This window comes from Thermobia domestica, chromosome 8 (assembly GCF_964235325.1).
Source record: "Thermobia domestica chromosome 8, izTheDome1.hap1.1, whole genome shotgun sequence".
Taxonomy (NCBI): domain Eukaryota; kingdom Metazoa; phylum Arthropoda; class Insecta; order Zygentoma; family Lepismatidae; genus Thermobia; species Thermobia domestica.
In genome coordinates, this window is record NC_137461.1 from 42,380,081 (window position 1) to 42,452,169 (window position 72,089).

The 72,089-nt window shown below is 34.6% G+C and overlaps 1 protein-coding gene across 1 annotated transcript; it reads right to left on the reverse strand.

The window, feature by feature from the left end:
• Window positions 1–23,821: 23,821 nt before the first annotated feature.
• On the reverse strand, window positions 23,822–38,976 carry LOC145692106 (odorant receptor coreceptor-like). Its single transcript, XM_081767400.1, has 5 exons — window positions 38,444–38,976; window positions 34,291–34,390; window positions 26,408–26,512; window positions 25,411–25,566; window positions 23,822–23,908 (listed from the first exon to the last, which is right to left on the reverse strand). Exons 1-5 carry the CDS (start codon window positions 38,974–38,976, stop codon window positions 23,822–23,824), a joined length of 981 nt encoding a protein of 326 aa, XP_081623526.1.
• Between the last annotated feature and the right edge of the window lie 33,113 nt (window positions 38,977–72,089).

Here is a 72,089-nt window from a genome sequence, read left to right on the forward strand (position 1 = left end):
TTTGTTATATTTATCGAATGGACAAAGTTTGATTCGGATGTCCGAATGGCAGACTCATGTTCTTTCCTTGTGAGAAATAGGCATTTCATTGTAATAAGTGTCACCTCCATTTCCCTCTTTCGGCCATCGAATATCACAAAAGCCTTTCTTAGTGGTGCCTTAAGTCACAAATCGTATGCTTTGTCCAACTTTTATAATTTTAAATTAAGCGCGATGGCCTGGGCGTTGGTTAGTCAGTCGTTCAGGACAGAGATTGGGAAACCATTGTTTCCTGAAGGGGGAGGGGGAATAAGAACATATTGCACCATATTAAATATTTATAACTACATATTAAAAGGTAAGAGCATTTTATAGACAAATAATTAACTCTCAAATCAAAAGAGCAAAATAATGAGTTTCTGGAAAACTGGATGTAAATTAAATGAAGTATATTGATTACAACGTTCTCACATCAAAGGGAATTAATTTCATTGTAATGCCTCTAATCACTGTATGCAATTTTAAACATTTCCTCATGACCTAGAGAACCATTTTTCATGTTTAATGAGATTACTTATTTATTGATGATGAATCATATAAAATTTAATAAAATTTTCTTTTCAAAAATAGGATAGAAATTTAGGACAAAATTTTGAATCTTGTGTACATAGATAAGACATATATTTGTTTACGAAAGTACTAAACTCCTTTTTTAATGAGTAAATTGAATTTTTACAAGGCTATTCTCCCTATCGCTATTGTAAATTAAAGTGTGTAATCAAATATAGTTGATTAACTATTGAATATGTAGTTTTACTGTATTTATTTTAACTATTTAGATACTACAGCGAAAGCACAGACATCGTTCTCTACGAAATTTAGTATTTTGGGAGTAATGTAGAGTCAACGACAAAAGTTCTTTCCGTTTCACGAAATTAGATTCATAAATAACTTCAGAATGGAAGAACAACTTGAATACAGTTTTCAGTAAACCAAAAGGAATGTAACTTTGTTTATATTACAGCCTTGAAACTCGGTAAAGCGGTGTACGTTCCACTGTTATTCCCAAAATAAACATTCCAAACGGAAATAACTTTTACCGCTGACTGTATATACATAAATACATGGTTAGGGCTGCAACTAGTGAGGGTTGAGATGTTCCTGGGCACGTTATATGTATACAGTAAGGGTCACCAATTTTTGTGTTTATCCTGGATGGAACAAATTTCTAGTTGCAAGTCTGCAAATTTCAGGTATACATTTTCTACATATTGATTTGTGACGATTCTTGATATTATTTATATGGTTCGTTACGACCTTACGTAACAAAAAAACATACGAGTGGGGAATCTACCCTTCCAGCACAACGACTGGAAATAGTTCAAAAAAATTTGGTACACATGCCCCTTATAAGTCCTGAAAAAAATAGTTTTGACCCTCCTAACATCATTAAATGGTGGAAAGTGGTAAACCAAAATAATCAAAAACGGAGACAGTTCTAAAACCTTATCTTTCGGGTAACTAAGCTGATTGGCGAGAGTCCCAATGCCATTTTTGTCCACGTTTAGTTGAGAGATATGACAAACCTAGCTCCTAGTTACTGCAAAATGAGTTTCAGAAGTGAGAAGCAATCGATAACGGTCGATTTGTGATAATCCATAGTATTTCGGGTCGCTGAGGACTATAGTGGCATTCCTTACGCCCTTTAATTCGAGGGTTGAGCAACAGTGACAAAAAGGCATTACTACCCAAGAAACATTGTCGTTGTCAAACGATTTGCCACCCGTTGTCTATTTGTAGGCATCGTTGGCAAAGCCACTATCAAAAAGCCAACGGCAAATTCGACAATCCAACAACTATCGATGCCAACAAGCGAAAACAAAATAGTGGTTCAACGTAGGTGCATCGCTGTTTCGGCAACGCATCTAAAGACGATGTTCTATTTTGTTGTCACAATGTTGGCGTTCCGTAGGATAACAATCATTGGCCAACATTTTTTTTACGTTGGTGTTTTGTTAGCATTCCATTGGCCCGACCACACCATAGTTGGTAGATTGTAGGATAACGGTCGTTGGCCAACTCTGATGTTCTCGTTGGCATTTTGTGGGAACTTCGTTGGTCCAACTCCTCCATGGTTGGCACACTGTCGTCTATTGGTTGGTTGGACAACTGTACACAATCTTCTGTTGGTCCAACGTTGCAAACAATTCTTGGCATAACGATTTGCAGTACCGCCAAAATCACCGTTGGCCAACCAACTATGTCGGTTGGCCCAACCATTTGCCAAGCCAAAATGCTACTTCGGTAGCTTCCACAAATATATTGGTAACTAGATTATGTTAAGGAAACGTAATCGAGAACGAATAGTATTAGTGTCAAATCCGTAGTTTTAGGGATCGCTGAGATTAATATTGACACTTCTAATAAATAGAATGTACAAAATTGTCTAGTCAATTCGACAGTTTTGACATCAAATTGCAACTATCAAATTATTTTTTGGAACATACTTATTAGCTAATTCAAGCTCAACTTTTATGATGTTACTTTGAGTATTGGACATATTCCCGTGCTGTAGAACTTGAGTATGATGCCAAATGTACAACATTTTATTGAATTGTATAGTTACAGTTTCATTGAAGTGCATACCCAAAGGAAAAAGAAGATTCAAATATTTGCGGCAAACCTATGTTATCAGTGCAGATACAAAGCATTTCATCTTGTATTATTATTATTATTATTATTATTATTATTATTATTATTATTATTATTATAAGTAGTAGTAGTAGTAGTAGTAGTAGTAGTAGTACTAGTGTTCTCTACCAATTCTTACTGTTTCATTTGGGACTGTGAACAGTGGTATTCTCCTCGGTTTGAAATGTGCTATACTGGCAGGCTAAAGCAAAATTATTCTGGAGACCTCATTTGAAACATTGTTGTCTCCACGCAGGACATTCTCCTTTCCTATGACGTAATCTACAAAAACGACATCTAGTTGTTGATTGGGGAGACGATTGCGTCGAAGAAGACGATTTTGGCGATACACTGCTACACTGCTACTAGTCACCTGTCTGTCATTCCATTTTGAGAAACACTTCTTCGTAGGGTTCACCATATTAATCCCACTTTCTGTCTTCGGTTTATATAAACGTAACTGTTGTTCCGTACATTCCATATTGAGGGCGATTTCCGTAGCTAACTGAAATGTCAGATCCTTGGTGTTCAATAGTTTACGTCTGATCGATTTATCACCAACTCCGAATACAAACTGATCTCGTAAGTTTTCTTCTAAACAACAAGTGTAACCACAATATGACGATTGCTTCTTAAGGTCCAATACAAAACTGTTAATGGATTGGTACGGCTTCTGTTTCATTGAATGAAATTGGTATCTTTCCGAGATAAGATTAACTTTGGCAGCATAAAATGTTTTCATCGCTGTTTTAATTTCGTTATAAGATTTTATCTGAAGGTGAAGCAGGCCAACAAATATTGCATATTTGCTCATAGGTTTCTGATCCAATCACTGCAAACAAGGTTGATACTTTCCGTTCTTCTGGAACTTGTGTGGCAATGCACAAATGCTCAAACCGATCTAAACATGCCTGTAAACGATCAGTCTCACTGTTGAATGGCGGAAAACTCGGTAACGAAGACATACTGATTTATTCGTTCTTCCTCTACTCAAATATCTATCTATATATACCTATATGTATATATATCCTATTCGACTGCGCCAAATCTGTAGGTTAAAGTTACTTAGTTGCATATAATTTACTACAACAGTAGTCTACTCAAATCAATACTCCGTATATCCACTTAAAGCTTGTTTATTCTTTATCTATACCTTTATACTAGCTTCATATAAATCTCATTCGTATCTTCAATCCAATTAAATCATATTTATCATCAATGTGATACCTTTTGTAATCTTGAATTTTAAATCATAACATCGATAATCCATATCTTCATTACATCTTATTTCTTACTGTGTGCACATACTCATAACTATCTTAGCAACGGCTAGTGTCACATTTCAAAACCCTTCTCACCTACGTGCTCTTATATCCCAACATTTTCCCCTCTTTACAAAAACGAAATTATACATGTTTCAACACAATCTAATTACTTGTAACCTAATCTAATAACTGATAACCTAACCTAACATTACACATCTAATCTACCAAGATACAACATACAACAGAACCTAATCATCAAAAAACCTTAATCCTCTTGAAGAACTCTCCTACTCATTGAATTAATTTCATTTTCTTCCCTCTTCTGTTCTTTCCTCTTCTTGGTTGAGCATACCACCTGTCCAGCAGGAAATCAATCTGTGCTTGCATGCACTGTTGTTTTTCGATCCACTTAATAATAAGTTCATCCCGTTCTTGTTCTTGCAGTCCGCATATTCCCGACGTATTCTTCTTCTCTTCCATAGAATCATACTTCTTATTCTTCTTCTCTTCCATAAAATAATACTTCTTACATCTGCCATTTAGCCACTTTGACCAGACCTGTTTGAAACGTTTACTAGACTTGGTTGACTTATCTTCCAATATACCCAATGCCAAGTAGTTAGGTAACTCTGCCTCCATTGAATCCGACCTATACACTTGGTGTACTTCTCCCATTACTAATTTCCTGTCTCTCATTTCATCCTTGCCCTTGGTTAACGCTTTGCTCTTCTGATCAAACCATAAGACATCCGATAAACCTAGGTGTGGATCTTCATGTGATGACGAGGGTTCCTCTACACTGTCACAGAATATGTGATCCATGTTCAACTGGCTAGCCGTCGGCTACCAATTCTTCCTGTTGTCATTTCGGACTGTGAACAGTGATATTCTCCTCGGTTTGAAATGTGCTATACTGGAAGGCTAAAGCAAAATTATTCTGGAGACCACATTTGAAACATTGTTGTCCCTACGCACGACATTCTCCTTTCCTATGACGTAATCTACAAAAATGACATCTAGTTGTTGATTGGGGAGACGATTGCGTCGAAGAAGACGATTTTGGCAATACACTGCTACACTGCTACTAGTCACCTGTCTGTCATTCCATTTTGAGAAACACTTCTTCGTAGGGTTCACCATATTAATCCCACTTTCTGTCTTCGGTTTATATAAACGTAACTGTTGTTCCGTACATTCCATATTGAGGGCGATTTCCGTAGCTAACTGAAATGTCAGATCCTTGGTGTTCAATAGTTTACGTCTGATCGATTTATCACCAACTCCGAATACAAACTGATCTCGTAAGTTTTCTTCTAAACAACAAGTGTAACCACAATATGACGATTGCTTCTTAAGGTCCAATACAAAACTGTTAATGGATTGGTACGGCTTCTGTTTCATTGAATGAAATTGGTATCTTTCCGAGATAAGATTAACTTTGGCAGCATAAAATGTTTTCATCGCTGTTTTAATTTCGTTATAAGATTTTATCTGAAGGAGAAGCAGGCCAACAAATATTGCATATTTGCTCATAGGTTTCTGATCCAATCACTGCAAACAAGGTTGATACTTTCCGTTCTTCTGGAACTTGTGTGGCAATGCACAAATGCTCAAACCGATCTAAACATGCCTGTAAACGATCAGTCTCACTGTTGAATGGCGGAAAACTCGGTAACGAAGACATACTGATTTATTCGTTCTTCCTCTACTCAAATATCTATCTGTATGTACCTATATGTATATATATCCTATTCGACTGCGCCAAATCTGTTAGGTTAAAATTACTTAGTTGCATATAATTTACTACAACAGTAGTCTACTCAAATCAATACTCCGTATATCCACTTAAAGCTTGTTTATTCTTTATCTATACCTTTATACTAGCTTCATATAAATCTCATTCGTATCTTCAATCCAATTAAATCATATTTATCATCAATGTAATATCTTTAGTAATCTTGAATTTTAAATCATAACATCGATAATCCATATCTTCATTACATCTTATTTCTTACTGTGTGCACATACTCATAACTATCTTAGCAACGGCTAGTGTCACATTTCAAAACCCTTCTCACCTACGTGCTCTTATATCCCAACATTTTCCCCTCTTTACAAAAACGAAATTATACATGTTTCAACACAATCTAATTACTTGTAACCTAATCTAATAACTGATAACCTAACCTAACATTACACATCTAATCTACCAAGATACAACATACAACAGAACCTAATCATCAAAAAACCTTAATCCTCTTGAAGAACTCTCCTACTCATTGAATTAATTTCATTTTCTTCCCTCTTCTGTTCTTTCCTCTTCTTGGTTGAGCATACCACCTGTCCAGCAGGAAATCAATCTGTGCTTGCATGCACTGTTGTTTTTCGATCCACTTAATAATAAGTTCATCCCGTTCTTGTTCTTGCAGTCCGCATATTCCCGACGTATTCTTCTTCTCTTCCATAGAATCATACTTCTTATTCTTCTTCTCTTCCATAAAATAATACTTCTTACTTCTGCCATTTAGCCACTTTGACCAGACCTGTTTGAAACGTTTACTAGACTTGGTTGACTTATCTTCCAATATACCCAATGCCAAGTAGTTAGGTAACTCTGCCTCCATTGAATCCGACCTATACACTTGGTGTACTTCTCCCATTACTAATTTCCTGTCTCTCATTTCATCCTTGCCCTTGGTTAACGCTTTGCTCTTCTGATCAAACCATAAGACATCCGATAAACCTAGGTGTGGATCTTCATGTGATGACGAGGGTTCCTCTACACTGTCACAGAATATGTGATCCATGTTCAACTGGCTAGCCGTCGGCTACCAATTCTTCCTGTTGTCATTTCGGACTGTGAACAGTGATATTCTCCTCGGTTTGAAATGTGCTATACTGGCAGGCTAAAGCAAAATTATTCTGGAGACCACATTTGAAACATTGTTGTCCCTACGCACGACATTCTCCTTTCCTATGACGTAATCTACAAAAATGACATCTAGTTGTTGATTGGGGAGACGATTGCGTCGAAGAAGACGATTTTGGCAATACACTGCTACACTGCTACTAGTCACCTGTCTGTCATTCCATTTTGAGAAACACTTCTTCGTAGGTTTCACCATATTAATCCCACATTCTGTCTTCGGTTTACATAAACGTAACTGTTGTTCCGTACATTCGATATTGAGGGCAATTTCCGTAGCTAACTGAAATGTCAGATCCTTGGTGTTCAATAGTTTACGTCTGATCGATTCATCACCAACTCCGAATACAAACTGATCTCGTAAGTTTTCTTCTAAACAACAAGTGTAACCACAATATGACGATTGCTTCTTAAGGTCCAATACAAAACTGTTAATGGATTATTACGGCTTCTGTTTCATTGAATGAAATTGGTATCTTTCCGAGATAAGATTAACTTTGGCAGCATAAAATGTTTTCATCGCTGATTTAATTTCGTCATAAGACTTATCTAAAGGAGAAGCAGGCCAACAAATATTGCATATTTGCTCATAGGTTTCTGATCTAATCACTGCAAATAAGGTTGATACTTTCCGTTCTTCTGGAAATTGTGTGGCAATGCACAAATGCTCAAACCGATCTAAACATGCCTGTAAACGATCAGTCCCACTGTTGAATGGCGGAAAACTCGGTAACGAAGACATACTGATTTATTCGTTCTTCCTCTACTCAAATATCTATCTGTATGTACCTATATGTATATATATCCTATTCGACTGCGCCAAATCTGTTAGGTTAAAATTACTTAGTTGCATATAATTTACTACAACAGTAGTCTACTCAAATCAATACTCCGTATATCCACTTAAAGCTTGTTTATTCTTTATCTATACCTTTATACTAGCTTCATATAAATCTCATTCGTATCTTCAATCCAATTAAATCATATTTATCATCAATGTAATATCTTTAGTAATCTTGAATTTTAAATCATAACATCGATAATCCATATCTTCATTACATCTTATTTCTTACTGTTTGCACATACTCATAACTATCTTAGCAACGGCTAGTGTCACATTTTAAAACCCTTTTCACCTACGTACTCTTATATCCCAATACCTAGTATTTTCTGAATAATATATGATTCAACAACATTTTCTCGTGTTCCTTCATGTCTATAATCTCCAAACTTATTTTCAGTATTCGTAACTACGTGAGTAGAAATCTCTGTTCATTTTATGGCATGGTAACCTAATATGATATTTTTGGAGTGACTCGATTTCATTTGCCAATGTTATACCTATACTATTCCAAATATCTAAAAGAGTTGAGTTGAGTTGAGTTGATTTTGAGTTTATCGTCCCGTGCAGCAGCGAGGCTATATGAGACGTGGACCTACTGATTAACGTGGAATCCGAACCACATGAGCTCCCGCCGGGAATCGAACCTGGGTCTCCCGCGCCAAAGACGCGTTTTCTAACCGCTTAGCCACGGATGAGCTCAAATATATAAAAGAAACTCTATTGCTGATCTCCCAAGCATTTTGTATATGTATACATATGAACTGGAATTTTAAGCTCAAGCCATCATCTGAAAATAAACTCTATTATTCTTCTCGTCCCTTGAACTATATCATTAATACGGTAGCTAACTTTCATATTTGTGTCAACAGGCACATAGCCAGGATTTCGTAATAGGGGGGATCCGTGACGAAATGCTGTGGTTATCACACCACGGGCTCGATCATACTAAACTATTTTACTAGCAACATACTCAAATTGGTTTGTTAGGACACTTAAATGAGCATATGTCAGTAAGTATTTTAATAACGAACTATAAAGAAATCTCGTGTAAAAAAAATATGTAAAACGTATTGAGAAAGATACAAACTTCCGAGATCATTCGAACTCAGTTCTTGTTTTCTTTCTTCTTCTTTTTCTCATTTTCATTTAATGCCGTCAAGAATGGCAACGAGATCTCCTTCGGCAGTAAACACATCCTATAAAATGGATTAGTGTTGCCGCGAAATTGAAAATTTCTTTAACAAATGTAACTGGAATCTATGTTGCCATGCTCATATTATTGGTGATTGGTAGCATTTCTTAAGTTCTACCCGAAAGTCTGTCTGTTCGAACCAGTTTATCGTAAACAAAGGTATAGACCTACTTTTCCTAGGCCACGTAAATCTATTATTAGTTTTTAAGTAGAATACAAGTTATACGTATATATACACCAAATGAAAGCTTCAGTTTTCTTCATTTACACAGAATCACTCCCACGGGTTTATGTGCAACGGCAATGGCTTTAATCATTTTGCACCCAATTAGCCCATTAGGGGTCATTGGGTGGAAATCAGGGCACAAAAATAAAAATGTTGCAGCATCAAAAGTAAAGATACCGGAGGCTTACCACTACCACAGTAGGTACAGAAAAACTGCGACATACAATCAGTTCTTAAAAACTACAAAAACAGCTATAAACTGTGAGGAGGAAAATGTTGACTAAAACATACCTCCCAATTTGCCCCTTCTACCCTAAGTAATCATAATGGGTGCACCGACATTGCGCAAATTTTCCCACGCTTATCTGTTGACACAGATAAAGCCTTAATGAGCAGGCAACAAAATTGGAAATTGCGAAAAAAATCTTGTGCAACGTTGCCATCATTACCATAAGTATATCGACTAATAAAAACAGTCACCAAAATGCAAGTCGTTTTAACAAAAAAAAAAAAAATACAAAGTAATGGATAACAATAGCATTTTCAGTCATCTATATTATATGTGTGCAATGGCGTCGTTAGAGAGGGTGACTGGGGAATGTGTCCCAGTCATTCATTTTCCGTATCATATCTAACTGTAAGATTAAAACTGTAAGAATATAGTTATTGAAAGCAAATAGTTTTGAAATACTGTAAGGAAAACAAACATATATAAAATAAACAATATATATAAATATTTCTAGAAGTTCTCTTGAAATATCGTGAACAGACGTTCGACCAATCAGAAATAAAGATTTGTCTATATCTTCCAGTTTTGGCCAATCAGAAACAAGCACTTGTATACATATTTCAGGTGTGTCTACCACATATCTTAATAACTATCCTTTCACCTTTCTATAAATGATACTTAGATTTGCATTTGCGTCTTAGTTGTTCTTAGGTGCTGTGAGAAACATTTGTTATATATTACCTAGGTATTATCGTATAAATTGTTACAAGAATGAGTGGTCAGTGTATTAGAGATAAATAGGGCCCCTTGGCAAGAAAGCTCGCCCCCTTGAGTGATGCAGCAACTTATATCTACGTGTACCTCCTACATGCAGTTAGAATTCTAAAGCAGCATGTCGAATGTTGTGTCTCGCCGCGGTTTTCAACGAACTTAAAGAGTTCTGGTTTGGCCAATGGCCACCAATTAATATTGCTACCAAAGTGTTTACCATCCTCTTAGGTATTGATTAAGACCAATATCGTCTCTCTATGAATTACCGTTCCCATGATATTGGCCAAAAATGGCCGATTTCCAGAGATTTAAGGAGCATTATTTGAGGAACCGTAAGTCATAGAGAGGTCATATTGGTGTTGGTCAATATCTAAAAGGGTGGTAAATATTTTGGTAGCAAATAGTAACCGGTGGCCACTGTGCAACTGGCCATCAATTAATATCAGTACGAAAATGTTTAATGTTCTATTAGGGATTAACACTGATATCATCTCTCTATGACTTACCGTTCCCGTGATACTGACTAAAAAAGTTCGAATTTCTAGATATTTAAGCAGTCATATCTCGAGAACTATAAGTCATAAAGAGATGATATTTTGTTAATTTTTGCGAGAAAGAGAAGAGGGTGCGGATAAAAAGATTTACCTTTACATCTAGGAACAATTACAGCTATCCTTCCCGCTAGATCTCTCCATTCTTTTAAAGTTCGTTCTGGCAATGCTCTTAGAGCATTCTCAACTGTTTTATCCTGAAGATATTTACCGGACAGTGTACATTAGAAAGGTTTTGGACCTGAAATTGGTTTGTGGGCCTGAAAAGGGCCTCAGTTCTTTAATTACTGTGTATTTGCTTCACTCCCAGAGAGATAACAAAGCGTTTCCGTTAGCCGACTGTCGGCAAAGCGTGTTCAACGTATATGGCCAGAGCAAATGTTGAAAACATTCTCAAGATGGGTGCTGGTCCCTCCTTTGTTTGGACACGAATGAGGTTCGTGAACTGTACGTTTTGCTGTTTTAATGCATCTCTGATGTTATCTATGTTGGTTGTGGTTGGAACACCTTCTTCAGGAAAGCAATGCATCTCAGCAATTCTTCTCTGCAAAGCTTATTCTTCTCCGTTGTGCACTCTCCCAAATGTCACCAGCAACTGTATGTCAGACCTCCTCAGGTTCTGTTAAAACCCCGAACGAATTGCGGATATAATAAACCAATAATAGAACAAGCCAATGAGGAACGAGAATCACAACGAGCCAATCAGGATCGAGAATTAATCGCAAGTTTTAGTGAGGAGGGTAATATAAACAGGAAGCAATAAACTGGAGAAACATAAGTGAAACTTTCAGAATGGAGTTTACATTGACGAAAACAGAAAAAGGTGTACCTTGTGTATTAATGGGAGGCTTTAAGTATCGTTTCTTTCGCCAAGGAAAAAAAGGCTCAAATTGGAGGTAAGTTAATGTAGTACATAATTTTTGCATGTATATAAGCCTATAGCTTGCTAAGTTATGCAAAGCCTACATTAGTATTTTCAGTAGTCAGCTTGACCTATATTTTAGTAAGTTCTGTAAGCCTATATTAGTATTTATGCTAGTCAATAGGATCCATATATACTTTGTTAAAAGATGTAACACACTATTAGTATTAATGTCGGGAAGTTGGACCTATATTTTGTTAAGTGATGTAACCTATATTAATATTTATGCCATTCAGTTGCTTCTATACTTTGTTAAGTAATGGAAAGTTACATTAATATCCATGTCAGTCAGTTGGGTCTATATTTTGTTAAAATATGTGTCTAGTCCCTATTTTAATATTTATGCCAGGCAATTTGTCCTATACTTTCGTAAGTGAATAAGTAAGCCTGCATTAGTATTTATGTCAGTCAATTGGACCTATACTTTGTTAAAAGGTGATGGAAGATATAACATTTTTGCCAGTGAAATAGTGAATACATTTTTCTTTAAATAGTAAGTTTAGAACACGTGATACGATTTAATTATTATTTCCTTTCTTTCAGATGTACTAAGAAAAGCTGTAATGCTAGTATAACAATGGATGAAAATACAAGTGAAGTTTTAGAAAGGAAAGATATTCATAATCATTGTGAAGATGAAGATGGTGTTCAACGGCATTTTCTTAGAGAGAATTGTAAGCGACGAGCCACTGAACAATTGAACGAGAAGCCAAATAAAATTATAAGGCAGGAAGTTTCAAAATTGGAACATCATGACACACTTGATCATAAAGAAATTAAAAGATGCCGAGACGTTATTTATAAAAATCGAAGAAAGGCGACTCCTCGTCTACCCAGAAACACCGTAGAGGCTATACAGCAAATGGTTCAGAAGCAGGATGATATAGCAATTGACGGAGAAAGATTCATCTTTGTTGATGATGAAGCTAATATAATTCTTTTCACGTGTAAGAAAAATATCGAGTAAGTATAATTTCATTTATAACCATTAACTTTGAAATGAGTTTCATTTACAGCATCAAGAAGTAGAATAGGAAGTAGTTGCTTGAACAGAAAAGTTCCTTTTTCCGTCTTATTTCCAAATTATAGTAAAATAGTTTTTTTTTTTTTTTTTGATTCTCACAAAATATATCGTAACATAGCATTTCACCTAACGATATGACACTACAGTCTTGTTTACTATTTTCTTTTCTGACACTAATCTTATTTTCTTTTCAGTTTTCTGTGTGAGTTCAGCGGGTTAGAAGTATTTGCAGATGGAACTTTCACTTATGCTCCTAAGCATTTCACACAGTTATATACAATACATGCATATAAAAATGGATATTATCTACCTCTATGTTTTGCATTTTTGCCGAAGAAAGACAAGAATACGTATGTGGCCATGTGGAAGATGATAAGAAACTTAGACAGTAGATTCGACTTGAAAATCATTTACGTTGATTTTGAAACAGCTGCTCACGAAGCCATCAAGAATGTGTTTCCAAATTGTGACATTCGTGGCTGCAGATTCCATTTGGGACAAACATGGTGGCGGAGGATTCAAGCCGACAATGATCTGCGACAAGCATATATGGATCCAAAATCTGAACTAGATATTATTGATATTATTATGGTCTATTATTCTTTATTATTAATTTAATAATACCATGTGGACTTTGTTTTGTTATATATTAATACAGAATACAGTTGAAAATAGAATCTTATTCTGTTTGACTGAAGAATCTTAATTCAGTCACCATTCTTAAAAGCAAATAAACTGCTGTTCTAATAATGTACGAAATGAAGAAATTATAAAGCCAACAGTAAGATCCATCAATTTCACTACTTTCCCAATGCTTGCTTATTCTAACAAATTATTATTATTATTATTATTATTATTATTATTATTATTATTATTATTATTATTATTATTATTATTATTATTATTATTATTGCTTTTCTTACAGGTTCATGGATAAAGGCATTTTTTGGGTTGCCATATTTACATCCAACAGAAGTATCAGATGCCTTTACTCAACTAATATCAATGACGCCGGATGATACAGGGCATAAATTTTCCGATTACGTCCTAGAAAACTACATAGAAGACGGTTGCAAGTAAGTAGCTTCCTTTTGAATTTCATCTATAGTAGCACATGCTTCAATAACTCTTAATACTGCAAAAACTGTTGTCCTAGTTTGAACACAACATTAATGGTTGTGCTGATATGGTATTTTCTCTCAATGCAACTTAATTATAGTGAAATTTTCTTCTGTCTTCATGTAAGACGTAGATTAAAATGCAGGTTTTGATAGTTGTAAACAAATTACGGACCAAGACTATAAATATTTCTTGAATCTAGTGTTATAAATGTTTTAGTGTTTTATATAAATTGTCAATAATTGTGTGCATGAACTAAGGATCTTTTTATTTTATTAATTTTAGGTATCCACCTGTCATGTGGGCGTCTATACCATCCACGATGCGTCGGACGACAAATGGACCAGAAGCTTTTCACAGACATTATAATAGTCAATTTTACTTCCCTGCTCCTGATATTCATACGGTGATTTCTGCTTTGTTAGAGATCCAAACGGAAACTGCCATGAAAATAACGTCCATATTAAAAGGAATTTCAAAGGCCCAAAGACCAGCAGAAGTCAAAAGGAGCGAGTTTGTCATGAGGAAGTATGCTGAGTTCAGGAATTCGCAGAGAAACTATGAGAAGGCACGTATGACATTTTTAAAAGCTGTAGGATTTAAATTTCAAGCATTCAAACTGTAAAATGAAATTTTCTGTAAATAAGTATGTTGCTTTGTAAATATTAGAATGCAATAAAATATATCTCATAAAGGAATAGCTTTATACATTTCATTTCGATGCAAAATTTCACACAATTCCTTAAATCCTGTTGTTGGCAACGTCGCGGCGGAAATTTGCGCAATTTCAGCACTTTCTGCTCCTCGTTAATAAGACATAAATTACTTAGATTATCAACGATCTAATCTTTAGAAAAATTTGCGCAATGTCGTTGCATCGATCATAATTCATCATCTTTAAAAATGTTGTCGGAAACTTTGGAATACCCGGAAATGGCTTTGTCTACATCTGAAAATTCCATCATTGGAAAATTGGACAACATGTAAACTTCTGTAAAGACAAGGAAAGAAGGCAGAAGGCCCGAAAATCGTTGTAAAAGATTGTCGTGGAAACATATTCGAACCTTTGAGAGGAAATGAAAACATAATCCTCTATTACCACAAGCTTCCTTGAGGCAAGCAATGAAAGAGAGTTGCAACCGTTGTCAAATGTCATGTTAAATCCTGCCTTAACTTTTAGATGTAGTTCGGGGTCAAATTGACCCCTCAGGTATTTTGTGATGTATTTTAAGTGTATGATTGTTAACATAATGATTCTTTCTGACATCTTGCAGTAGGCTTTTCTGCATTATTTATTTTTTATTAATTTTTAATTACATTTTATATTTATTTATAATTTCATTTACAATAACGATGAATGAATGCAGTTAATACATGTGCTACTTATTTCCATTTGGGGGTTATTTGGGCCCGTTCTTCAATCTTGTTAATTTTTGGTGGAACTTTGTACGAAGGTTGATATTTAACTTCTGATAGCTACTAGAACATGTTTTATAAGCGCAAGAAGAAGAAGAAATGTAAGAAAAAGCCTGATGATCCTCTAATTGCTTTAAGATTTTTATTATGGCAGACAAGTGATGTCTACGGATTGTATCTGGTTTGACAGGTTATTGTGGTGTGGTCGGAATAATGAGATGAAAGATGAATAGTCTTACAAAGGATGAAATTTTTCACCAACTCTTTTTACAAAATAGTGAAAGTGACAGCAGTGATGCAAATTGAAATGAAATCTTTAACTTTTACGTCCCACGCTTATGCCGGTTAGGCTAAAGGAGACGGTGATGATGCGAGATGAGTGAAATGAAGAAAGTGGGAGGAAACGGGAGAACCCCAAGAAAACCCACGAGCACGGTGTTTGTCCACCACAAAGTCCACACGGCGCGAGCTGGGATCGAACCAGGGACCCCAATAACCGGAGGTGAACGCTCTACCACTGAGCCACCGCGCATGTAGAAGACAAGGAAATACAATATGAATTTGATCATTCTTCTGTGTGAGAAAAGTTTGAGGAAATTCGAGTGAAAGTAAAAGTGAAAAAATGATATTCCTCTTGTTTTTCATAAAAGTAAATCCGACAAACCAGGCTAAAGACAAGTACGTTTCGAAGAATGTCGCAATATAGTACAAATATGCCCCTCCAGTGTCTCAAACCTGTGTACACAATGTGATTAACAATGCTCCAAGTCCCTCTAAAAAAAAAACATATCTCTGTCTTCTCATAAAATGCCCTTGATATTTTCCTCTCACATAACTTGTTGGAATAGATCAAAATGTATAAAAATAAGTAAGATAAGCGTATCGCACGTGAAAGAATTTGCTGGAAAGATGTCGACACAGTTGAACTAAGGATTCTGCTTTCCTGCTTATCTGCACACTGCTTCCCTAGGATTGCTGGACTTGAGAGAAGTTGGGAAGTACCAATTAGGGAACTGTTTCTGAATCGTTATACAAATCCAGAATACAGAAATACGATCTCTGTAGACCAATTTCTGAATACTCTTCTTCAATTGAAATTGATCTACTCACTCGTTATTAATACAAAGATGGGGGCTGGGAAATCATTAACACAATATTGTGAGTAGGGATGCACTCGAGACGCGAGAAATCTCGTCTCGACTCGCGTCTCCTCTCGACTCGCGTCTCCTCTCGACGAGACACGAGACGAGAGTGAAAATTTTATGCGAGACGAGACTAAACCATGCGAGACGAGACGAAAGACGAGACTCGGTTAAGTCTCGCACGAGAAGTCTCGCGAGACTTCTCGCAGTCTCGCAACATTTATGAATTATATTTAATTGTATGTTTAGTGATTTTATTTTTATTGAGTTTTCTAAGTTGAGCGTTAATGCCTCCAGGAACAAAAAAGTGATTGGGGCAATAGACATTTTATGGGATTTATTATTATTCAAGGTTGATTTTCAGAATTAAAGCCTTCTTTAGTTTCAAAACATCATTAAAAAAGAAAAGCTTTGTAAATTGAAAATTTATTATAGCATCGATTTAAGACTTTATTTTGATACAAATACATACACGCAGGCGCGCACGAATACATGAACTTCTGTTTTTTGGTCTGAAAAGCGAACAAGACTCCCCATTGTTTCGAAATGTGATATTTCTGTTGTTTCTGTCTTTTTCACATTACTACTAGCGATTAATGTTGGGGGATGACGGGGTAATCCCCTCTCGTCAAAGTTTATCCCCGGCCTGGCTCGCAGAAATAACATGATATTTTTAGTTAGGTGCCTCCGGATAGAACGCCTCTCAGCAAGCGATAAAATGCAGTCTACAACTGAGGTGTTCAAGTAGGAAGTTACACGAAACCGCGTTCTTGTAAGATCAGCATTTTACTTAGCTTACTAACTAACGAACTAACTAACTCTATGGCCTATGGAACCCGGAGGTTAAATGCCGCGTTCACTAAAGCTCTCCATCGATTTCTAGCCTTAGCTAACTGCATCCAGTTTCTGCTTTGTTTTCCAATCTCTGCGAGATCCATCTTAATATTGTCTTCCCAGCTCAGGATCAAAATACATGTGGTCTGTGTCTTTGTGGCTTGACATCAGTGCTGTCGGGTTAACCAAAACTTTTCAGGTTTTGATATTCTGGCAACACTGCAGTTAGTTCAACAGTATGATCTGCAAATTGATCCAGAAAGCTTTTTTCATATCAAGTATATTTATAATTTGCTGGATATTTTGATTCTCGGAATTGTTAACATATTGCGTTATCCACACGTCCGTTGATACAAGTGATGTTATTCCTTGGCGGTTCGTGTAAAGGGAGATACGCGACAATAGATGGCAGCACTGTTCTCCTCAGTAGCGTAGCCAGGATGTGTGTGGGGGGGGGGGAAGCAAGTGCTGTTATAGGTACATATAGAGAAATTACAAACAACAAATATATAAACATAAAATATATAAAAAATTACAAACATCAAAGTACCAAAGTACATTGTCGGACCTCTCTGGGGGGCAGCCCCTCTGCCCCCCTTCCCTACGACACTGGACACAAAGTAACGTATTTTTTATATTTTCTCTGCTGTTTCCCCAAATTTAATGCTAGAGAGCTTAAACTTTCTGAAAAGAGAGTTCAAACCTATTCTAAGGGAACAATCCGTGTCAATTTTGGATATTATGACGTTAGAGCATTCCTCGGACTAAAATCAGGCAAAGTCAAGGTTGAAATCCGATTAAATAAAGACGAAGAAATTTACATATAAATACAGTAAAAGGATCCGGGTTTGGTTCAAGTCCAGAATAATGAGTATAGTAAAAGGATCCGGGTAATGAGTTCAGAAAAACATATACTGAAACGTTATGTTCTTTATATCCTAATTACATTGGCGACTTTTTTTTCGGGGCAAAAATGTGCCCGCATGGTATACTGGAAAATATTGCTGGAGACCTGTAAGCTGGAAAACAATGTTGGATCCAGGAATAATTTATGCTGGTTTTGCTGTAAATTATGCTATTAATTTGACGGAAATTAATGGTCCAGCAATCAAATTCCAGCACAACTCTTCTTTTAATTTGGAGCGGAGGGGACACAAGTTCGGATACCATGTTGAACTCAATGTTCCGTCTCTTTAGGATGTTATGAACATTCATCCCATGGAAAGCAATGGCAAACCACCATGGATTCACCTTGCCAACTGACTTTTAGGTCAAATACCTGCCTTCGGACAGAATATCACATCATCATTCATTAACAACCATAGAATAACACATTGCAAAATTTTGACCCACAATATATGCGAGACTGCGAGACCATGCGAGAAAGTCTCGCGCGAGACGCGAGATGATACTCAAAATTTTATGCCAGACGCGAGACGAGACGAGACCAACATTTGAGGCTGCGAGACGAAACGATACTTTTCCACTGCTCATCTCGTCTCGTCTCTCGTGCATCCCTAATTGCGAGAATGTATTGACTATGTGCAAGCAGTAGGTTTCAAACAAGAATTACAAAACTATGTTGGAAGAAACAAGAAAAAACAAAAAGGGTTCATAATGTAAATGATCCCCAAATGTAATTACTTAGAAAAAATCCCAAATGAATCTAAAGGTTAAATTATACATTGTTTTGTAAGTATAAAGCTGAAAGGAGAGATTAACATATAACCATACAAGATGTGTTTCGTTTTCCACTCTCTTCCCAATTGCTATTAAATATTCCAACAACTCGTCTTAACACTTTATTAGATAACTTATCTTATAGCTTAATTCAACACCTTAAATATTGTATATAAGACTATCACAATTTACAAGTTAAAGAAAGGTGAAAGGATTTGCATCTTGCGTTGGATCAAACTGCAAGTGAATGAGGGACAAAATCGGAAAAGATTATTTTAAAGGTTGCACATAAATGAACAAAAAAAAAATGCTGATTTGTTTCAGGACAGTAAAAGCTTGCGTGAAAGAACATCAGCAAAAGAGATGGCTGTAGAGAGAAATCATGTCAGTTGAAGCTGGCTTCTTATCATTGCAAGTAAGAACGAGTTAACAGCACAGAGGTGTGATGGCAAATCGATACAGCGATTAATGGTCTACACTAGATAAGTGTTACTGAATGGAAGAATGTTCAATTCTGTAGCTTGAGGGACTCTTGTATTTCAGGTCCCTCCAAGTGTTATTATTGGACGAGCATCTTGTACTGTATATAGTTTTTTCTCGAGGATATCAGTTTCCTCCCATTTTTGTAACTCCACCTTTATCGCCCATCTCATATCGTCTGTGCATTATGGACGGATGTTGAACTGAAAAATACAGGGTAGTCCGGAAGTGGATGTTCCCTGACGGTTTTAAGTTTTACCCATATTTGTTTGGTAACATTTCTTGGCATTGTCTGGCAACATTGCTGGCCAGCATGGAACACTAGCGCACTTCGCGATTCACGTGCGCAATTATCTGAATCAGACGTTTTCTGGCTGCTAAATTGGAATAGGTTGTGCATCTTCACCAGGTCCCTTTGCCTGACCTTCTACAAGTCCCGATCTCACAACACAGGCAATGCTCTCTGGGGTTCATAAAGAAACAAGTAAGAAACACTCGATATCGCACAACGCAGGAATTACGAGCAGCTGTGGAACATGCCTTCACCCTCGTGACTCCGGAGTATCTCTACGAGAACGTGGAGCAGAATTCAGCTTTGTTACGACATTGATGGTGATCATACCGATATTTATGACTCTTAAGACTTTTAAGACTCTTAAGACTTCAAGGTAACTGTGTACAGACATTCTACCATAACTAACAATATTCTGTTGAAACTGAAGGGGGTATGCCCACTTCCGGACCCCCATGTACAATGATCTGAGTACTACAGTAAAAAAAGGATTTTCAAGTATGTTAATTTAATCGTTACACACTTTATGTTATTATTATTATTATTATTATTATTATTATTATTATTATTATTATTATTATTATTATTATTATTATTATTATTATTATTATTATTATTATTATTATTATTCGAACGACTGGCTGACAGGAGAAAATTGGTTGACTATATTCGTTGAAAAGTTAGGGTAGAAATTATGTTGGTACAAGGGTAGAAATTATGTTGCAACCATATAATAGAAGACATATTTTAATCTCTAGGATTTTAACAAGCTATAGTGAATGTATATCATATATTATGACTATTTTATGATTTTTAATATAATTTAGTAGCTTTCCTTTTTACTTTTAATTTTTGACATTTCATTGCTTTTAGTAATTCACATATACTACCCTATTAGCGTGTTTATTATTAATAATTTATGTTAAAGAAATAATCATAATTTCTCACTTGTACTATATTATAGTGCTAAAATAATGCAGAACAAGACAAAGTGCTGAATTTTTGCTGTTCTAAGCATGTACAAATTATTATTATTATTATTATTATTATTATTATTATTATTATTATTATTATTATTATTATTATTATTATTACACTGCTATTAATGGTTCTACCAGGCATGTAGCCAAGGGAGGTTCGGGGGGTCCGGACTCCTCCCCTTCGAGAGAAGAAATGAAAAAATTAAGCAAGGATGAAACAAAATGAAATGAGAAAAAAACAGATCAGCGTTAAAAAAAGAAAGAACTACAGAAAACTTTTGGTTACTCTTTCTATGAGGAGATTTTATTACTTGCAATACATGGTGGCGAGATGAGCGAGATATCCTGCAAGAGTCAGGGAATTAGAAATTTCTTGAAAAGTTACAGAATTCTCAGAATTTGTGCTAGCAGTCAGGGAGATTTCAAGCTTCCGAAAGCATAGTGCCGCGCACTATTGACGTGCGTGGACATTTTGTTTTCATAATTGTTCGTCATCTCATCCTTGCAGAATCAAATATGTTATTCAAAAACAATTTTCTGCTGCTCCTTTAACCTGTCATTTGGAACCGACAGTAGTTGACGGAATAATAAAAACAAAAATTTATATGGAAAAGGAGTTCTATTAGCATTTGATTCAACAGAAAAAGGAACGCAGATATTGTAAAATATTTTACAAGACATTATTAAGTATATACTTTTTATAATAATGAATATGTACTTTTCATAATAGTTGAGATCATAATGAAAGGAAAATTGTTATATTTGAATGAACAAAGGAAAGAACGTAAGTATTGGAAAGTCTTTTTCAATACTTTTTTTTATTCTTTTAGTATTCGAGATTTCCTCATAGTTTGTTATTAAAATACTTACCAACATATCCTCATTTTATTGTCCTAAGAAACCAATATATGTTGATAGTAAAGTAGTTTAAATTGATCAAGCTCCTGAGCCTTCATAATTTCATATCACTCCTCCCCCTCCCCCCGTTACGAAATCCTGGTTAAACGAACCAGTAAAATAGTAAAATAGTTTAGAATGATCGAGCCCCTGGTGTGATGATCACAATATTTCATGTCACGGACCCCCCCTTCACTATCCCCCCCCTTCACTATCCCATCCCCTTCAAATCCATCTACGTGCCTGGTCCTACTACTATTAAAATCAATACCCCTATTATTATACTAATAATAATCTGTTAGTAAGGTTAATGTAAACCAAGGTGTCGAATAAACCTACACTATGAACTCCACCACTGTTATAGACAACATACATACCTTGTGTTACTTCCCACTGCACTTGCGCCTTCAAACGTGTAATTTGAAGTTTTACTGTGTCAGAGATCAAGAGTTCTGTATACTGCTCCGCCTTTGCTAAAATTCATTGAACTATTTGAACGGATTTGCTTTGGTAATTGAAGTCATATCACAGATTTTGGGGTAGATTGCACGACTGCATAGACAAACAACTCCACAGTTTGATCTATGTTAAACATGGCTCACATTTAAGATGAACAATGAAAAACTCAAAACCAAACACAAAGTTTCCAAATAATATGATATTTCTACTATCATATATATTAATGCCCGACGAATCATTTGTTAGATGCAGCGGATGTCAGTGCTAGATTAATAATTAAGCAAAAGAAACCCGCGCTTAGAGCATTAAGGGAAGGAGGCACCAAGATCCTCAAGAAGGGTCATGACATTAAATTAAAAATTATATAGCATGAATACAAGCAGGGAAACTTCATGTGCAGTCTATGGAATTCGTATATTTTCTGTAAAATATCAGTGAGAAAGGCACAAATATATCCATTCACACTCTTCCTTGGCGGACGTTAAAATAATAATAATAATACTAATGATAGAGGTAACAATTGATAATAGCAAATCAGTGAGGGAGTAGCAAATTGCAAAGATGTGATAAGCATTGTAATTTTAAAAAATAGAAGAAAACATTTTAAATATAAATAAAGGGAAGTATATAAAAAAGATTATATATTCCATCTTACAGTTTGTTTAATCCCCATAAATACAATTTTATTTTCTGGTTTATTTTTATTTATATTTGAAATTACAGGGTGTGTCTCAAAACTCATGAAATACATTTTGAAAAATGTATTGGAAAGACCTGTAGAAAGGATTCATATTATTCACAGCACTGCCCATCAGAATCTAAGCAATTTTCTCATGGACTCTCCCAGGCTTTATTGATGGAATCGACACGAAACTCTTTTAAAGCTATTGCTACAGCCGCTTAGGAAACAACAAACGCTATTTAAACGGCTTCATTTGCGTGTTTTGTTAATCCTGGGGACCAAAATAAATCGGCCGGAGCGAGTTTAATACTGTACGAAAGCTGCTGCAGCTTACCATGTTATGTTTCGCCAGGAACTCACAGACACCCATAGACGGGTGATTTGGCGCATTGTCGTGACGCAGCAGCCACATAGGTGGGTTTTTTCACGCGGACGATCCTTTTCTGCAGCTTTCATAAGATTCTAGAGCGTTTTAATCGAGTTTTTGCAGGCTTTGATCGCCCAACGTTGTTCGAAAGTACCAAACACGACGTGGTCTCAAAACTGAAGTGTGCTAAGACAGCAATCTTGACATAATTGTTTGCTTGCAGCAGACTGGCCTATGAAGCATTGCAAAGCTCAGGAACCCGTCTATCTAACTCAACACACCCAGAGGAATTGCGACCGGTCGGGGTGTGGAAAAAAATATATTTCATGCTGTTGGAACACACGTCGTACATATTTGGGTGCTAAAATCTCGTAAGTATTAGAAAAACTAAGGTTCTTAATCCTAAAGTGTGTCATGTGACGTATCACAATACGTGTGTTTTAACAGCGATGTGACTGATATTGCACTTTTAAGTACTTTAAAGATTTATATGTAGCAGTTATCACTATGCGTTATTTTATCATTAAAGTTTTAAACATTGATACAGTGGAACTTCAATCTGCAGTTACAATAATTTCTCTCCTTCTTTCGGAAACCTATACACAAACGTGGAATTAAAGTTCACTAGTCTTTTACCAAATTTGTCTATTAGATTCATTTTCATTTGAAGATATTTTGAACTCTCTCGTATAAGATTTTTCTTAAGCTTCGTCCTCTCCAAGAATTATGTTTCCATGGTATGACCTTCATTTCAAACATTTCTATATTACACAAATATTCATAAAAGTGACGATTTTGTTTAGTTGTGATTCAAAGTGCTACAATTTTGTTCTACACAGTTTCACAACAAAGACTAAAATGGAGTCTCAATGGGTAAACCAGACGAATCTTCCTTCACTTGCTTCAACACCAGATAATATGATGCTGCAGCTGCCATTATCTAAAAAAAAAGAAAAAGAAACCAGTAGCACTAATTAAAAACTAAAATCATCACCCAAGAATAAAAAATATACTTCACTAAATTGGGCTGACTAAACTCGTTTTAAATATTGAATCTGTCATTCATATAAAATCACTAATCGTGAGCAAACATTTTGCTAATTAAGATGTAGCGGTTAAGATATAAAAAGAAGTAGTTATGACAGTTCAGTTGTATGATTCAGAAACATGGTTTCTTACTTCAAAGGCAGAATGCAGACTCAAAATATTTGAAAACTAAACACTAGAGCAATTATTCCAATCACAAATGGACATCAATGCGGGATAGTGGAAACCCAATAACAAGAAACTGGATCATCTATGCTGATTACCTAACATTGTTGTTATCATTAAATCTAGAACTACTTAGAGAGATGATGTAGCAAGAATGAAAGGAAGTAATAACGTTTACAAAACGTTAACTAAAAAGCCAATAGAAAAAGACCATTTGGGAAATCTAGATACAGATTGGGGGAAATATTAAAATGGATATCGCCAAAATAGAAATATAAAGTAGATACTAAATCTAGCTGGCTCAGGAGAGAAGTCAGTTGAGAGCTCTTGTGAATGTGATATTGAAATCTTGTGTTTCATACGCAATGGCGTTCATTAGTTAGTTATTTCAAAATAACTTATTTGCCTTTATCATTGTTTTCGGCAAACGTGCATGGTCGCGGATTAATATGCACATATACAGGTATAATATTTTGATATTCATCATGCTACACTTACAAGGGACAGACAGCGTATCAACAGGTAGAATATTCGAGATGATGATAAGAAATAAAAGTAAAATTTGTAATAACTCCCTCTCGTTTATGTGACCAAAAATGTAACGTTGGTATTGTCCAATGGGAAAATTACAAATCGAATAACTAACACATTATTTCGCCACTCATTATAGAGTAGTTCATTCGTTGTCGCCAGATTTTATTCCTTTTTAATGTCAGAAAATATTAAGATTATTCTTTTTTATATAATCATAAGAGGTGGAGACCTTAGAAAGAGAGTTATTTTCATAAAATGTAACAGGAAGTTCGGATTAACTAAAAATGGGAAGTAAGATGAAGATAAGAATTGTTGATTTTATATGACAATATAAACTTTTTAAGAATAATAATTTTCCAGAAAAAACAATTAAATAAGATTTAAACCAGCTTCATTTGCAACACACACACACACACACACACACACACACACACATACATATAAATATATATATATATATATGCGAACCTATTAATTTCGCACTTTTCTCCATTCGCTATATTTACTCTTGTAGCATTTTTTCAGATATCGATCCAACAGTTGCCAATTTAATATTTTCGGCAGGAGTAAAACTTATTCATTAATATCACTTGTCAATATAATAAGGGTGCAGTAAATGCTCACTCAAGTTCGGGATATCAGTAAGTTAAATAAATTTCAATTCTAATCGTGGCTCCTGGCACAAGGAATACTTACTGATTTAAAAGTCTCCAATGATAGAGTAAATATTCCTCCACCAGTTAGTATAAGAGGAATCTGAGCTCGTAGCACTATCATCCGAACACAAAATTTGAATTTCTTTCCGTACGAGTACCATTGACTTGCATAGGCTGCTTCCTTCACTGAAGAACTCTACAAATAAAATAATTTAATTTGTAATGAATTATAAAATGTCCTTCAACGCTGAACTATTAACGATTCTAATATTTAAAAGCTATAAATATAGATATACATTGACTGGTATATAAATTCTTTATTTCTTGGAAGAACGTGGTGGGTAGTTATGAGAAAGATTACATCAGGAACATTGATCATCAAATTTGGAATTTGTATTCAGAGAAATAACAAAACTTTTACAATACGCAGTTGATGAAACTTGTTACATATTGACCATGCTCAGCTGGATTCTAGATCTTGACGTGTTAAGTATGTACATTGTTTATTCTTAACTATCGTTGAATAAATTAATTAGATACAGAACACATACACTACAATGATGTGATTCAAAGCCATCTTCAAATTCCTTGTGAGTATTGTCCACTAAAATTTGTCTCTAGATTGGAAATTATAGACTTAAAACCACATGAAGATTACCTATGTTGATTAATCTGTTATTGGATAGTATGCTCTAAATCAGTGATCGTCAGACTTATAAAGCTTCGGAGCTTTTGCATCTGCATAAAATCCCACATTTATTCATTGCCTATAAACTCACACTAGGTTTTAAGGTTAACCAACTGGAGCGTTAACGCGATTTACTGAAAATGTGATCGACGGTTTGGCGATCACTACTTTAAATCATATTTTGCTATAATCATTGAACGGACGAATTATTTCGCCTGTGTTAATTCTACTTGTTTCAGAAATAAATGATATATTGCATACATGCTACACTAAATAATCCAAATTGATTGATTCTCCCTCTCATTATCATTCATCCCTCTTTTAATACTAGAAAAAATGTCGTACTTACAGCTGTGATCATTTGATTTCCAAAATAGCAGAGAATAAACATCTGGAGAGAAGTCACGGCAAAATATTCTACTAGGCTAACTATCTTAGAACCATAACCCTGTATCTGAAATAAAACAGTTTATATTTCATTAATTATTATATTTCATTAATCATTAAGGTACAAACATTTCATTGTATGTGTTTCAGAGCACAAGAGAATAAAATACAAGTACCAAAAGTGTCAGGACGAGAAGCAAAATTGTTTCCAGCCCACTAAAGTACTTGCAAAATTTAAGACTGTTTTATATATATATTATAACACTTATTTTCAATATCTGCATATGAATGTTTTATACTCTGAAAGGAAATTTAGATACATAATTTCCTACTTCCTGGATACATAATTAGATACTTAAAGATATAATGTGCCCAAAATGATCAAATATGGACTTGATTCCAATGTGTTATATACTGCAGATGTATGAATATTATTTACCAAAAAACACAATTCCACCCAAACAATCCATACATTAACACAGTTGTAACCCTGGAAGCTTCGTGGTATATCAAATGTGTAATTTACTATATTAGTAAATATTAATAATCAAAATCTCCATAAGGAAACCAATTATTAACATTATAATCTACATCTGCACCTGTGCTGATAAACCTTTCATCGGTACAAATGTATTAATGTTATTTTCGTTCTCAATGAACTATTGTATGATTTTCTTTTGAAAAAGTTTTAGATCCGAGACATATAAGGATACTTGATAACGGCACATATTACATCAAAGTCCTTAATCTATGTTAGACGTATCCGTACCTGATCCCTATTAATCGTACACTTTAACACTTTTACTTTCAATAATAATGTTACCATGACCATTTTAAGGAACAATAGAAAAAAGAAAGTACAGAACAAGTTGTTTAATATTCAAATATTGTGAATCTATAGCAAGTGATTCTACTGGAAGGAGAAGTAGAGTTAACTTTCTAAAGCCCTAATAATGTTTTCAAGAACTTCAATACTGTTTTATTATTATTTTAATGGAATGGTGTAGGGTAGGTCATTGCATATTCATTGCAAAAGTTAAAGTTGCAAATCAAAAGAATGTTTTCTAAAATCGGCAGTTTCACATTCAGGACTATAAGTAAACAGTGACCTACTAAATTCCTCTTCTGGTTTAGGAGGATCATTCCTGGAGGTAATTTAAAGAAAACGTAGATAGATAGATAGATAGATAGATAGATAGATAGATAGATAGACAGATAAGGCCGGAGTTAGGGGTGTAACGTTGCATGTCCACCCCGCTTCGTTGTAAATGTATACTATTTAAAGTCAGAAGCCTACAGCAAAAATAGCAACACTCTCCCAAAATTTCTGCTCTTATGTTTCCGTTTGGAGCTTAAAAGAAGGTGGAGTTTTTGCAGAAGCAATAGTTTAATTTTCTGACGGTTAAAGAAAACACGTTAGTTCCTTATTCACACCACAGATACTTACAGGCATTAAAAGAATCCAATGTAATTCTTTGGAATTAATCGTATAATTTAAGTCGCGAGAGACGTGGCAGGAACAAGATGTAAGAGGCGAAATAGACTACAGTTGATGGACAATTTGGAACACAAAAACGGACGTAAAGACAAAGAGCGAAGTCTACTAAAGACTGTGGTGCAAGAAATCTTCTCGATTGCAGTAAGTGATTTGCCCATACTAGTAAAATACTTATGGCAATGAAAATGATAATGGTAAGATTTAAGTATCTCAAATGATTATCTCCCGGAAACAGAAACGCCTAAGTGAAATTTTCAAAGCAACTAGCAAGTATAGCGAGGTCCAAGAAACGAAACAATAGGAGACGAGACTTTAGGGTTTTGATCTCGAAAAAACTCCCATCATCTCGAATTTGCAGACAAGATGAAAACAATAGAAGCTAAAATACATAATAAATTTAAACTGGAAAATATTGGTAACTAGTCATGCAATAATCTGACAAAGTGTGGCCGAACAAACTGACAATCGTGTATGACAGACTGTAACTGTTTTGCTAACTATCCACTTTGGCTTCATCAGGTACTATGAATACACAGGCAATGACAAATTCAATATAACAAACAAGTAGAAAATATCTAGATTCCTGATTGGGTCCTACAGCCAATCCCCTTTCACCAGAAACGAAAATATAAATTAGCAACAAAAATCGTTAACTTCCTTTCCCTCCCAGGTTATACTATATATATTCATATTCATATATACATTCATATTCTTATAACTAGGTGGATTATAATTTATAAAATTTGCGTAATCTTACAAATAACTCTTAAATATGAATACTGAATAAGTAAATTATATAAATAATAAATACACAATACTACATAAATACTACACAATAATAATAAATAAATAAATACTACGTTTATAGAGTTAAACCTGTACAGTTAATTTACTTAATCCTTAGGGCTCCTTAATAACACTTTACCACATTTCTCATCATTTTTACGTCCTTCATTCCAGTTCATGGTTTTATCGCCATCGATTTTAATAAATATTGCTTTCTTCCATTACCTGGCCAATTTTTTCTCTTCTTGGACCAACACTTTTACTTCACTCCAATTAATTGGATGTCCTGTGTCTCTTATGTGCTTGTAGACTGCAGTTCTGTCTCTCTTCAATCTAATGTCTTTCTTCAGGACTTAAAATTGATAAACACTGGTGTATATTATTAAGGAGCATAAAAGATTAAAAAAAAAGTTAATTGTGCAAGTTTATTTGTGTAAATTTAGTATTTATTTACATAGCAATATTGTGTAGATTATTTGTTTAGCATTCATATTTAAGAGTTATTTATAAGATTATTTGGTAAATTAGATTAGACCTAGTTATAAGATTTGAATGTACTATATAGTAGAGGAATTAGGCCTAAATGGCGTAGCACCTTTTAATATTTATTTTACTGAAAAGCTGTAACGCTAAAGAATCAGAATTCAAAGGTAAATTAATTGTTGTTTATATATATATATAAACATTATATATATATATATATATATATATATATATATATATATATATATATATATATATATATATATATATATATATATATATATATATATATATATATATATATATATATATATATATAATGTTTCAACGCTTCAGAAGAAATATTAAGAATTACATGAATAAAAAAGCATATTTGAACTCAGTGTTCCATTGTAGGCCTATACGTGGGTAAAATGACATACTAGTAATTTTTACAGCCAAAGGTATGAAATATACAAGTAAGAATATTTGTATTTGAGTGCTAAACTTCCCGAGACAATAGTAACTTTTCTAAATAATGTGCTGCAGCTCAATAACCAATATGAGCTATAAAAGTTTCATATTAAGATAATAGTGGAAGTCATTTTACGATAGATGAGAATAGGCAAAATTATTCAAAACAATGGTTAATTGAATACGATATTTTAGACGAGTTACATCAGCTTTACCAACATTACAAGTTCACAAACGTAAATCTTTGTATTTTTTGACAGTTCAGCATAGTCTGCCTGAGCCCACTTCTGACAGGTCATGCATTGAAGTCAGTTTTATTCTGTGCGAGACAATGAGTATGGTTCATTACAATATAGACAAGGAAAATCATCATTGCTTATCAATAGTCCTTCACATTCAACTTCCACATCAAAGTTAATATTTTTTAACTTTCTTTGCAGATGTTTTCTTGAGATTCAATTTCTTTTCTTCGATTTCTGTCTATCATTTAAATAGGGGCTTTCGGTAAGAAGAGTGAATTGTTCTGTTCCCTCTCTTCTCTGTTTCGTTGTTTGGTGAGAAATACTTGGAATTGGAGAGATCTCGTCTATAGATCTGGTCATACTATACCATTTTGCCCGGAGCGAAGATATGCACTTTTACCCTTGGCGCCATATTTACATTTTATTGATTTTCACTTGTTACTCAAGACGTATCTGTCGGTTTCTGCTTTAACATGTTGTTCTATAAATACAGTATGCGGGGAGCAAAATAAACAGTACTAAAATCACATCGTTGGTGTTATTTATTTATTTGTTATACAACATAATGAAACATAAGAAATGTCAAATGGATGTCAACTAAACATTACTCAACCCACATTGTAAATTTAAGAAGACTTGTACCTGCACATTATGTGTTCTAAATGTTGACCATTAGATCACGCACATTCTTCATAGAGGTCCTATAGATCGATGGACACATTAGTGAACACGGGCTGCTGGAACGACGGAACAATGAGCGAATTTTCTCTCTGGAAAATCCAATTTGAGGGAAATCAAGTGATGTCCAAACTCTCGTGGGCAGAAGGATAAGTGACCCAGTTGCAATATGTTTGGTAGCCCCTTCATTCTGCATCCTTCATTTTGTTATTGTAACGACAGATGTTTGGTGCGGCGGAAACCTCGCAAAAGATGCAAGAATGGATCAATAATCAAATGGCGATCGATGTAGCGATCAAGGTACACATGGCTTTCATCACCGAACAAGATGTTACTAATGAAGATTTCATGTTCATATGCCATAGCCCCATAAGAATAAAGTAGACGTGGGCGGTGAGATGCTGCAGTCAGATGCTGCTCCACACCGTAAGAGCGGAAATAGTGCTCCTCAATAAGTACCTTGTTCTCTGTTTTAAGTAACATTATTTTTGCGCAAACGGCACACTACGCTAGTCCACACACGACTGAGCACACGTGTGGCGCTTGCAGCTCATACCATGTTGTGTCTGCGCGCCATCCGTACGCGAATTTCAGTACTATTTGTTTTGCCACATACTGTATGTTGTTATCTGTAGCAGTAGTTTACATATTGCTACAGCCATGGATAAAAACGAAGTTCCCCTACCTCCAAAAAATATGTACGGCGTCCCCACAGTTCTAAAAAATTACAATGGGTAAAGATAGGCAGGGGGACGGCAGAGTCGTGCCGCTACATACCGTGCCCCTACTTTTTTCAGATCCACTTTTACCACTGGCTACAACACGACCTCTTAAAGAAATAAACTGTTTTATTGTCCGTTCACTCTAGGATGGAAAATTGTTTACAAACAGCAATTGTAGTGCGAGCGTCAAAAGCTTGCTTCTCACCCCTACATAGTTAATTCATGGTTGCCAGGCACATGAATCGCCGAACCGAATGTACCTACTTCTGCACAGTCATGGACCAAGTGCTATTACTACATAAATTGCTGCTTTTGAAATGACTGAGATATTAACGTTATGACAAATCGAGTTAGTTATTATGTAATGCAATCTTACATATAATGTACACTCAATTTTGTACAACTGTTCTTGTTCGAAAGTGTGCGAAAACCTTGTACGCCTGGCAATATTGGAAGATGGCAGTTTGTGTTGTAAACAATAAACAGAGAGAGCGAAGACCGATAGGTTCGCTGGACAGCGTTGTTTTCATGATAAGGCGACAGAAACATATCGTACTGATTGTAAACAAGGGCTGGGAATTTCGATGCCATTATAGGTGGAAATATTCTCGCCACATATTGCCTGTTGGTGAAGGTTTGCAATGTTGCAAACTGCTAACTGTAGAATTTCATACTAATTGAACGAGCTTTGAGAAGGATTAGTATGATGCGATAATTATAAATACTAACAACCATAGACTTAAAGTATTAGGAAATAAACCATGCTGCTGTAAGAAGAATATAATACACATTGAATTACGTCTTCAAAGTACAGTATAAAGCGAATTTTAACATTTAAAAATTTTAAAGTTGTACACATTTGCCCTGTTTGGGTGCCCTTACCAGATACTGTGCAACACAAAAAAGGCATTAAAATAGTTAGATCGAACGTGGGCATGAACCCGGCTCTCGCCGGTATTCCTTATCATGGATTTCCTCAGTTCCACGAGGTGAATGCCTAGATGATAGCTTCTGTAAGGCAGGAGGGGATCCAGGACGGACTTCTTGGGGGCGGTGAGTTTTAATACTGCTACTTAGAGCTACTTTTAAGAGCTCCAAACTCTGGGATTGGGTTTTATTTAAATATATAAAATAAGAAAGTTTCCTTTCCTGGGGGGCAACCGCCACGATCGCCCCCTGGATCCGCCACTGCTGCAAGGCCAGAATTGGGCCAAACACCGAAGCCCCAGAATTGGCCGGAAATATATTCCTTCAGAATATTATGTTGCCAACACTTCCACAAATATTATGGTGGTGGGTTCCGACATCCCTTTTTCGTTTATATGTGCTTAAATTCATTATGAAGTAAATGTAGAAGTGTTTCTTTCATTCTCTTTCTTTCTTTCTTCTCATCTTTCTCATCCTCGCTCTCCTTTCCTCACCTTCTTAAAATATGAATACTATCCTCCTGTAATATTGTTTCTCTCCACAGCCGAAGGTTTAAAGAGACCAACCTGATAAAGTTAACTATTAGCAGAACTGTACCAATAAATTCATATTAGAGACAGCGCGGTAACTTAGATTTTTTTTTCTGGGGGACTAGCATCTAATACGTGTATTTGGGCTTCCTAGAAAAAGTTGTTTTTCTCATTTTTGGGCCCCCTCTTTCTATCTTTTTCTTACTATTTATGCCCCCCGGAGCCTGTGGGCCCAACCTCACGGCAAGGTTTGTGGGGCCGGTACTTACGCCTCTGGGCCCGTTCCATACATGACCAATTAATTAAGGGGACAATATTGACAAATCTCAAAGCCATACGAATAAATGTTATTTCTAGGGCCCCTAATAATAGACGTTTCTTACTGAAGTGGGCACACGGCTCACTTTTGTTTTATTTACCTTTTGTGCGCTGCTTTATGTAATGTAGTGAAACTGTTTGATGCTTCATTTATAATTTAATGTTCGTATTGTATATGGATTAAGAAAATTTTGTCTCCAAATGGGCCCCTTCGAACGGCAGGGAACCTCCCTGGGGGCATTTGCCCCTCCCCTGCCCCACACAAGTTTTATTTTTTTATTTTTTTTAGTTTAACGTCCGTTTCAGCAGTGAGGCTATATGAGACGTGGACCTACTGATTAACGTGGGATCCGAACCACGTGGGCTCTCCCCGGGAATCGAACCCGGGCCACACACAAGTTACGGTCCTGATTAGAGAAGAAGTAAACTCTTTCGAAATTTACGCAACTTGCAAATACCAAACCCTACTAGTGCTAAAATTGATGAGTTAGTGCCACTGTTACCACTGCTATAAGGGGAAAGTAGGGGAAGGACTGCTAAGATTCGCTGGCCAGGTTTTGTGTCAAAATATAGCGCCAAGCTACACTAAACGGACAATATCAACAATAAAAAAGTTTCAACCACTTACTTTTCAAAATTATTTTACCTTTCTGCAGTATTACCAATTCTACTCTATAAAGATGATCAGGAAAATTTGAAGCGTTTAATTTCTGGCTCGTATAATTAGTTTCAATAGAGGGTTAAGCTCTATCGTGTCACAATTTATACACATTCAGTGCTGCCACACACGTGTTTTCTGCGTTGTCAAATGTACAATTCCGCTAGAATCCCTTCTATGCCATTTTATCCTAGTATGCCATTTTAGGCACAATTACTCTAAAACCAGGGAGGGAAAGGTAATTAACTATTTTTGTTCTTATTTTATTTTGGTCATTGCCTGTGTATTCGTAGTGTCTGATGAAACCAAAGTGGATTGTTGACAAAACTGTTACACGTGAATATTTTTTACAAGAAATGCATAGTTTTTTTCAGCGAGTAGTTTAAATCAGACATAACAATTTGATTAGTACTCCACTAAATATGATCCAATAGTTTCTACCGAGCATTGGCTCATCGATTTTCTTAATCAATTCAGTTAAAATTGATAGTTATCACTATCTTGCTGTCAGTAAAATTTCTTGTATAATTGTAAAACAACACATACTTACTGTCGAAGCTTCAAACGTAACCAAGCATAGGCAAAGAGTTGTAACGACAAATTGAGCCAACATCACTGGCGTGAAAAAGCGTTCTACTTCCTCCACAAATCTAATTAAAAAGAAAATGTAATACTGATTTATTTTAATACAAAATAGTGTACAACAAATAAAGCAGACACAAAGATCCATTTCTAATTAAGGTAACATGTTAGTGAGAAAAGAATAGCAAGTTGAGTTTTGACGATGAATTCATAGAAGGGGTCGAAATTAATATTGATAGGACAATAACATGTATTATGAAACAATAAAATCAGTCTAATTATTTATTTATGGTTTATGTATTAGAGTTAGCTATAATCTTACATCTTTCCAGTTTACAATACTTCCTTTTCACCTCCAAGCAACGATAGGATAAAAGAAAGTATGGTGATGTTGGAAAACATGATTTCAATGTATTAAACATTTTATAACTCCTACATATCGAAGATTTTATTTATCGATGTTATTTCATGGCGATGCAAATATATTTCCTTTTCCAGAGACCGTATAGTTTAACATACTGGAAAACATTTCTTTTTAAATGTAACATTTTTATAAGATTATGTAGAGGAATTTTTCCAATTTTGTTCCTACCCCTGAAATTAAAGGCAGTTTATTGAAGAGTTAAAAACAAAATTTAAATTTCCTATATATATAAAAAAGGCTGTTCTAATGATTTTGTTTGTATTCATAAATTAATGTGCCATTAACAACAAGTCTTTATCTTCAGAGGTTTCTTCAGATTTATTTCTGTACCTCAGCAGGCTAATTATAACACAGTATACTTGACTCTGGATGATTTATTGTAAGCGTGTAAACTATCCTCGCCAGTTTATCTGCATTGAAATCAAGCAAGCAGTCTTATAATGTATAAAACATGGATAATTTGGTTTGCCACAGGGTTTAGAACATGAAACTTGAAGTCTTAATGATTTCAATGGATCAGAATGGACGTTCCTCTACCAGAGTGTGCCTGTAAACAATTCTCGACAATAAGTTTTACTAAAGTTGTGATATTTTGTAAGTTAATATTGAACCCAGAAATGGTAATAACATACTGTGGTGGAGAAGGAATAAATTCTTGGATTACAAGAAGCCAGTTATTTTTGTATGTTACCAATTCTACTCCTTAAAGATGTTCAGAAAAATTGGAAGCGTTTAATTTCTGGCTCGTGTAATTAGTTTCAATAGAAGATTGAGAGAACATGTCACCTATTCTTGGAACGTAAAACAGATTCAAAAACGTCCCTAGCTACCTCTTATCGGTTTTGTTTTATGTACATCAATATTAAAACCGGATGTTTTAGCAGATTTCTGTTACTTACAATATAAGTAGAAAGCTATGGATAGAGATAAAGTGTATTCTTGGTACAATTAATCTATTGCAGGAAACGTGGGTTATGGTGTGGTCAGTGACAAAATGCCAAATGATTGATTCTATACTTCGGGTTATAATATTATCTCAAACAAGGAAATCTAAAGCTAACATTTAAGCCTCTACGTTCTGGTTAAAATTGATGGTGATCCATCAAATATTTCTTGAGATTTTCTTTATCTCCTGGACAGACAACCACCTGAAAAATCAAGAGTGAATACGTATAGATAAAAGAAATGTAATAAACCAAACTCGTTAATTAGTAAACGTAGGGAAAAAATAGTAATAGGCATGCACTCTTCTTAATATATAGAAACTATTCCGTATTTAATTTATAATGTTGATCAAATTTTATAACCGACGATTATAAGCTTCGCTAAGTTAAAATAAAAAGAATAGTAATATTCCTTTAGTCAGTCACCTTTTACTATAACGCTCTCTGAAGTGTTCTCTGATATTGATCATCTGATTGATCATGTATCAATATCTGATTGATATCTGATATTGCTCATATATATATATATATATATATATATATATATATATATCCCTCTCCTCCGCTAAATTAAACCGTCAAATTAAATGACAGATACGTTCCCAGGTCCAAACCTCATCTATGTTGAAAATTCGATCGAGATTTCGCGGGTGGTTCATTATACTCGACTTTCTCTAAATTATGGACGATAACTTATCCCCAAATATATTGTTTTGTTCAGTTAGTTATGATCAATCGTTTTACATATCAAGATTACAAGAAAACAGTAAAATGTCTGTCTTTGGTCGAAATTGAGTTGAGTGATCACGTCTAGAGAAGCATAATCTCCTATCTTAATATTACAGTAAATATCACATATATTATTAACAGTAAAAACTTCATTTATTTCTGCTATTCATTAAATTGGCTATACTTTCAAAGTTTAATATTCACTTTTTTCAGAATAAAAGAAAGTTAAACTTTTGAAAGTTAAACTTTCGACCTTCTTGTCATATGTCTTAACTTTAGAAAATCTGGTGTGCACAACTTAAGTATGAGTTTGATAAAGTCATATCAAATGTTTTGCAGTTAATAGAAATGAATTAAAACTAGCCAGCGCATTACCTGAGGTCTCCTACAAAAGCATAGGGAAAACCATCTTGCCAGATGTGACGCTTGCGTGATCATAGAGCCGAATGAGTTAGCTTCCCCAACAAGAATCATTAGAATTAAACATACAAGGATTTTGTGCAAGCCAGAGAAATGTTAAGGTATTTTTTCTGATGTTACTCACAACATGAAACAGATACAATATCTGGATGACTTCGCACGGGGAAGAATCACCGAGAAACAGTAAGTGCTGCGAAGTATAATGAGTGTGGTCCTCAAGTTTGGTGTCCACAGCACTGCTCCCTGGAGAGCGTTTCGAATCACAGGCGAATGATGGTGTATTCAACCGTGCGTGATCGACGGCTACGTTGACAACAGGCAGACGGGACTGGCTTAAAATAGCAGATGCAACTATATACGCATTTAACAATGCTGAAAGAAGCCAATCTCACGCTTCACGGCGGCACGTTGAGTATAAAAGGAAGGTTTCTTTGCCTGACGACCAGTAGGGTGCGTTCAGTTGACACCTGCACATCAGCAACACTGTTTGCGATGGACTGGCGTACCCCTCTCTACGACTTTAATCTCACACGTCTTGCACCATGTCCATCTGTACCAAAGACCATACAGTAGTTGTTAAAAGCGCTAGTGGAAGAATGGACACTCCATACCACAACAATTCATTGACTACATTGTAAACACGTTGCAAAGCGCACATAGCTCTTCATGGTCCGACCCCTTAAGGATTACACACTCTTCTAAGTACCAATTCACTCCTACTGCAATGTCATTCGGAGCGTCATGAGTTGCAATAACTTCAGTGTAAGTTATGGTCTCTGTACAGAGATATTATTTTTGTCAAGAAATCCTTCATATTGTTTCATGTTTTAATACTGTAGCACTAATTTCTATATATGGTTTAAATTTCATTCAACTATGCCACTTTGGTAGGAAATAGCATACGAAGTTTACATGTCTTGTTAAATTTTATAGCTAGGTTTCAAAATAATTAGCTTATGTGACTGGAGGAACTTTTGACCCCAACTAACATGAGTTTCCAACGTTTCTTTCATATAATTTTCCTAAACAAGTTACACTAAGTACTGAAATGTATACTTTAACTTTAGTTGGGTAAACTATGAGTCTACAGTTAAACCTTAAGAAACACAAGTTAATCTAACGTAACTTAACCGACGTTAAATAAAGGATAGTATGTCACAATTTACCGCATGTGTTGCAAACTTGATATAAGGTGCATATTATATATGAGTGGTTTCTTTCATCGTTAAAAATGTTACATTTTTGTACATTTATTATTACCCATTACATATCTTGTGGCCCATGTAACATAACTTACGTACCTAAGAGAACTCTACTAACGGTAGATTTACTCTAACAAAATCAACATATATAATACGGAATATAACTTATGCAATGGACAAGTAGATAATAACAACAAATGTACGGTTTCTTATCATATGCGCTTTCTTAAGGCCAAAAGAATACAGTCAAATGAAGATGCACATTTACCGTGGTTTATTTGCGCTTGACCTATAGTATGGATACATAAGTAATTTGTAATTTTACATTCTTACAGAACATTTGCTCAAGTATGGAACGAATTTATAGTAAGGTAATAAATCTATAGTATAGAAAATACTTACCTGATTGACATTATGTGATTATGGACAATATATTTAGCTGCTAGGGTAACTTTTGTTTCATCTTCGTGACTTAAATTATATGTACCTCTTGCAGATATGTTAATTTTATAAGACTGCTCTTCTCCGTCATACGGTAAAGAGAAACTTTCTACAGAATCTATCTTTTCTAAACTGTTTCTAGGCGTTTGTCCCTTTCCTTGATCATTGTTAAGATGAAAACTAACTGTACTCTGCCTTGGGAAAACAAGGGAAGGAAATTTGGGAAGACATTCAGAAATATGTCGCAACTGCGCTACATTTAGAATAATCATAGATACGAACAAGGAATCGAATCCGCCTGCCTGACTAACGCAAAGTATGCCAACAATTGCTTGTTGTAAATAGCATAACTCATAGGCTGGGCTTCGAGACCAATCGAAAGGAAACCAAGCTGATGCGGGTAAAACTCTGAATATTCGTGTACCATTTGCAGAATCCCAATCCGGTGGTGGTGTTTTTACTGTAGCAGGGAAAAATAACCATTGCGCCGCCATTAGAAACGATGGTATCCACAAAAGTAACCACATATTCCTTGCGAACCTTGTAGATTTTTTAATGGATTCCAGTCTGAGTGGATCAAAGACGTCACTTCTACGACAATTTTTCCACATTTGGAAAAGAAATAACACTCTTTTTCGGTTAAAATAAAGGTAAAAATTCTTAATTAATATTATATCAACGTACAGAGTAAGCACAGCGTTGGTAGCCAATTTACCAAGATCTTCAAAGCTTAAAAACATTTGGACACTACTTGTAATTGCCTGAATGATTACTGGCAGAGATAGTAACGTTATTAGAATATAAGCACCGACTTTCTTTATGAAAGATGATGTTTCGTCAGTGAATGGCATCAGACCTACATATCGGAGAAATGCGAGAATAAAATTAAGACAAAATTCTAAATCTGTGAAATATCTTTCGTCTGTGTTTTCCAACATTACTATCAATTCAGAAGGAATTCACTGTATGATGAGAAAATAATATATACTACAAGAGTCAGTACCGTAAGAATCACTGCATGACAATATTTCGTAACATAAATTTCCTTATTGGCTATTTGCTGCACGAAAAACACGGAACCATCGGGACTATTATAGCGTAATTGCCATTTATTAATGGGAACAGATTTCTTCTAGTTTCCGAAATGACAAGGATAAGTAGAAATGATTTATGTATTCAGAAAAGTATTTTGAAATCACCTAACTGTCACATAAAATCTTATTTCTTCTAATTTGTATGTTTAAAAGACTTCGAAAGAAATTGATTGTCTTTCCCCCTTGTCTAAATGCTTTGTATGTACTAGTAGTACCACATTAAAATCAATTTGTTGTTTTGCCTGTAATTAAAAAAAATGCATAAGTAATTGTCTCTTAATCTTTCTTTGTATTTCTTGCCTCAAAGGTTAACGTTGCGGACTAGTTTAACTTTTAGGATAGTAGGGTGCTCACTGCAACCCGTTCTCCTCAAGTATTTCTATTCAATATTTCTCTGCCTTCTATTTCTACCTTTCCATCTGCTCATAGTATATTAATATTTTGAAAATTAAATGTCTTTGACGATCAATCACAACTCAGTTTTGTTTTTTAGGGGAGGCAGGTGGAGTAGCAGATAATGTTTGGGAGAAGCAACCCATCATTCTGTACAGCAAAAATAATAGTTTTATATTGTTAAACTACCTTGAAATTCAAATATGTGTAGATGTACTCGAGGGCAGTGGATATCATGAAGTGGATGGGTTGCAGATGGAGGGGCACACTGTTCTCTTTTCTAGAGCCGTCACTGCTAAGAACTCTTCCTATTCACTTTGGAAAATCCTAACTGTAAAGACGTTCTTGTTATAAGTCCAATATTTAAAACAAAAGCGTGTAATAATAGCACAATAGTAAAGCAAATGTGAGAAGAATTCTTGGTCACTAAATTCCCAAATATATGATACTAGCAGCGTTCACCCCGCTTCGCTGCGGTCACCCCGGAACGCAATAAACGTTGTTACTTAGATAATTTTTACTTTTCGCTTTCAAGTGATATGATAAAAACCATAGAAGATTGCATTAAATGTTAACATTATATCGCCTGTCATTTATGTTAACCCGCCCCGCTTCGCTGCGGTCACCCCGGAACGCAATAAACTTTGTTACTTAGATAATTTTTACTTTTTCGCTTTCAAGTGATTGCAGTAAATGTTAACATTATAGCGCCTGTCATTTATGTTAACCCGCCGAGTGACACGGTCATGCGGGTTGCATATAAATACGTTTATTTTTACCTTGATGATCTAACAAAGGATTTGTACGTTATGGACACTTGAATGGTCAATTATCTCAAGACACTGGTAATTAAAAATTAAAGTGATATGATAAAAACCATCTAGGGTCCAAATCCTAATAACCCCCCAAAAATAAAAGAAATTGGTTCAGCCGTATTAGCGTGATGAGGGAACAAAGGATTTGTACGTTCTCTTTTATATATATAGATAAATAGAAATCATCAACAATTAATGAATTGTACCACCTGGATGCAAATACTATATAGAATTGAAATTAATGTTATATATATCCATATCAGGATAGCAGCATTTCAAATGATTTTTTTTACATAGTCAGCACTGGGTTCGAAATTGTTTCTTGTTCACGTTGTTGAACATCATTGCAATCTGGTCAAATTTCCATCATTGTGTCTTGTAGTTGGTAATAGTCATTGCTTTTCATTTCCTCAAAACTTGCATCAGCATAGATAATGACAATCAATAGAGTACCCACCTTGCTCAAATGGTCATTTTTAGTGTTGCCGGCCTATTTATTTGTAATTATTTTCATAATTGCTCAATTGAGGTATATGTAATTATGTCTTAATTGTGAACTGTAAAATATATATAATTTTCAAATTGGACAATAAATACGAGATATAATCATTGGCAGGTTATTGATTACGGGACGTTTAGAAGGTTGTATGTTTTGTAGCAATTGATCCGTTTTCTCAATTTGTCGTAAACGTTACTGCCTTAATCAGAGTGCCGTGCCAAGAGCGGGCGGAGCGGGAAGACGAACCCGGGTACCGAATTACGAGAGGCACAAAATTTGGAAGGATAAAAGAAAAGAAAAGAAAATAATGGAAAAAATGGAAAAATTACTTAGAATATTTTAGATCAACAGCAGTATTTTTCAATCTAATATTTAGTTTGACGAGGGTCAGATTTATACCTTTTGCGTCCCTAGATTCTTGTTGAAAGCACCCTACCCGTATATAAAGTCGAAGGAAAGTAATAAAAAGTGCTCAAAATCAAAGAAAAGCAGAGTTTGTTTTTTATTTTTATTTTCTTTTTCTTTTTTTCTTACTTTTCACTCCGATCATGATGGTGCTTCGCTGCTGGTGTGTTGTAATTATACCAGGGATTTTTTTTTTTTTTTTACAACTGTACGTCCAAGCGTGCTTGCTCCAGGCGGTTTGATGGAGGGGTAAGCGAGCTTGAAAATATGCCTAACGTGCGACTCGTATTGTGGTGTAAGTGGACCCCTCCTGAAAAGGAAACAAATTGTTGAGGTACTGAATCGATTTCTGAAAAAAAATGTCACTAAATCTTACATCATTCGCTGACTGAAAATCAATAATTAAGTACTATAGTTCAAATACTTTCGGTTTTAATACGGCTATGTGGATGACATTTCTTTTTATTCATTTCAGAGACTGAATCAATTACGATAGACTGTTTCTCTGTATATAATATCATACTTACTTTATTTCAATCAAACAGTATTTTTTAGTACTGCAAGTTAAGCTATATCAAGATTTGTCTTCTGAAATAGCTATGATGTCAGTCTGTCAACAGGTATCAAAGCAAAAGTGGGACAAGATATAGAGAAGTGTTCTGTTGGAATGAGTTTAGCGTCTTTAGCGTCCTAAGAATATGTTCAATTTCACTCGTTATCTCTCAGTTTACATCTGAAGTGGTAAAAATGACCAAGTCTGTTTATAAAGCCTTCTGTCATGATACATAAACTGTAAGTATAACTACAAACGTATTTTTTAGTACTAACAGAACAATTTAATTTTCTGATTCGGTTCGTCTGTTCGTTCCTTAGGATTATCGCCTATGCAAAACAAAATGACTTGACAATTTGTGCACGTAATTAGGAAGGTGAAGAAATGTTCTAGCAATCCTTTTTCAGTAATAATGTAATGTAAATCTCTGAAGAGCGAGTCTTATTTAACTAATTGATAAGAGGGAAGTTAAAGAATCTAAATAATATTGTACCTAAAACTCCTGACAGCTAGTAACTCTATTAATTTTATGTAGAAAAAGCTAGAGACAACATCGTTCAACGAATGGAGACCAAATTTTAAAACTTTATGTTATTGTGATGTCTCTTGGAACGATATAAATTTTCATTATGCAAAATAATGCAGTATAAGTCGAAAGCTGCGATTCCTCTTGCCACTGTGACACAATGTGTCCCTTGAAAAATTATAATATATTTTTAAATACCCAATATTTCGGAAAATCAAGTGTGTAGCAAAGCGTTATAACAGGGAGGAATTTTAGTATTAATATAACACAAATGGATAGTTTGTTCTAAATTGACTTTTGTCTCTAAGAGGTTGTCTATATACTCTGAAAATACAGTATAGAACTGATACAAAAATAATACGAAAACAACTAATTAAAAAATTTGAAAACGATATTTTGAGTAATAATTTATTTCTGAACTTAATGTTTAAGAAAGATTCCAATTAATATATATGCACTTCTAATATAACTGATTTCTTATCTCTTCAGACTCTAGCAGTGTAAGATAAAATTAGAGTACACTGATTTTCCAATATATATAATTTAATGTTATATATACATATATATATATATATATATATATATATATATATATATATATATATATATATATATATATATATATATATATATATATATTAGCGACGATAGTAGTCCGGTACCTTATGATAATAAATGTTGTGGAAAGACTTGTTTAAACTTGTTTTCTTATGCTGCAAAATTATAATAAGTGAGGAAGCCATAGTTAATGGAAGTTTTTTTTTTTTTAATTTCTGCGAAATGAATGATAAGTATTAAGGGGAAAACTTTAAAATGAACAAAAATAATTAAATTTATTGAAATATTTATAGTAGTATGTTTTAGTGGTTAGTAAAGTAAGTTTAATCGAATTTGGACCGCAATATTTAATTGTGTATTTATATGTTACATACAATATCAATCAATATACATCATTGAATTGAACAAAACGACCTACTTGAGTACAAATCACCAGATGTAATTTTTGGAAACTCTGCAAAAGCGATTTCCACGTGACTGAAAACATGCTCGACAGTATCAGAATCAATAACTCTACAACTATTAATGTCCATTTACCACTGAAACATAATCCATCACGCCTTCCAATATGGCGCGAGCAAAATAACAGTCCTCAATGTGTTTAATAATGTGTAATAACTTAATATTATTCTTTCCTATCAAATTTCAATTTTATGCAAAGCAAATATCGATTTTACCGAAACTTCAGGTATATAGGTGCAATAATGTGTCTTCTTGGCCTGGGAACATAAGAATATTTCCGGCTTGAGCAAGACGCTGATAATAACAATGTTAAAACATGTGAAAGTATAGTTATTACGATATCTTGATTTTGTTTCATTTTAAAAATAATTATTTCGCTTTCTATTATATTCTTTAGATACAATAAATATAAAAGACGTTTAATTAAAGTATAATAGATGAAGGTGTGGGAGAGAATGTGATTGCGGAGTTGAACTCATATTATTCCTGCAATATATCGATCATAATAAGTTCATAACATATAATAGTGAAAAAATTTCTTTTCTTTGTAGAGATCATTTTAGGATATGACACAATGTAGTAAATAGTAAAACTTCTCCTTTCTTAGAAATTAAACAGTGGATATGTGAGTTATAATTATCATCGCAAGAAATAGATCTAACCAACCGTTAGATTTTAACCAAAAGCTGGGAATGAGTAGGTTTTCTTCTAAAAACATGAAAAAAATAATAATCTGTAGATAAAATTAATTATTCTTTGAAGTAAGCAGTAATTCAGCTTTGGCACCAGAAAAGTGATAGTAATCATTAACAATTATGAGATTCACCATAAAATGTGGGTTAATTATAAACTGTTATTTATAGTTTAACTCTTTACAGTGTGAAAATACCAGGGACAGTCAAAAAGTTCCCGGAATGCTCTTGTAGTTTTGGCATTTATAGTGCAATCACAATCAATCTTGTAGAATACACTCCTTAAGTTGCCCAATTATGATTTGGCAGAAGTGAGCAGGTCATAACGGGCAGCGTACGAGCAGTGTACCTGAATGGAGGAGTGTGTGGTATCAGTTAGCGGAAATTCACAGATCGAGTAACGCGTAAACAAGTCCATGTGGAAATTGAAGAAAATCTGCTTCAGAGACTTTGATACAATTAAAAACAGTATAGAAATATCGGCTTTTTGACTCTTCCCTAAGCTAAATAGGGACTTTTTCCGTTTCGCCACCTTACAAGAGATCAAAACCAAAGCGACGCATGAAATTCGAAAGATACCAAATGAAGATTTTCGTTGATGTTTCCAGTAATGGCAGGATAGCTGAAACCAGTGTGTGTTCCGAAGGTGCCTCCTTTGAGGAAGATTAAGTAAATGCTTACTTATACTCCCGTAATAAAGGGTTACAACAAATTTTGGGAACTTTTTGACTGCTTCTCGCATACACCATGTATGAATCGTTGGAACACATTGAATTGAGCAAATATTCTTGCTTGAGTACGACACTCGGTTTTCCTAAACTTCGGTAGTTTGCTGCTAATCTGATGAAAATGATTCATACTATAGTTTTATTCATACTAAAATATTGCTGTTGCTGATATGGCTTAATGACAATGTGGTAAAATGGAAGACAACGTGACAATGTGGTACGAATGAAGATAGAACTTAGATATTACATTATTCACTGCCATTAAGACACACGTATTTTACCAATCTTGTACTGATAATCACAATATTTTCATAGAAATGAATTGCTTGACACAGAACTACATTTGTATCTGAATTTAATACTCTTTCAGCGAACATTGGGAAATGTTAAGCGTTCGATGTAGTGTAGTGAATTTACGTACTCATAGAAGATATTTCTCCTCACTAACTTGGTGTTGCTGAAGTAGATAATATCCCTCTTATGAATCTGGAAATGATTTGTTGTCGTATAATGATAAATAAGAATAAAACGCCAGTGGACGGTTCGCTGGATACACTACTTATCCAGTAAAAGTTAGAATGAGAATATAAGATGTGGTGTTATGGTATGACAATACCAGAGACCGAATCAATAAAATTAGGAAGTTCTCAGTTTATATACCATGGAAGAGATACTACTGAAAATTTGTTAAAGTACTATTTTCAGTTTAAAGTCCCACGTTTATGACCTTTAGGCTAAAGGAGACGAAGCTTAAATAAGTGAATGATGGTAGAAGAATTGGTGGAGTAAGGAAGTGGGATGAAACGGGAGCACCCCAAGAAAACTCAGGAACGCGATGTTGTCCACCATAAAATTACTTGGCTGGAGATCGAGACATGAATCACACGCAACAGAGGTAAGTGCTCTATCACTGAGCTACTGAACCCCCACTCTGTGATGTCACAAATTCAAATCTTGAACACAATATACAATTTTCCGCATACACAGTTCTACATGACGAAATATCTCATCTGACGGTTCCAAAACTTTTGCTCGGGCATTATTATCTCAGAAAGAACAGACACGCACGGTTTATTTACATTCTTCGTCTGCATGAGTCAAATTAAACTAAAATGTTTAACATTTACTCTGACAGGCAGCGTTTTCAGTTCACGAAAAGAAATTTCACGTCCATACAAACATGAAATTAACCAATATGATTCAATGTTTCCCGCAAATGTATAACGCACACAAACACACCCAGATATACATATATATTACCATGCGTTTCCATTGGTACATATTTTGAAGAAAATTATCTCATATCCTACATATTTGGAAGATAATATACCGCGTCCGCCATTGATGTGAATTTTCTGTTTTGTGGGTATTTTTTGCCGCTTGGCAACACTGCTGACATGTTGGAGCATGCTAAGGGAATGAGCAAGTGATCATGCAGAGTGAGAAAAATGACACCAAATCGACCAGTGTGAGGTAGACAAGACAAATAAAATATCGTTCACGTAAACAGCGAAGATCGGGTCATTTAAGACCCAGACAAAGAATTGTTTATTTGTGGTTTACAAATAAAGAATGTTAGGGTAGTAGAAGTATTACTACACGATACGCAGGTTAAAAGAAGCATACCTAGGCCAATGACCAGTAAAAGGAAGAAGTAATAGGAAAAAAGTTTCAATAAAACATTTATGGGTCATAAATGACCCGATTTCTGTTGGCCAAGTGTTAAAAAGAGAATAGGGAAAGAGAGCCAACAAATTCACGTACGTGAAATAAACATAGACTTCAAAAAAATTTTATAACATTGATTGCCATCTTTAGTTTCTAAGCCCACGATATAATAGTTAAATTATTTATTGTATACCGTCAGTAGATATCCCCGCGTATAGAAGGTCGAGTCAGCGAAATTTGAACTTGTTTTCCTAGAAATGGATATCATTTCCTGGAATTGGGAGGCAAGTTTCGACAAGCCTTTAGTTGTTATGTTCATAGCCTTTTACGGCTAGTACAGAAGTTCGTGGGAAAATGTTCGTTTATGAGAAGAGACTGTTGCTATGGTGATAGTCTTGGATGGCTTCATCGTCTTGGATGGTCATACTCTTGGACGGATCATAGTCCTATCAGTTATCATGATCGAAGCTTCCCAATTGATTGATTGATTTCTGCTTTTCGTTATGTACTGAATAGCTAGATGTTCTTGACCTTCATAGTCTCGGATGCTAATAATGTTGGACGGATCAGAGTCCTATTAGTTATCATGATCGAAGCTTCCCAATTGATTGGTTGATTGATTTTTGACTTTTCGTTAGGAATTTGAACCCCCAAACCCCTCCACTCCCTCCTGCGAAGAACGTAAGCGAACGTTGTTACTATGCTCATACTCTTGGACGGAGAAGCTTCCCAATTGATTGATTGATTTTTGCTTTGAGTTATGTATTGAATAGCTAGATGCTCTTGGCCTTCATAGTCTTGGATGCTCATACTGTTGGACGGATCAGAGTCCTATCAGATATCATGATCGAAGCTTCCCAATTGATTGATTGATTTTTGATTTTCGTTATGTATTGAATAGCTAAATGCTCTTCGACGGATGAGAGTTCTATTAGTTATCATGATCGAAGCTCCCCAATTGATTGATTGATTATTCTCTTTTCGTTATGGATTTGAAACCCCCAAACCCCTCCACTCCACTCCCTCCTGCGAAGAACGTAAGCGAACGTTGTTACTATGCTCATACTCTTGGACGGCTATCGGATCTTGATGAGAGTCCTTTCAGTTATCACGTTCGAAGCTTCCCAATTGATTGAATATCAAGTTCGAAGCTTTCCAATTGATTGATTGATTTTCGTCTTTTCGTTATGTATTGAATAGCTATTTTGCATAGCGAAGAGCATACTTAATGTCTTAAAATATTCAATGATTTCTCATCGAGAACCGAACCTGAACACTAAATATGTTTTCATTTTGAAAGCTCTCTCATTGAAATTGAACGCAAGACCAGTACTTCACGATTTAGAGTTGAATTAATTCTTGCATGAAAAAAAAAAAGAATTTCATGTATTGATTTTAGCGTAGCATATGATATGTACATTGTTCGAAGCTCTTCATTTCGAATCACTATAATGCTTTCAAGTGTTCAATGCTTCCTTTCTCTCTCTTTCTCTCTATCATCCAGAATCGAACCCGGACCAAAGTTGTTAAAACATAAATAACAACCATAAAAATACAGCATCACATTATTATTATTATTATTATTATTATTATTATTATTATTATTATTATTATTATTATTATTATTATTATTATTATTATTATTATTATTTTGGGAGTGAAAGTGAAGCAGACAACTAACCTTGATTGTAGATTCGTTAACTTATGAAATAAAGATTGTACACAAAAATCTACTCTGGTAGGGTTTGGGATCGAATTTGGTACTTCATGATTTTAAAGTTGAACTAGTCCTTGCATGAAAAAAAAAAAGAATTTCACTTCGTTTTCACGACAGAAAGGGTCGAATTAACTTCATGCCTTAATTAATCCTCGCATGAAAAAAAAAAAAAAAGAATTTCACGGAGTAATCCATGTTGAGGTGAGCACTCTATTACTGAACGTCAGTGCCTCGCATATAGATTAGATTTTATTTTTTAAAAAAACTTTTCGTCTTATTTTTTTCTAGTCGTCTTCTATTGGATAGCTAGATTCCCCCCTCAGCCCCCCAGACCCATCTTGTAATGCTAAGAATAGAAGTTCCCAGATTTTCTGCGAACAGTTTGAGGAGTTTGACCTGGTCTTATTCTCAAGAAACGTCTGGAAAATTTTCGTCTGGAACCTTCCCAGGAAATTGAGTTGATAAGACGATTGTTGCAGTTCATGGATGTTTTTAAAACGTATTGGTAGCGGAAGCTTCTCATAGCATATCATAATGTTTTAAAAATGAATGATAGGATGAAAAAAATTGTATGCTCAAATCAGTAGAGTTGATTTTATTGCATGTGAAAAGTATTATATGGATATTCACATGATGATGTCTGTTATGCAAAGTAATTAAAATCACTTAAGTTGAAGCCGTGATGAGATATTGCGCTATAACATATTCCCATAGCACAAAAGATTACGCCCCACGAAATGTCTGTAGGTTATGAACTATTTGCTTTATCTAATTTGGTCTTGGGATTCTCACGAATTCACTTGTAAGTGTTCATGGGAATAGAATTTGTATGAGCACTGTTCTTTGATCGAATAGACCTTAGTTGCTCAGGGGAATATCACATTGCATGAATCGTGAATATCGTATTTTCAAACGTATACAGCATTTGAGATTACATGTATGTTTGTTGTCGTCTTCATATACGAGCATACTCACGTGCGACTGAAGATAGTGTAATCTGAATGCGAAAATGCTGAGTTATGTGTAATGTAAAATAAGTTTTTTAATAGATAAGATTTACTAAAGATGCTATTTTGATACACCTATCGAATAATGTGTGTGAATAAGGAAATGAAACTTTGAGAACCGTTATCATAATAAGTTTGTTTTATTTTTGACTTCCAATGCCCTCCCATCCGTAAATCGAACTCAGGACCACGTTCACCACATGTCCGTGTTAGCTATTAGATCAGCTGGAGGTGCTGAAAAGATGAGCAGACGGCACAGCGGCAAAGCACTTACATTTGGTATATGGTGGTCCCTAGTTCGACTACCGAATATATTAGCTCATGTTGCCTTAGCATAATGGGCATAATCGTAGGACATTAAATAAATAAATTTGTGATGGACAACATCGTGTTCGTTGATTCTCATGTGGTATTTCCGCTTCACCTCATAATATCATTTCATTTACCTTAATCATCCTTTCATCTTAGCCTAAAAGAGATATTCGTGGGACGTTAAACCGAAAGATTTCATCTTTATCGTTGCACACAATTGTTTTCCCAATCAACATGTGTAACATTCTACATTTAGTCGTGTTTCTGTTCTTATGGTTAGGTTTGGAAATTTACATTTTAATAAAAAATAAAAGAAACGAAAAATCGTCTTAGACGTTCCTTAAGTAGAATTACTTTGAACAAGAAATCTTAATTCTGTGGCGAGGGTACGTCCCTCATGATATAGTTCATTCTCGAGACGAGATAGAATACATCGAGAAGCAAGATCGACGATACTTTTACAAAAATTTATGAGATCCAATGTTGGACAGAACTCCTTATAAAAGTCATAGAAAAAGGATTCATTCTGTTTTCACTGTTGTAAATTAAGGCTTTAATTGGAAGATATCCATTAAATCGTGTAATATGGCAACTCGACTTGGAAGTACAAGACATCACATACAAATTTTGTCTTCATGTATTACAAGTCTAGATGCTCAGTATAATAATAAGGGCGTCAACGCATCTCTCTGTTTTAGACCAATCTCATAGTTCGTGAAGAAAAATTTATTAGTTTTACATTCATTTAAATATATGTTAATTAGTTTAAATAACTTTTTTCGGTATTTCAAATTTTGTTTCCCACATATTCGAGTCGTAGGCCTTTCTCAAGTTAATAAATAATTGATATTTATGGATATAGCATTAGCACTTTTTAGTTGTAAAATTAGTGTAACAAATCTTTTGTACCCATGATAAGTAAATTCTCTCATTACACTATTCGTTAACTTACTTGGTTGCAAATTTCATTATTTATGCAATTCAGCTTATTTCGTTTACTATTTACTTCCTATGTGATCAAAGAAATTATCTTTGTTCTTGGGATTTCTTAAGACATCATGTTCTCACACAATGTTAAGGAAAATCGATGAGCTTGAAAATTTTCAATCCTGTGTGAATGTATTAAGTTTTGTGTCTTACGCAGGAGAGTTCTTTATTATTATTATTTCCAGAGAGAGATAAGAAAGGTATCCTGCGAATTCTTAAAACAATGAGGACAAGGTGATTTAATGGTCATACATATAGAATACGTCTTCGAGAGTGAACATATTATTCATTAGTTAAAGATGGCATCAACGACAATGGTGACTAAGAAAGAGTGTTTGCTGTTAAGTGTCCAATATGGACTTAGTTCAATGAAAACAAAATTAATTTGTATTGGTTTGGATAGTGATACATTTGAGCCAGTGATCCGTATTGGTAAAGGAATTATTTTTGGAGTCTAGTAAAATTTGTCGGAGTGCGAAAAACTTGTACATTTGATCCCATTTGTTTCGGATTATTTAAATTCGCAAGTTGAAAGTACATCTATAAATTCTCTTGTACGAAATAATGAACTGCTGTTGCGAAACTTGATGGGTGAGAAAATAGTTATAATAGAGAAAAAAGGTACATTTCATGCTCCTCGAAACAGTGTATACTTAAATTCAAGCGAATGGTTTCATTTTTTGGAAATATTACCGTGTATTGAGCATGCTGTAAAAAAAAAAAACTTTGCATTGAGGCGGTAAGTGAATATTTTCAATTGTGTACAGTGACTATTCGCAATCATGTAGAATCGCAATGTCTTGCATATACTGGACTTGAGGCAATTCATACGTGTGTAAATGAACAAAATATTATTAGTGAAATTAACAATAGTTTTCCGAATGTATCTCCGGCTTTGAAGAAGGACGGCGATATAAACATTGATGATGAAAGATTAAAATTGGAAATGAAAGTATTATGAAAACAAAAAGTTATAGAATCAATCAGGGATGAATTATTTGACAGAATTCAATCATGGTGGTGGGAAACTGATACTCAACCTGTGTGGATGACATCGATGAGATGAATATGTATTGATAAAAAAAGAAGAAAAAATATTTTTCAGTGTAGTGATTTTAGTGAAAAGTTATATATATTTTTATGACGTAAATTGAGTGACAAGAGGATATCTAACTGTCTGAAAATAATATGCATTATCAAGTTTACTAACCAATAGTGAAACAAAACACGCAAAGAAAGAAAACATATGTTTCAGTCTAGTGATTTTATTAAAGTGATATATTTTATACGTTTCTGAAAAAATGTATCATTCATTAGTGAGTAATATTTTACGTTGTATGCAAAAATTGTATTTGAATTCATTATTATGAAAAGAAAAAAATATTTTTTTCAGTGTAGTGATTTTACTGAAAGTGATATATTTTATACATTTCCGATTATGTATCATTCATTAGTTCACTAATATTTTACGTTGTATTAAAAATCGTATTTGAATTCATTCACCAATAAAAAACTAATTGAAGAGAGAAAGAGAGAGAGAGAGAGAGAGAGAGAGAGCTATTAGGTTTAGATTTAATCTTGTACATTTCTTTGGAAGTTTTACATTTTCATAAAAGTAAAAGAAACGAAAAATCATCTCAGACGTTCCTTAGGTAGAATCACTTCGAGCAGGAAATCTTAATTTTGTGAAAAGTTATGTACCAAATTCACCGTTTGAATATTATTATTATTATTATTATTATTATTATTATTATTATTATTATTATTATTATTATTATTATTATTATTATTATTATTAATTTGGGGGAGTAGATTCGTTTGATATAAAGATTGTGTACACAAAAATCTACTTTGTTTAGGGAGCTGAGACCGAATTTGGTACTTCACGATTTAGGGTTGAACTAATCCTTGCACGAAAAAAAAAAGAATTTTACGTATATAGTACTAGGATGACAACTAAGTCCCTGCCGTTTTGATAATAATATGTCTACATGTCTAAAGCACAAGTATTTTTAAACTATCACTTACATAAGCGACATGCTTCATAATTGATAAAAATAATTGTACGAACACGATGAATAACATTTATCAAGGTGCTGAAACCTCAAAATACTATTACTTGGGTAAACTACTATTATCAACGAATCGATAAACTTCTCGGCACGAAAAGAGATAAGTCGCAAATCGACAAGTACATTTTTTTCAAATTCGAAATGAAACAGAAACATCCGAGACTCATAGACAATACTAGTTCACTCAAGTTTTAGTCCTCAGACATTGTTTTAATGTTACGTGTGGCATATATAAATACTTTAAATTTATATAGCAATTGCACGAACACGATGTATTTTCAAATTCAAGACAATACAGAAACATCAGAGATTTATGAGCAATACTAATTCACACACATCGTAGACTTACGAACAATACTAGTTCGCCCAAGTTTTCGATGAGGAAGATGACCACATTAGACAAAATTTACAGAAAAGTCGGAATATTAAGGAATGGTGGTGATCTGACCTAGAACACACCTTTTCATTAGAGTAAACAAAGAACAGGAATGAACATGAATTGTACCTCAAATGATGTGTACGGGTTCGGATTTAATCACAGTTCCCATGAAGTAAACTTTGTAATGTACAAACATCGTGTGTGCTTGAGTAGTGTTTATGTTTCTAACTTCTTATTCAAAGATCCACAAGATAGGTTATTTCTTATTTAAATGCCTCTTTCAATATTCCTACTCCATCTTTGTTTTTAAATCACGTTCACATTTTATGTTTTATCTAATAACTACAGAGATTAAGACAAATGAATGGATGAGGGAGATGGATGATTAAGACTAATGAATGAATGAATACTTAGTAGAATGAGAATGTATGAGTAGATTATGAAAACTCACGGACACGATGTTCGGAGATGAAACTAGGGACTGCATGCACTTTGCCACAGTGCACGACAATTAGTAATAAAAAATTATAAGCTTATTTGATCGGAGATCGAACTAGGGACCGCATGCACTGGGGTTGCGGAACAATGCTCTACTATACTAAGTATTCATCTGAAAGAATAAGTCGTTGCTTTATCACTGAGCCACACCCACAAACTTTCACATATTTCTTACGTTCGAAGTGTAAGAAAATATTTCAGTTTAACGTACCACGATTATGTTCATCATACAGATAGACAGACAGAAAGATATACACTTAGATATATTTACATTTATATTTCACAAGTATAGGGACAAATGTTTATGGGGGTGTCAAACAATCATTGCATGAGTAATATAGTTTAATCTTTCATTCCAGTGGGTAAAACTCAAAGATTTCCCATTAACCTTGTTGACTTTATTATGGGACTTAAAACTCAAAGATTTCATTTCATTGTTCAAAGATTTCATTTACAGACAGATCTTGTTGGCTTTATTGTGAGATGTAAAACTCTTCATTGTTCAAAGATTTCATTTACAAACAGAAAGACAGACAGGTATGCATCATATTATCAAAATTAAAACAACAAGCGTTGCGTCAGCTGATATGTAATTGCAATGCGAACCAGAAAACATTCAAGAATTCCATCTTATCATTTTCTTAGAAATCAACGTACAGTGAACAGAAGCATCATACAAATTCGCTTATAATTTCGTTTTTAACGTTAGAATTTCATCTCTATCAAACACGGAAAACACAAAGCAAATACATTGTCTGGAGGGCATCTTAGCTCGGCGGTCGTGTTTCTTATCATATTTTATACTTTTTTTTATCAGGGACATCGGTGGCTCACTGATAAAGTGTACATGGGGGAGAGGGGTCCCAGGTTCAATATTCTGTTCCCACCAGATGAACTTTATAATGAACAAACACCGTGTACGTGGATTTCCTCTGGGTTCTCCCGAAGCGTTCACCTGTAATGCATGAAGCACCGTGTTCAAATTCTACTCCAGACAAGTGAACTTTGTGGTGGGCAAACAGCGTATGAATTTATTTCCTTGGGAGTTCTCCCGTTTCCTCCCACTTTCTTCACTTCATCATTTCTCATCATCACTTTCCCTCTCCGATAGTCTAGTAGTCAACTATAGGACTAAAACTCTTTAACATACAATTAAATGTACTGTACCTTTTATCATTCGTTTACCAGAGCTGTAGGTCAGTCTGTTATTTAGATGCAATACGAACCATCAAAACATTTGACAATGTTATCTTATCTGTTGCTCTTGAAACTAAACCATTTTAAGATGGAGTTCAATGTGCTAGCAAACAGAGAAAGAAAGAGACTAGCAAAACAGACATTCACATATGTGTCTGTGTGTTTTTTTTTTTTTTTTTTTGGTTTGACGAGTATGATGGCTCAGTGATAGAGGATTTACATCCAGTATTTTGGGGGTCCCTGATTCGATCGCGGTTCACACCGTATGGACTTTTTGATAAATTCAAAAATCTACAAACACAACGTCCTTCATCGTAAACGTACGTTGTACTGTGATCGAAAAAAAGACGTCCGTACGGTTTCTTAACTCCTAAAAGAGAAGTATCGGAATAACAACAACATTAGTATACTAATTTAAAAATCCTACCGTATTGGTCAATCACAAAATACAAATTTTATGTGAAAATAATAAAAGATTTCAATTTCACTATATTATTATTATTATTATTAAATGCACTAGAATTAGTACTACACTGTTCAGTATAAATGAAAAGTATTTTCTGCTTCTTTATGAACAGAAGTCCACTTCATTGACACGCATCAACTTTAAAGTTCATTTTCCGTCAAACATCACTGTGTTTGTACACTATTCAATAAATCAGTCATAATTGAATCTATGAGTTTTTTGTTTATAGTCTGAAAACAAGCGGAATCAAATGTACAAGTTTTCTTTCCCATTCTGTTAAAATTTCACTTAAATCCAAATACAAGGTCTTTAGCAACACGTTTCACTTATTCAAATGTTCCACTTTTCAGTACAATACACATTAATTTGGCTTTCATTAAATTAAGACCTTATGCACCATTTAATATGACAAGGAGGAGAAACAACCATGTTTCGTCTTGTTTATATATGTCCTATACACTTACGATTATGATATCAGTTTAGTAAATTCAAGATCGTGCATGTTACGTCCAAATAAATTAATCTTCATTCCTTTATATATTAAACATATATTTCCATTTTATAAAATACGGTGCTAATGCATCTGGAGGTTATACATAATAGCACATACGTAAATTATTTGTATAAATACATATTGTTTTGATAACTTTAGAATATGTACATGTACTTTTTACAGTTATATACAAAGAAAAAGTATGTAATGGAACTTTATTCAAGTTTCATTTCAAATTGTACCATATTGAAAATTAAGTTCCTTATTGCAACTTTTACTGGCATTTTTATGTATATCATCATTCGGAGCACTACGAAATACTTGTATATCAGGGTACTTTTCCTGTAGTTGTTTAATAAAAGCATATCCCTTCTTGAGGTAAAGAAATGGACAATTAGGAAACCATTTCGCATGTTCTATCCATGGAACATCGTTATCAGTCCAATCTTTTAATCCACCAGCACAATAGAAGCATATAGTTTGGTCTCTTGTCTTCGTGTAAAAAAAATCCAGCATCACTTAATTGATCCGGGCATTGTTTTGATGAAATAGGCCAGTGTTTGAATGTTCTTAAACGTAATTCCTTTGTACAATACTGATTATATTGAGGGGCAAAACATTTATATGCACCACTATATGATAATTCTGGCATTTGTTGAAATGGTATCCTTTCAGATACAGAATTTGGTCGCAGTTCCATTCTTAACCCTTAACAGGAAACGTAATTTTTTCTCGCTTACAGGAAATGTGTGTCTGTGGGACACGGACATGTATAAGGCAATATCTTTTTTAAATAATCATATGTGTGATGCAGATTAATTAAACTTTATATTTTGTACTGCGAGGAAAATATGATAAACAAGAATTACATACATTAATTCGGTTCTATTGGCATATAAGTTCAGAAAATATTTCAATATCTAAATAAAAATAGTACATAAATTTAAAACAAGTGGACAAATTTTAAGTTAGTATAATTATACACATTACTACCATGCAAATATGCTATTTGTCCACATGTAGCTACCTTGTCCAAATGTGCTATTTGTCCAAAAGAGCTTGGAAACGTTTTACGGACATGGTAGATCTAAATAGAGGTAGTCCGAAAGTGTTTTGAAAATGGTGAATACATGTCTTCATATCCTGATTTACAAATAGAACAGAACATTAGAATAGCAATAAGGGCTTTATTTTCTGATAAGTCAGTAGATCTGTAGTTTGACTTTATTCTACTTCAAATTTGTTTCGACCTTCTTCTAACTTCATGTTGAAATCTTTTCAATTATATCATCACATAAGGTAGACCAAATTTTAACTTTGCTTGGATTTTTTCTCCAAATTTCTTACATGGGTGGTTATACCAAGCATCCCTCTTACTACGTTTTGATGAAGAACCCTTTGGTTTCTTAGTGGTTCATTTGAATTCCAAACAAACCTGTTTTTATCTCTGTATCTAAGGCTTTCATTATCACATGAAACTTGAGTAGGGCTGCTCACATTGACACTTCTGTTACTACTTGACCTCACACCTTGCACAGTATCAGAATTAGTATCGCCCTCACGGTCAGTAGGTAATTCTTGACTTTCAGGAAAAAAAATGAGGATTCTTAATCAGAATCTACTGAAGACAGTAACATAAATTCCTCCTCCACTTTCAGCATTTTTGGAATTTTTGCCGTAGAATAACGATCTGCTGTATTTACAGTTTCTTTCTTACATTTGTTTCTCGAAGTACTAGGTCTATATTTTGCAAATACACAAAATCTCATACAAACAAAATAGTATGTTTAAAGAGTTCTATAGCTCCTCTTTCATGGTAAATAAAAGTCAACCATAAAACCTTTTGAAAGAAAAACTATCTCTTCAGGAAATGTGTGTCCAATAGACACGCAAAAATATAGACGATAACGGAAATGCGTGCCTCTCAGACACCGTAGGTTTTCTAAAATCATCTATAAATGTTCACTCAGACATTAACGCCAACAATGAACTATTGCAACACACGCACAACTAAATAATAGGAAGGTACTGAGAAAACCGATACATTGAGTGAATCAGTGTTGCCAATGTAATATAAAGAAAAACCATACGTGTCTGACAGACACATGTTTCCTGTTAAGGGTTAATCTTCCACTATTCGTATTTTTCTAATCGTCTACTTAAATGAAATCTTGCTTACGTTTCTATGTTCAATTATGTTCGAAATCTATGGAAGTCAATATTATAAAGTAACTTATGATTTACACAGTCATGTTATTTCAGCGGATGATCAAAAGAGACAAATGACACTATGCATACAAATATCTGTGCATACATGCATGATGCAGGAAGGGATGACAAAGAGGAAATCATGTTTCATCTTGTTTATACATGTACCATACACTTACGAAAGACCACGATCGTTTGGGATCCGGGTTCGATTCTCGATGAGAAAACATTCTTTTTTTTCATACAAGGATTAATTCAACTCTAAATCTTATGTTTTAAAAACATCCATGAACTGCAACAATCGTCTTATCAACTCAATTTCCTGAGAAGGTTCCAGACGAAAATTTTTCAGACGTTTCTTGAGAATAAGACCAGGTCAAACTCCTCAAACTCTTCGCAGAAAATCTGGGAACTTCTATTCTTAGCATTACAAGATGGGTCTGGGGGGCTGAAGGGGGGAATCTAGCTACCCAATACAAGACGACTAGAAAAAAATAAGACGAAAAGTTTTTTTTAAAAAATAAAATCTAATCTATATGCGAGGCACTGACGTTCAGTGATAGAGTGCTCACCTCAAGATGGATTACTCCGTGAAATTCTTTTTTTTTTTTTTTTCATGCGAGGATTAATTAAGGCATGAAGTTAATTCGACCCTTTCTGTCGTGAAAACGAAGTGAAATTCTTTTTTTTTTCATGCAAGGACTAGTTCAACTTTAAAATCATGAAGTACCAAATTCGATCCCAGCTCCCTATCAAAGTAGATTTTTGTGTACAATCTTTATTTCATAAGTTAACGAATCTACAATCAAGGTTAGTTGTCTGCTTCACTTTCACTCCCAAAATAATAATAATAATAATAATAATAATAATAATAATAATAATAATAATAATAATAATAATAATAATAATAATAATAATAATAATAATAATGTGATGCTGTATTTTTATGGTTGTTATTTATGTCTTAATACAACTTTGGTCCGGGTTCGATTCTCGATGATAGAGAGAAAGAGAGAGAAAGGGAGCATTGAACACTTGAAAGCATTATAAAGATTCGAAATGAAGAGCTTCGAACAATGTACATATCATATGCTACGCTAAAATCAATACATGAAATTCTTTTTTTTTTTTTTTTTTTTCATGCAAGAATTAATTCAACTCTAAATCGTGAAGTACTGGTCTTGCGTTCAATTTCAATGAGAGATCTTTCAAAATGAAAACATTTAGTATTCAGGTTCGATTCTCGATGAGAAAGCATTGAATATTTTAAGACATTAAGTATGCTCTTCGCTATGCAAAATAGCTATTCAATACATAACGAAAAGACGAAAATCAATCAATCAATTGGAAAGCTTCGAACTTGATATTCAATCAATTGGGAAGCTTCGAACGTGATAACTGAAAGGACTCTCATCAAGATCCGATAGCCGTCCAAGAGTATGAGCATAGTAACAACGTTCGCTTACGTTCTTCGCGGGAGGGAGTGGAGTGGAGGGGTTTGGGGGGTTCAAATCCATAACGAAAAGACAATAATCAATCAATCAATTGGGGAGCTTCGATCATGATAACTAATAGAACTCTCATCCGTCCAAGAGCATTTAGCTATTCAATACATAACGAAAAGCAAAAATCAATCAATCAATTGGGAAGCTTCGATCATGATAACTGATAGGACTATGATCCGTCCAAAAGTATGACCATCCAAGACGATGAAGCCATCCAAGACTATCACCATAGCAACAGGCTCTTCTCATAAACAAACATTTTCCCACGAACTTCTGTACTAGCCGTAAAAGGCTATGAACATAACAACTAAAGGCTTGTCGAAACTTGCCTCCCAATTCCAGGAAATGATATCCATTTCTAGGAAAACAAGATCAAATTTCGCTGACTCGACCTTCTATACGCGGGGATATCTACTACTCCATCACTCTCAAGATAAAAGAGCGTAACTCATTTTCTAAGATTTTGCAAGAAACAAGTTTAAATCTTTTCCCATGATTTATTCTATCGTCTTCTTTCAAAATTTAGTTTGATTTCCTTTGTTCAGGTATATAACTTACGAGGTCAAACTAAATTTTGAACGACGGCGATAGAATAAAAAATTAGAATAGGTTTAAACTTGTCTGCTGGAAAAATTAAGAAAATAAGATACGCTCTTTTGTCTCGAGAGAGACCATATGAACTACATATACTCATAAGTAGCAAATTACATCGACTGTAGTTGATTTACACTAACACATACTCGTAACAGGGACACGAATATTTCTCACAGGGACGCTTATACTACTTGCAAATAAAAGCATATTTTAACTTCAGAAAACAACATTTAATACTGGTTAATATGACGAAATTATTTGTTTCTTCAGTAAAGAATTTAGGAAATAGGTTACTTATATTAATGGTTTCGTGTATTTGATTATATTTTAGATTTATCACTATATTTATACACTAAATGTACTGCATCAAATAGTTAAGTTTTTTAGGGAAAAAATTCCGCGGTGGCTCAGTAGTATAGCGTTAACCTCTGATGTATGGGGTCCATGGTACGTTACCAGATCATTCCAAATGAGCTTTGTGGTGGACAAACACAATGTACTTGGGTTTTTCCGGGCTTCTCGCATTTTCTCCCACTTTTTTTCGCTCCACCGTTTCATTCATTTCTCATCACCACAGTCTCCTTTAACCTAGCCGATATAATCGTGGGACGCAAAAATCAAAGATTTTATTTCATTTACGGAAAATTAATATAGGCTATTTAACTTAGGGTGTTATATTATTTGAAATACGTATACCAGGATCTCCTAAATAAAACCCAAGGATAATTCTTAGGAAAATATTTCTTTCCACAGATAGAAATATTATATGAAAACACTTTTGTGTGTTTACGCCACTTTGTATTTTTCAGTCTCATTAAAGTCGTAACAACAGAGATCCTAAACCAATTTAACTTAATTTACAAATGATAAGTAAAGCTGAAAGATTGATATCGCAGAAGAATTGTGTGAAAATTTGATACGATTTATTACTAGGCGATGTAACATGGACCCGTATATTCTCCTTGAGGTTGAGTTGCTATATGAAATAACAAATATGTAAATTCTGTAGTTACGTATGCAATTGCATCTTAGCTGCCTTTTAATAATGGGTCTTTTTCTGCTAATTTAATCATGGCGTAAGAATTACGATTTCGTTCTTTCGTCTACCATTTTAAGTTAATTACGGTGCAAATCAAATTTTAGATCATTACAGTAATTTTCGGAGATGGTAGTGAGCGTTTTATAAAAGCTGCGAAGAAAATGAGATATTAAAGCTACCATTTTAAGGGGATTAACCTGTCATTATGGTTCCACAAAGTTCATGTTACGAAATTGAGCTATCATTATCCCTGAAAATAGATTTTAAAAAGTACTAAGTCGAGCATATTGTACAAAATAAGGTTTGGAAGCTAAACGAAGTAGATTTCACGTTCTGTATTTTGAAAGTTTGTTTAGGTATCCGTGGTTTAATTTTCAAATATTATTTCTGGAAATTTCAATACTATGGTTGTCATATAATACCATAAATAGCACAACAGGCGGATTAGTGCTTAAGATTTGTGGAATATTTATTAGAACGTAGCTTGAAAGAAATGAAGATATCGGGAGAAAACCCAAAATCCTTTCTAACAAATTTGCAGCTTGCATTAGACTTCAATCTAAAATTTCTTCGTTATGTTGGATTAATTCCTCATACTAATAAGACATCATCATTAGTAAAGAAATTCTTAGCTTATTGCGTGATGATTTTGTTAGCTTTGCCAATCACTATTCAAGGCATTATAGGTACTGTCCAATTGTGTTACAGTTTTAGAGACCTCGGAGAACTTGCCACAACAGCTGTGGTGACGTTCTACATTGATACCGTATTCATTAAAGTGTATTATATGTTCTTCAACAGAAGAAAGGCTTTGCGGCTTTTTGAAATGTGGAACCTTTGTGTCAAGCATGAAATATTTGATGATTTGAGATTAGAGTCTGTAGAGAAATCAATACGCACCTCAAAAATTACGTGTCTTCTTTTGTGGTTACCTCCTCTGTTTACAGGTTGTCAATGGCTTTTTTTACCTTTAGGTCAAAGTGCGCCTACGGATTGGGATTCTTCAAACGGTACCCGTCCTTTCAGAAAACTACCGGCCCAAGCTTGGTATCCGTTTGATTATTCAATCAGTCCAGCTTATGAACTTTGTTATTTACAGCAAGCATTTTCTGCATTTATTCCAGTTTGTCAAGCTGGTGCCTTCGATGCACTTTTTGCCTCCATGATTATTGTTAATGTCGCCCAATTCAAGCATCTTTCAAAATGTTTGTCAGAATTTCCATCTTTAGTTTTTCCAACTTCACGACAGAATAATCTTAAAGCATTGCCGAGTACATTACTCACTGTTAAAGATGCTGATAGGTCAACAGAACAGAATCCTGATTTAAGAGATTTCGTCTGGAGATCAAAGAGTATTCAGAATTTATCCATTGAGGATGAAGAAACAGTCGCTTCTGCAGCAAAATATATAATTCAAAATCATGCTCTTTTTCTCAGGTAAGATAATACATTTGTGTAATCACATTTTTAAGCAACGCTATCGGTATATTTATTATTAGCTATTTAATCTAATAGTCAGAGCAAATATCAATTGCTATTTAATAGTTAGAATAATAAATGTGAAAAATTAAAACTTATTTATAAATAACACATTTTACTGAAAGAAATAACAAACAAAAATAAACAAATCATACTGGTAGTATATAATTGTATTTTCATGGAAGTTACTATTTAAAATTGATTTATGCATAACTAAAAGGGTAAGCATAGAAACCGCTCTTATGTAACGTATAATCACTTTAATGCTCAAGTAAATAAAGTGATTACATTGAGAAAAAATCGTGTGTGGGGTACGTACAAACGTAGGTTACATGTGTAAACCCTGTACTTTTTGGACTTAACGTACGCGAAACGTATAACTGAAAAGTATACTTTATACATACTTTCAGTTTACCTGTTCTGTATAAGCGTATTTTCCGTACGAAAGAAAAAATGAACATAGGCGGTCAGGATCGCACATATAGATGGACTATGTACAACTAACGTATAGAACATACGTGTACGTATGTAAAATCAGGAAGACTGCTAGCTGTCGGACATCCTGCAACGGTATGATGTAACAACAAAGGCCAGTACCTATGTATGATACGGATAATGTGTGCTTCGTACTGAGTTCTGTAGTAAACATAAGGATGCTGTATATTAGTATAACTGTCCGGATCACTGTCCGATACTGCATATTTGTATCACTGTCCAGATAAAGGATTTTTCTCACTGTCTATATGAGATCGTTTACCATGTTTTTCGTTTAAATCTGAAATAAATAAGTAATTGTGGGTGCAAAAGAAAAGAGATAGATTGTACATCATTTTGTGGGTACAGTAGTGTATAGGGATGTGGTAATAGCACTACTTTAATTGAAGATGAAGATGAAGGAACTGATGATGAAGCTGTCATCAAAACCAAGTTCTTTTAAGATGGAAGTTAATGAAAACTGTAGATATTCAACTGCAAAACGCCATCGAAAAAAGTAAGTCTTAAAGTACACTGGTATATTTAGAACTTTTGTTAACGTTCTTTTATCATCTCAAGGCTTTTTACTTTGCCGTACATAACAATCAGCAGTTGAATTAGAGACAGCAGGAAAGTTGCAGAAACCGCCCTGCAGATGTTCTACCAGTGCATATGAATAAAATGCATCGCGAGAGTACTACTGCCGTGTACTTCCTCTCTCGGTATCCTTGTCAATGTAGTGTGTGATAGGCAGGACGAAGGACCTGATAATACAGTCCCTGTCCATAAGACCCGTAGGAAAGTCATGTCTGACGGCTGTTCTCTTCAAATCCTGTTAGTACATGTCTAAACAAGTGTGAATCACAAGGGTAGACGTTTTGACTTATGGGCAGTTTTTTTCTACAGGGGCGTAATCCTAGGGGGACTGCGCCCCTTTTGAGTTGTTGCCGACTTTTCTTAAAATGATTGTAGCTGCCATTGTGATTGTAGCAGAACAATGAATGAGGGTTGTTTTCTTTCTAAATAGTCCACAAAATAAACCTAGGTATAGATTTTTGGCGTAGCCGTACAAATAGAGGGGGTAAGAGGGGGACAAAGTCTAATTTTGGTTAATTTTTTAAAGTGTTTTTATTTTCTTTCTATAATGTCCGAACGGTGATATTTCGAGTGACAACGATTTTTTGGCCAAGACTTACAACAATCCTCTATACAAGGACGCAATTTTTGACAAAAATCTTTCAATAGTTATCTCCACAAAAAAAAAATGTAATATAGTCAGATGCGCGAAATTTTTCAGAATGTAAACTTCCGTGGTTTCGTGTTTGCTTCACTACACACGTTGCAATTCTAATAGAAGTAGAAAAGTATTAACATTTCAATGTATAAACAACACTGATAATGTTCTGTATGATATTCCTGCTCCAAAAAGTACATTACGTACAAGAATATTTCTATGTGTTAAGTGGCTTTATTTGTGAAGCTTTTGCTAACTATGGACAATTTTGTTTTCATTTGGTGAAGTAATAATGGGTTTCAATATAAAATGTATCGAATTTTACCTCTAAAATAGAAATTTTGTCGTATGTGAATCTTTTTAGGTTTTCCTTACAGCAGCTACTAGAAAGGATGGAGACAAACATACTGATTTAGTGTGCCTTACTGCCTGCTATCTCCACTGAAAAATTTCTGAAGTAGTTATGGCATCAAGTGTGAAAAGTTCTTTACGTGGAGTGAAATTAACACAAGCAACTAGTGGTGATTTTGACCTTACAAAATGTGTGATTTCCCAAAAGATAGACAAAGATCACAAGACTACAACTTTAGTAATTTGTAGAAATAATATAAAAATGCTGCTGAAATCAGGGAAGATGAAGTATTGCAGAGACTTCATTCAATGGATTCTGAAGTGGAATTTGTGTATCATTGCAATAATACCTGCTACAAGTCTTACACACTGAAGAAATCGATACTTAAATTACAGAGAGATAGTGACGCTACGATTCATGACTGTGAAGATGAAGAATCGGCAATTAAACAATCTACAAAAAAGCTACATTCAGACACACTATCCCGTACAGAACCGTTATGTCAAAAAATCCAGTATGTAGTAACATGCGTAGTGTGTGTGGTCTCAATAAACACGCAGGTGTCAGGCAGAAGCACAGGATTTGTGAAAGTAACCGAGCTCTTGTCTTGCTCGAGGAAGCAGTGTTTTTTAAAGACGATGTGTATACTGAACTTGTGATCTAGAAGATGAGTCGTCAGTTTTTAGAGCAGACTTATATGATCATAAAATATGCCTAGAAACATACCTTACTAAATTCAGAAGAAGTTCACAGGAAAACAAAAGCACTGAAAGAAAGTCACCTAAAGAAGAAATGAAAGAACTTTCACCTGTAATCAAAGAATTCCTGGAAGATGGCTGCGGTGTGACTTTGTCATAAATACGAGATTACTTAAACAGTAAAGGGAAAGGAATCGTGAGAAGCAATAAAGAGGTCAAGCATTTTTTCTGAAGATTTTTGGAACTACGATTAATTTTTTTAAACCTACAAAAACCAATGTGTCTCTTACTGTCTATTCATCAAATTTGACAACCGAGAAACTAAGACAGATCGTCCGAAACCACAATGCTATAAGAGATACCGGAAGATTAATAACAAACTCCTTCCAGTCTTTCACATTTATGATAGAATCAATTACTTGAGGTGGGCATCCATGTATTTAGAGCAGATGCGAAGCTTGGAATTTCAACATCCACAAGTTTTTGAAAAATTCATGAAAGGATCTTTGTAGTCCAAAGGACCAGGAAAATTCAATGCGGTAGGCTTGAACATGGCACTGGAGCAGACGATAAATAGATCCCAAAAATCACAAGGAGGAATAATTGGCCAAACAAAAGAAAAGAGTACGTTGTTGAATGGCAGTTAATCTACCACGAGATTCTTGAAATAAGAAATGCTTTTCGGTCATTAATAGGCGTTGCAGTGGATGACTACGATCTTCAGATACATCACGAATTAATAGGGAAACAGAGTGAGGAGATTGAAGCAAGCATCCAGATGATATGCTCTTATATTGAGGATACACAAAATCCTTGTGGTACCACTGGAACGATGAAACTCCAAAATCTATCGACAAATGAACTTGTACCGCCACATAATGCAAAATCAATACTTTCCTTTGCTGCAAATGGGAATGCACTTTATCTTGAATTTAGGAATGAGAGGTTTGTTTCCAAATCAAAAGCTCTATCTACCCCAATACAGCAAGTGAAGTTGCCATCTTTCAATTCTGTTGGTTTACAGGATGCAAAAAATGATAGGTTTAATTCAGTTACAGATATCATCCATGCGCAAAGACTTGTTAATATTTGTAAGGAGAGAAGCATGTTATTGAGTGACATTTTAAGTTATGACATTTTACCAGTTACAACATTGGTTGATAAAAACAGTGCAGCCATTAAACGGCAGAGATCGGATTTGCTGACTGCTTTGATAAGGAAATTATACGATTCCGAGTGCAGTTCTACTTTTGAAAAAAATCTACCGACGTGTTTGATAGTGGATGTTATGAACCAAATCCACAGGATGCCTCTAAAGGAATTTAATACTTTCGGTGAACTTTCAGCTGCCCTCGTTAAAAGCATGAGTTCCATTCATCAAGAACAATCACGAACGGATTTTGTCTTTGATAGCTACGTAACAAACTCGATTAAGGACGGAGAAAGGGAACGAAGAGCTGCGGTTCAACCAATAACTGTATCTAACATTTCAGCTTCTACTCGATTACCGGTTCAAATGAACAAATTTTGGGCGTCCATTTGGGCGTATGCTTCAAAGCGCTTTGCGATATTATCTACAAGAACATTTACTTCCTTTGCAAGGAACTACTGTTCTGAGTAATGAAGTACGTGATGGAGGACCGATTCAGACTGTAACAATCAAATCTGGCAACTGCAATGAAGTTTTGGATGACAATTTAATGAGCCTATTGAAGAAGCAGGTTTGAGAATAATTCCACATATATATAACACAGATAAAGAAGGCTACCAGCAAGTAATCGTAGCATCAACTGATACAGATGTACTTGTCATTCTTCTTTACTTCTTGAAGTTCTTTCAAACGAAAGGTCTTCAGGCTCTTTGGCTGCGAAAATCTTCAAACGAATGCATACCAATTCACACGTTAGCACGAAAAATTGACACATTATATGACGTTATTCTATCATTTCCTCACAGGTTTGGACGTCACTAGTAAAGTGGGTACCAAGTTGTCGGCCTTGAAAGCAAATCCTGAAAAGTACCTTCTATATTTTGGCTAGCAATTACCTGCAAATAAGGATACATCTCGACTAGCAGAAAACTATATTGTACATGTGTTAAAGCCTGGGAGTCCCTCTGCAACGTTTGATCAGCTACGGCTCGAACTATTTTCATATCCAAAGACTACAAATCTGCTACCACTACCACTAACAAGCTTTTCATTAAAGTACACATCTTCAGCGTAGCTTTTTTATGGTTAACACTTGCTCTTCTGTATTGAGTTAAAACGCGTCACTGTTACCAGAACAATAGGTTGGTCAGTGGATGACAACGGTACGATAATTCCAGACTCTCATTTAAACTTCCTCCCAGAAGATCTCTTGATTACTTATGGCTGCAAAATGAAATGTACAAAACGTTGTCGCAGTATCTCCATCTTTGTATGTTGCATAGACTTCTGCAAGTGCTGTGAATTCTGTGAAAATTGAGAGAAAAACAACTTCTAACTAACGAATTTAAGAGAGGTGGGTGATTACGTAAACAAAAATATAAAATTTTAAATACTATATATATATATATATATATATATATATATATATATATATATATATATATATATATATATATATATATATATATATATATATTTATAAAGAGGTAATTCTTCACCTGATCTATTTATGTAAATATTTTCCAATAATATAACAACATACTGTATCATTTAAAAAGCAAAACATCCCTCTCGATTAATGTCTCCTTGATCCCAACAACATTATCAGTGCTGTTTATTCTAAGAATCGTGAATAATAATACAACGATGTGTTAATACTTTTCTACTTCTATTAGAATTGCAACGTGTGTAGTGAAGCAAACACGAAACCACGGAAGTTTACATTCTGAAAAATTTCGCGCATCTGACTATATTACATTTTTTTTTTGTGGAGATAACTATTGGAAGATTTTTGTCAAAAATTGCGTCCTTGTATAGAGGATTGTTGTAAGTCTTTCCCAAAAAGTCGTTGTCATTCGAAATAGCACCGTTCGGACATTATAGAAAGAAAATAAAAACAGACTTTTAAAAAATTAACCAAAATTAGACTTTGTCCCCCTCTTACCCCCTCTATTTGTACGGCTACGCCAAAAATCTATACCTAGGTTTATTTTGTGGACTATTTAGAAAGAAAACAACCCTCATTCATTGTTCTGCTACAATCACAATGGCAGCTACAATCATTTTAAGAAAAGTCGGCAACAACTCAAAAGGGGCGCAGTCCCCCTAGGATTACGCCCCTGTAGAAAAAAACTGCCCATAAGTCAAAAAGTCTACCCTTGTGATTTACACTTGTTTAGACATGTACTAACAGGATTTGAAGAGAACAGCCGTCAGACATGACTTTCCTACGGGTCTTATGGACAGGGACTAGACTATGAGTGCACTTGAACGTGATCAAATCGTAGGTGTAGACGACTAGGTGGCTCGATTTCGGAAGTGGCTACGGCACAGGCAACTGTGTCAATTTAATGTCGTGAGTACCTGCCTTCCGGTAAAGCCGCACCCACCCGGGAAAACTGCAGTGGTCAGGGGCGTGTCGACGACAGGGGTAGAAGCTGATTGGCCCGCATCGTAACAGCCGATAGACGGGCCATAGTTCGTCAAATCGCGGAGAGTTTCAATGGAAGACAACAACGCCGTGTCAGCAGCCACACAATTATCAACCACCTGCTCGCTATGGGGTACAGAAGCCATCGACCCACGCGAGTATCCCTTTTAACAGCACAACATAGGAAACAACGTCTAGCATTTGCAAAGGAACACTGCATCTGGACAACGGAAATGTGGGAAAAGTTTTCCTGGACAGCTTCACATTGGTAGATAAAGATGAACCATTAAGGATGCGTCGCCAACGGCAAGAGGAAATGGATCAATCTTGAAGCAGGGAACTGTGCAGGCCGGTGGTGGTGGTATTCTCATCTGGGGCATGTTTACATGGAGTGAAATGGATCCCTAAATAAGTGTAACATAGTCATTCACAGGTAAACCGCGATATTCTGGACGACCATGCCATGTCATTTTCTCGGGTGCTACTTCCAGGTGATAACATCATCTTGCAGCAGGACAATGCGGCGGCCAACCGCTCTAGGATTACAACAAACTGGTTTGATAAGCACTTCTCTGATCTGGCAACATGGTCATCGGACCTCAACCCGATCTAACACGTCTGGGACGCCATGGAACGACGCCTTCGTCTGTGGACCCTCTTCCAATTAACCTGCAAGATCTGTGGGAGACTGCAGCAGATATAGATTGAGATTCCACAACAAAACTTCAGGTGCCTCGTGGAGTCCATGCCGCGGCGGGTAGCATCCGTTATCAAAGCGAATATATACATTGTTGTGAATATTCCAACAACTTTTATTCGAGCACTTTTTTTTCATATTTCAACTCTGTTAAGTTGCATGAGGCAATGAAAAGAATATGTCCCCTAATACAGATCAAAATTTTTCACTTTATCCTAAAGTTATGCAAAAATGTTTACTCGGAGAAAACTGATAATAATCTGTTACATTGCCTATAATATTATAAGTATAATAAAGAAAGAATTGTCCTTGTACGTTAATTAATTTAGAAGTTATGTGGCATAAACTAAGTGCATGTGAGAAATCCAAGATGGCAGAATATTTATTTAAAATGCCGAAAAACCCATAACTGGATTTTTTGGGAATTTCTGGATGCTAATGAGAAAGAAATAACGAACAAATTCCAGAAGTTCTCATCTTTTTTTCTAAATGTCTACCTCAAACCTTATTTTGACTGCACTAATATGTCTTATCTCTGCAAAGTACAGAACGCTACTTAAACATAAAAGTTGTTATTAGTGTGGCACCTGGTATAAAAGAGTTTATATGTTAACAAAACTTTAACTGACTTTCAAATGTAATGCATAGATCTTTAATAATGTTCATTTTCTCTATTTGTACATCATTAACCTTAAATCTACTGAGATACTCTTAGTATTGGGTCTTGTTTGCGTATGTCATGACTTATTCTTATGATTAAAATTTAGTGTATTGTTTCTGTACCCGAGTTCAGTGCATCTAAATTTTGCTGTAATTGATAATTATCATCCTCACTGCTGACTAATCTGAACAACTTTACTCCATCAGCATGTAGCAGAATGTTAGAGTACTTATTTTTTTCCCTGAGATCAGTTAAAGTAAGGAAAATGAGAGTGGTACCAAGGAATATGTATCCAATTTTCACATAGTCTACATGAGAATGTGGAGGCCCAATTTTAACTGCATATATTCTATTTGACAAACGGCTTTCACAACAGCTAATGAACAAAGGTGGTAAACCAATATTCGGAAACTTGATAGTAAGACATTTACAATGACGGAATCAAAAGCTTTTGTAATAAGTGTGTATATTACATCGACTTGCAATTTATTCTTCTGTGCGCGGTAGAGAAAGTCTGTAAAATTCGTTAGATTGGATACAATTGACTTCTCCATTTAAAAGCCATGTTGAAACTCATTTAAGATATATTTGTATTAAAATATATGCGTTTACGTATAGGTATAGATAGCCTTGACAAGAGTTATTGGCATGTAGTTGCAGGCATTCTGCCTATCGTCTAATTTATATATCGGTACAACATACACTCGCATCGTATTGAATAATATGCATCTGTAAATAATGAAACATTAAATAAATTTGCCAAACTAATTGAAACGTCAGTTACGCAAAGCGTTTATTACTTAATATAGAGAATTATCTCCAAATAGAGTGGTGATCATTTTAATTAATGTAATGACTTCGGATGCTTATGATTTAGTATCTCTAGTAAGGCTATAAAACATGGCATTTTCGAAATGTCATAAATGACACTGTAGAACTTGTGTAAATGAGTATGCTTTAAACCTGAGAAGAAACTATGAAATGACCAACTGCATGCATACTCGCATAACATATTAAAAGTAAATATCTTAATATCTGTTAATAGTCTTATTTTCTGAAAGCAAGTAAAAAATATTCTTATGAAGTTAGATTTACCAAACCTAATTTGAGTAGCATACATTGTTAAAAATAATTTCTTAAATTTGAGAAACTGTTTCTTATCTGTGCACCAAAACAATATTTTCTTAGAAATCAGATTTGGCATTCTTATTCGTAAGGAAAGTAACATTATATTTTCTCGTTTCTCTTTATAAAAACTCATCTATTTTCTTCATTACTTTTTAATGAGAGTTTCAAACTCTTGTTTCTAAGAAAACATATTCTCGGTGCACAGATAAGAAACGGTCTCTCATAAGTATTTTTAACAGTGTATGTGCTCTGCCTTCCCTTTAAGCGCTCACCAAGAATTATTCTTACACCATTATGGCCGCCTTTTTCCGTACCTGAATAAAACATTCCATATCCTTCGCTGTCCTACGTCCCATTTTCTCCCCATCTAACTTCACATATTCCTATCAAATCTAGATTATTTTTTCGTTTCATCTTTAGGATTTCCCATATACCA

Coding starts and splice junctions, on each gene's coding strand:
- LOC145692106 (XM_081767400.1), bottom strand. CDS start 38,976: ATGGCGGCGCAATGGTTATTTTTCCCTGCTACAGTAAAAACACCACCA. Junction 26,513..34,290: donor TTACGTTTGAAGCTTCGACA/GTAAGTATGTGT, acceptor GTTTTATTTCAG/ATACAGGGTTATGGTTCTAA. Junction 23,909..25,410: donor CATTGGAGACTTTTAAATCA/GTAAGTATTCCT, acceptor CTTTTTTTTTAG/ATAATGGCAGCTGCAGCATC.